Source organism: Moschus berezovskii, chromosome 2 (genome assembly GCF_049115385.1).
Source record: "Moschus berezovskii isolate FMDL1 chromosome 2, NW_MosBer_1.0, whole genome shotgun sequence".
Taxonomy (NCBI): Eukaryota; Metazoa; Chordata; class Mammalia; order Artiodactyla; family Moschidae; genus Moschus; species Moschus berezovskii.
In genome coordinates, this window is record NC_142461.1 from 14,542,809 (window position 1) to 14,614,897 (window position 72,089).

The 72,089-nt window shown below is 41.4% G+C and overlaps 1 protein-coding gene across 4 annotated transcripts; it reads right to left on the reverse strand.

The window, feature by feature from the left end:
* Positions 1 to 16,262: 16,262 nt before the first annotated feature.
* On the reverse strand, positions 16,263 to 45,136 carry PTP4A2 (protein tyrosine phosphatase 4A2). Of its 4 annotated transcripts, none has more exons than XM_055397181.2 (6): positions 44,946 to 45,136; positions 29,999 to 30,698; positions 27,756 to 27,848; positions 23,880 to 24,010; positions 19,939 to 20,013; positions 16,263 to 18,765 (listed from the first exon to the last, which is right to left on the reverse strand). In XM_055397181.2, the coding sequence occupies exons 2-6, from the start codon at positions 30,092 to 30,094 to the stop codon at positions 18,657 to 18,659; spliced, it is 504 nt and encodes a 167-aa protein (XP_055253156.1). In that variant the 5' UTR covers positions 30,095 to 30,698; positions 44,946 to 45,136; the 3' UTR covers positions 16,263 to 18,656. The 4 variants fall into 4 exon arrangements, with proteins under 4 accessions (XP_055253156.1, XP_088700646.1, XP_055253157.1 ...); XM_088844520.1 differs by lacking the exon at positions 44,946 to 45,136 and adding an exon at positions 44,676 to 44,695; XM_055397182.2 differs by lacking the exon at positions 44,946 to 45,136 and adding an exon at positions 43,961 to 44,341.
* Between the last annotated feature and the right edge of the window lie 26,953 nt (positions 45,137 to 72,089).

Sequence of the window (72,089 nt, forward strand, 5' to 3'; positions counted from 1 at the left end):
GTGAAAATCAACAAATTTGATCTATTTAGAGAATTGCTTTTGGAAGAGCTGTCACCAGTTGAAATGCTTATAGTGTTTGAATTTCAACACATGGTCATTAGGGCTTCCCCGGTGTCTCAGCAGTAAAGAAAGAATTCTCCTGCAATACAGGAGCCGAAGGGGGCCGGGTTCGATCCCTGGGTCGGGGAGATACCTTAGAGGAGGAAATGGCAACCCACTCCAGAATTCTTGCCTGGAGAATTCCATGGACAGAGGAGACTGGCGGGCTACAGTCCATGCGGTCACAAATAGATGACTGAAACGACTTAGCAGTAGCAGCAACTGCAGCCATCAGACTACATTTACAGCCATGGCTTTCAGGGTGATTCTATGTGTAGGTGTAAACATGTATTGCAGTCTCTAGGGTAATCACACGTAGGTATTTACAAATGTAAAATATATTATAAATTATTTTTTTCTTATGGGTAGGAAATTGCAATCTTAATATATATATATATTCTACCATGAGGATTACAATATATATATATGAATATATATACTAATATACTAATTTATTTCTCAAGCAATCACATGAGGTATATACTGTCATTGGCCCCATTTATAGATGAAAAACTGTGGCACAAAACAGTACCTCAGTTCACATAGCTAATAAGCAGCAGAGCAGGAATTTAAACCCAGGACATTTACTCCAAAAATCATATTGTCTGAAGCACTGCATCATACAGACTTTAGCACTACATCACATAGACATTTTGCCTAAAAACCTAGAGTCCTTGAGCTACCTAAAATAGCCCACAAATTTTATTTCAGGCTAGGAAGTTTGTTAGGGGCTTCCCAGGTGGCACTAGTGGTAAAGAATCTGCCTGCCAATGCACGAGCCTCAAGAGATGTGGGTTCAATCCCTAGGTCAGGAAGACACCCTGGAGAAGGGAATGGAAACCTACTCCAGTATTCTTGCCTTTAAAAATGATCCCATGGACTGAGAAGACTTGTGGGCTACAAACCCTGGGGTTGCATAGAGTTGGACATGACTGAGTGACTGAGTAAGGCTGTTACTAAATAACGATGATGAAGATCAGATTCAATGGTCTAGATGCCCTGGGTCTCTCCCAGTTCTAGAATCTTACTCTGGCTATGTTCCTAAACAATTCTTCCTGTTCAGTTTAGCCTTATACTTGCAAGTGTGAGGAACTTCCCTGAAGAGAAAGAGTGTAATGTCAAATTAGTGACATTTTTAGCTTTCTAAAAACAATCACAACATCTAGTGAGGACACAATACAGATTCTCTCAAACATTGCTGGTGAGAGGGCAATGAGTGACTACTTCTCAACAGAAATTCAGCGAAATATCATATCCTTTGACTCTGACTTCATTTAGAAAATCTTTCCTAAGGAAATATGTTTTTAATGTGGTTTGTTGTTGCTCAGTTGCTCAGTCATGTCCAACTCTTTGTGACCCCATGGATTGTAGTATGGCAGGCTTCCCTGTCCTTCACCATCTCATGAAGCTTGCTCAAACTCATATCCATTGAGTCAGCGATGCCATCCAACCATCTCATCCTCTATCGTCCCCTTCTCCTTCTGCCTTCAATCTTTCCCAGCGTCAGGGTCTTTTCCAATAAGTGAGTTCTTCACATCAGGTGGCCAAAACACTGGAGTTTCAGCTTCAGCATCAGTCCTTCCAATGAATATTCAGGACTGATTTCCTTTAGGATGGACTGGTTGGATCTCCTTGCAGTCCAAAGGGATTCTCAAGAGTCTTCTCCAACACCCCAGTTCAAAAGCATCAATTCTTTAGAACTCTGTTTTCCTTATAGTCCAACTCACATCCATAGATGGACCTTTGTTGGCAAAGTAATGTCTCTGCTTTTTAATATGCTGTCTAGGTTGGTCATAGCTGTTCTTCCAAGGAGCAAGTGTCTTTTAATTTCATGGCTGCAGTCACCATCTGGAGTGATTTTAGAGCCCCCCAAAATAAAGTCTCTTACTGTTTCCATTGTTTCCCCATCTATTCACCATGAAGTGATGGGACCTAATGCCATGATCTCTGTTTTTTGAATGTTGAGTTTTAAGCCAGCTTTTTCACTCTCCTCTTTCACTTTCTTCAAGAGGCTCTTCAGTTCCTCTTCACTTTCTACAAACTGAAAGTGTGGTGTCATCTGTATATCTGAGGTTATTGATATTTCTCCCAGCAATCTTGATTCCAGCTTGTGCTTCATCCAGCCCAGCATTTCGCATGATGTTACTCTGCATGGAAGTTAAATAAGCAGAATGACAATATACAGCCTTGACATACTCGTTTCCCAATTTGTAACCAGTCTACTATTCCATGTCCAGTTCTAACTGTTGCTTCTTGATCTGCATAAAGGTTTCTCAGGAGGCAGGTCAAGTGGTCGGTATTCCCATCTCTTTAAGAATTTTCCACAGTTTGTTGTGATCTACACAGTCAAAGGCTTTGGCCTAGTCAGTGAAGCAGATGTTTTCTGGAACTCTCTTGCTTTCTCCATGATCCAGCGGATGTTGGCAATTTGATCTCTGGTGCCTCTGCCTTTTCTAAAAACAGCTTGAACATCTGGAAGTTCACGGTTCACATGCTGTTGAAGCCTGGCTTGGGGAATTTGGAGCATTACTTTGCTAGCGTGTGAGATAAATGCAATTGTGTGGTATTTTGAACATTCTTTGACATTGCCCTTCTTGAGACTGGAATGAAAACTGACCTTTTCCAGTCCTGTGGCCACTGCTGAGTTTTCCAAATTTGCTGGCATATTGAGTGCAGCACTTTCACAGCATAATCTTTTAGGATTTGAAATAACTCAACTGAAATTCCATCACCTCCACTAGCTTTGTTTGCAGTGATGCTTCCTAAGGCCCACTTGACTTTGCATTCTAGGATGTCTGGCTCTAGGTGAGTCATCACACCATCATGGTTATCTGTGTCATGAAGATCTTTTTTTATACAGTTCTTTTGTGTCTTCTTGCCACCTCTTCTTAATATCTTCTGCTTCTGTTAGATCCAGACCATTTCTGTTATTGTGCCCATCTTTGCATGAAATGTTCCCTTGGTTTCTCTAATTTTCTTGAAGAGATCTCTAGTCTTTCCCATTCTATTACTTTCCTCTATTTCTTTGCATTAATCACTGAGGAAGGCTTTTTTATCTCTCCTTGATATTCTTTGGAACTTTGCATTCAAATGGGTATACCTTTCCTTTTCTCCTTTGCCTTTAGCTTCTCCTCTTTTCTCAGCAATTTGTAAGGCCTCCTCAGATAACCATTTCACCTCTGCATTTCTTTTTCTTGGCAATGGTCTTGATCACTGCCTTCTGTACAATATCACGAACCTCCGTCCATTGTTCTTCAGGCACTCTGTCTATCAGATCGAATCCCTTGGATCTATTTGTCACTTCCATTGTATAATCGTAAGGGATTTGATTTAGGTCATACCTGAATGGTCTAGTGGTTTTCCCTACTTTCTTCAATTTAAGTCTGAATTTGGCAATAAGGAGTTCATGATCTGAGCCACAGCTTGTTTTTGTTGACTGTACAGAGCTTCTCCATCTTTGGCTGCAAAGAATATAATCAGTCTGACTTCGGTGTTGACCATCTGGTGATGTCCATGTGTAGAGTCTTCTTGTGTTGTTGAAGAGACTGTTTGCTATGACCAGTGTGTTCTCTTGGCAAAACTCTGTTAGCCTTTGCCCTGCTTCATTTTGTACTCCAAGGCCAAATATGCCTGTTATTTCAGGTATCTCTTGACTTCCTACTTTTGCATTCCAGTTCCCTATAATGAAAAGGATATGTTTTTTTGGTGTTAGTTCTAGAAGGTCTTGCAGGTCTTCATAGAACCGTTCAACTTCAGCTTCTTCGGCATTAGTGGTTGGGGCATAGACTTGGATTATTGTGATATTGAATGATTTGCCTTGGAAACAAACAGAGATAATTCTACTATTTTTGAGACTGCACCCAAGTACTTCATTTCAGACTCTTTTGTTGACTATGAGGGTTACTCCATTTCTTCTAAGGGAAGTGGTAGAATACACATAATATAAAATTTACCATTTTAACCATTTTTAAGTGTGTAATTCAGTAGCATTTAGTACATTCACAATATTGTTGTGCAACCATCACTCTTATCTAGTTCTGGAACAGTTTATTACACCAAAAAGAAATCTCATAACCTCATAACCATTCAGCAGTTACTCCCCATTCCCCTCTTCCCCAGCCTCTGACAACCACTAATCTGCTTTCTGTATCTATGAATTTATCTATTTGGATATTTAACATAAATGGAGTGACCTTCTGTATATGACTTCTTTCACAAGAATATTGTCTTTAAGGTTCATCCATTTTGTAGCATGTATCAGTACTGTATTCTTTAACTTTTTAGGTAAAATCCATATAACATGAAATAAAACATTTTAAAGTGTACAATTCAGTGACATGTTGAAGTCACAGTATTGTGCAACTACCACCCTAATTCCAAAACATTTTCATCATCCAAAAATTAAACCCATCCTTAATAGACAGTTAATTCCCATTCTCTCCTCCTCCCCTGACAAAGATCAATCTGCTTTCTTTCTCTATGGATTTATCTATTCTGAATATTTTATATAAATGGACTCATATATATACTATATATAACTTTTCTGTGTTTGGCTTCTCTTATAAACATGACTTTTTTTAAGGTTTGCCTACATTGTAGTATGTATCAGTATTTCATAACTTTCTATGGTTGAGTAATATTTCACTGTATGGATGTACTATATTTTGCTTATCCATTCACCCATTAATGGACATTTGGATCATTGCCACCTTTTGGTATTGTGAATAGTGCTGCTATGGGCATTTGTGTACAAGTTTCTGTTTGAATACCAATTTTCAATTCTTTCAGGTATATACCTAAGATTGGAATTCCTAGGTCATATGGTAATTCTTAAAAACTGATTTTTTGGGGGAGGGGTCATGCCACATGTTAGGCGGGATCTTAGTTCCCTGAGAACGGATCAAACCCATGACCCTTGAAGTGGAAGCACAGAGGCTTAACCTAGACCACCAGGGAAGTCCCAAAGGGTCATATGCTAATTGTAAGATTAACTTTTAGAGGCACCACCAAACAATTTTCTAGTGGTCCCATCACTTCATGGGAAATAGATGGAAAAACAGTGGAAAGAGTGTCAGACTTTATTTTTTTGGGCTCCAAAATCACTGTGGATGGTGATTGCAGCCATGAAATTAAAAGATGCTTACTCCTTGGAAGGAAAGTTATGACCAACCTAGATAGCATATTAAAAAGCAGAGACATTACTTTGCCAACAAAGGTCCGTCTAGTCAAGGCTATGGTTTTTCCCATGGTCATGTATGGATGTGAGAGTTGGACTGTGAAGAAAGCTGATCGCCGAAGAATTGATGCTTTTGAACTGTGGTGCTGGAGAAGACTCTTGAGAGTCCCTTGTACCGCAAGGAGATCCAACCAGTCCATTCTAAGGGAGATCAATCCTGGGTGTTCATTGGAAGGACTGATGTTAAAGCTGAAACTGCAATACTTTGGCCACCTCATGCGACGAGTTGACTCACTGGAAAAGACTCTGATGCTGGGAAAGGTTGAGGGCGGGAGGAGAAGGGGACGACCGAGAATGAGATGGCTGGATGGCATCACCGACTCTATGGACATGAGTTTGAGTGAACTCCGGGAGTTGGTGATGGACAGGGAGGCCTGGCGTGCTGTGATTCACGGGGTCGTGGAGAGTCGGACACGACTGAGCGACTGAACTGAACTGAACCATTGTTACATTCCCCCAGGGATGTTCCAATTTCTCCATCTTCACACCCTCCTAATGCTTATTCTGTTGTTGTTATGGCCATCCTAGTGGCTATGAAGTCATATCTCATTGTGAGAATTTTGATTTGCATTTTCCTAATGACTGTGACGTTGAACGTCTTGTGCTTATCAACAATCTTTATATCTTCTTTGGGAAAATGTCCTTGTCCTTTTTAAAAATTGGGTTGTTTGTCTTTTTGCTGTTGAGTTGTGCCTGAGGAAATAATTTTAAATGGGAAAACTATTTAAACATAAACATCACAGTATTATTTACAGTGGTGAAAAAATTCAAAGTGACACTAATCTATAACAATAGGGGATATAAAAACAGTCCCAGCCCTTAAGGGGCATTCTGTCCTGTCAAAAAAGCACAAAAGAAACAATAAATTCAGTAAGATCCATTTTCAGGGTGTGCACAGGGTACGAAGGAGCTCAGAAGCGGGGTGGGGGAGTGTTGGGGACATCTTCCCCAGACAAATGAAGAAATATGAGGGTGATTATATGCAAAGCAGATGAATGGTGCATGTCCAGAGTTGCAAAAGAGAATGATACAATTGGGGAACTACAAAGAGTTTTTTGGTCTGTGCTTTTGTCAAAGGTTCAGTGTAGAGAAGCAGAAAGGAGCTGGAGTAAGAATGTTCTTTTGTGCTAAATCTTTACCCGAAACCTCAGAGGGCTTCAGAAGGAAGCAACATAATGAACTTTATGTTTTGGAAAAATTACTCTGACAGCCACATGGAGAACTGGTGATGGTGAGGCCAGACTGGGGTCTAGTTAGGAAGAGTTACAAGGCAGAAAGAACTAAGATGTGGCTCTAGGGATTAGAGATGATCCCTATGTCATACTTCCTGCCTGTCATGAATTAGACTGTGTCCCCCCAAAATAGATATGTGAAGTCCTAATCCCCAACACTTCAGAATGTGACCTTCTTTGGAAACGGTCAGTGCAGATGTAATTCATTAAGATGAGGTCATCCGATAACAGGATGGATCCAATATGACTGGTGTCCTTGTTAGAAGACAGTCATGCAAAGACAGAAACACACAGGGAAAACTCCATGCGATGACAAAGGCAGAGATTGGAGTGAGGTAGCCAAGGAGTATGAGAGATTGCCAGAAAACCACCTGAAGTTAGGAAAAGGCAAAGAAAGATTCTCCTACAGATTTCAGAAGGACCGTGGCCCCAGTCAGCAATAGCTAACATTTCTAGAGTGGTTACTCTGTCACAGGTTGGGTTTTAAGTGCTCCAATCAGAGCAATCATTTCAACCTCCCAGTTCCCTGTGAAAAAAGATCCCATTATTATTTCCACTTTATATTTAAGAAATCTGAAACCAGGGCTTCTCTGGTGGCTCAGTGGTAAAGAATCTGTCTGCCAAGGCAGGAGACACAGGTTTGACCCCTGGTCCAGGAAGATCCCACATGAGGTGGAGCAACTAAGCTGGTGTATCACAACTATTGAGCCTGTGCTCTAGAGCCTGGGAGCAGCAACTATTGAGCCCATGTGCCACAAATAACGGAACTCATGTGCTCCAGAGCCCATGCTCTGCAACAAGAGAAGCCACTGCAATGAGAGGCCTGCATACTACAACTGGAGAGTAGCCCCTGGCTCTCTGCAACTGGAGAAAAGCCCAGGAGACAGCGAAGACCCAGTACAGCCAAAAATAAATAAATAAATAAAATCTTTTAAAAAAAGAAAACTGAAACACAGAGTAGTCAAGTAAGTTTCTCAAGGCTACAAAGCTAGGAAAATGGCAGAGCCAGAATTTCGTGCTTAGCAGATGGACTCCAAGCTCTAGCGTTCTTCCTCGATATACTATGCAGCCATTCTAATACATCTTTACTGAAAGTTCAATGAAAGGGTGAATGAATGAATTATTGAGTAAATCTAGATTTGTTACCGGGGGAAAGGTGGAAGTGATGAAGAAGAGAGAGAAATCAAGGATGAAGCCCAGATACCTTGCTTGGAAGACTTAGTAAATAAGGCATTGCCATTTACTGAGGCAGGAAAAAGAAGGGCAAAGTCAGATTCAGGGGCGGCAGCTAAAAGCTGGAGAAACACTTAATGCATTTCTTGAAATGCTGAGTTTGAACTTCAATGGGATGAGCAAGTGGGACGTCCTGTAGTCTGTTGGACAAATGGATCTGGAGATCCAGAGAAAGATGCCGGTTGTAATTATAGATGTGGGAGCCAGCAATGTGCTTCATGTCAGGGGTTTGGGTGAGATCACCGAAGTGAAATGTGCAGGAAGAGAAAAGCAGACTGCCTATGACAGAGCTTTGGGGAAAACTGGAATTCAGGGAGCCAGCGGGGGAAGAGGAGTCTTAACTTACTAGCAAAGGGTCTGTCATGGAAAGGACAAAAGTCGGGTTGTGATGGGTTGAGTGAACAGAAAAGGAACCGAAGGGTAAGCATACATGCTGCAGGTGAGAAAGATGGATGATGACTGGGACAGCGAATAGGTGCAGAGGCAACTATACACAGTGGTGTGTTGAAGTCACTCATGCCAAGTTACTGTTAGAGTTTAGGAATTTTGCAAGCTGGTAATACAGCCATTATTAAAACTTAAGTTATAAATAACACCATCCTACTATATAGCACAGGGAACTATATTCAATATCCTGTGATAAATCATAATGGAAAATAATATGAGAAAGAATATACATGTATAACTAAACCAGTCTGCTGTCAATGAGAAATTAACACATCATTGTAAATCAACTATACCTCAATAAAATAAATTTTAAAAATTAGCTGTAAAAACAAATATTTAAGACAAAACTTATACATTCTTAAGACTCTTCACTTCCTTTTACTATTAACATTATTTACTATTATGGTATCTGTTTGGTGGAAATATTAAAATGGTGTATCACTGCACCTTTTCCAAAATCTATGTTCAGTGATGTCTACTGGTAGCTTGAAATGGGCCATGGCCGGAGTATTTATACCATGGAAACTGGAAAATGCTACAGACCGGGCTTGTTTTTGTGATTGTGTACATTTAAGAAATTAATGGAGAAAATATTAATAATGGATATCAAACTTCAAAATGCATCCTGTCTGTAGCCATTACATTGTAAGCAGCATCAAAAAAAAATAGAGGAAATAGTCCTCCAGTATTCAGAAACTATTTTCCAATTCCATAAAGAAATCACATCACTGATGAATGAGTAAAGTTCTAACATAAGTCTTCATTGTTCTCCTTTCATGTCTTTAACAAAAAGGAAAATAACGACACTCATTGATGCTGGGTTTGTCAGTTGTAACCACAGGTTGGCTAGGATGTAAGAGTTGTGGAAAAGTCAGCAAAAGCATTCTGTGAGAATTAATTGTATGGAATTTGCAGTCAAGATTAATGCATATTTTATTATTTTAAAATTGCATGTTTCTTTTAATTTTCTTCCAGAAACAGCTTAATAAAAATTGGCCCTTTACAAGAAACACCTACTGCATGCCCACCAATAAAAGGCAATCATAACAAAGTAGAAAATTCACCATATGGCTATGATTTAAAGAAAAAAAAAAACTAGCACACACTCAAGCACATCAGCAAAGTCCAATATTAAAGTCACATTGTTTCTTACAGGCTAGGATTCAGAATAGACACTGAAATAAAACTTAATTCAAACACTGAACTATTCAGGTCAAAGGACCTCTACAGAAGTATCGGTCCTCAAAAGCATTCTGGTTTGAGACATGATTTCAGAATCAGTTCAGTTCAGCCACTCAGTTGTGTCCGCCTCTTTGCAACCCCATGGACTGCAGCATGCCAGGCTTCCCTGTCCATCATCAACTCCTGGAGTTTACGCAAACTCATCTCCATTGAGTTGGTGATGCCATCCAACCATCTCACCCTCTGTCGTCCCCTTCTCCTCCCACCTTCAATCTTTCCCAGCGTCAGGGTCTTTTCAAATGAGTCAGCTCTTCGCATCAGGTGGCCAAAGTATTGGGAGTTTCAGCTTCAACATCAGTCCTTCCAATGAACACTCAGGACTGATCTTAAAGATGGACTGGTTGGATCTCCTTGCAGTCCAAGGGACTTCTCCAACACCACAGTTCAAAAGCATCAATTCTTCGGCGCTCAGCTTTCTTTATAGTCCAACTCTCACATGCTTACATGACTACTGGAAAAACCACAGCCTTGACCAGATGGACCTTTGCTGGCAAAGTAATGTCTCTGCTTTTAATATGCCATCTAGGCTTTCAGAATAAGGCATAACAAACGATCACAAGACATTCAGGGTACAAGAGGGATTCTATAATTCCCAACATACTCTGAACCTGATAGAACAAATCTAACTTTTAAAAAAAATTGTACGTTATACCTCCTTTATATCAGTAAAATGTACAGTAAACATATGTGTGCGTATATATATTTATATATACACACACATAAAGTCCACGGAATTCTCCAGGCCAGAATACTGGAGGGGTAGCTGTTCCCTTCTCCAGGGGATCTTCCCAACCCAGGGTTTGAACCCAGGTCTCCCACATTGCAGGTGGATTCTTTACCAGCTGAGCTACCAGGGAAGCCCTTCATGCATTCTTCTCATCAGTAGAATGTACAGTAAACATCTATGTGCATATGTATACACAGATATATATTTGGGTACATATACACGCATACACATATACATACAATTGTTTTCCTCCAGATATTGTTCAACCTCCTCACTACAACAGAAGCAGAGCGGTCTCATTACCAAGGAAATGAGGTATGGATTTAAGGTAGTAAAGGCCTTTGATGTCGCGGGGCTGGAAGAGGCACCAAATCAGCCAAGGATGAGAGAATGATGAGGGGTGGGCTTTCAAGGCCCAAGGAATTCCTTGCAGTGAGTGATGGGGAGGGCGACAGAGAAGAGCAGCAATGAGCGGCAGTGGTTGTAACAGCCTGACTGTCTTAACTGGTATTACCCAAGGGCAAACAACAATCTAGAAGTGGCCATGGAGGGCCGACCTGTCATCTCCAGTGACCTTTGTAGTACACAGGTCATGGGAGAATGGGTAACTTCTGTTTTTTGAGGTTGCAGAGAAAACAGTTGTCCTCAGGGGACAACTTAGTTTCAGTTAATAACAGCTTCACTTATTGAAAGCAAGGGAAGTGTGGCACAGTGATATGACCAGGGTTTCTGAGTTAGACATTTCAAGTAGAATTCTAGCGCTGCCACTGACTAAATGTGCGATACTGGGCAAGGTACTGACCCTTTCTGATCTTCCATGTCCTCCTCTGTAAATGAAAGTAACGTGACCTACCACTCAAAACGTAACATGTTTAAAACACTGAGTGCTGTGCCGGGCACATGGTAAACTTTCAATAAATTGTAAACACTACTTTGGCTATATAACTAAAAATGGAAGACACATAATTACATAAATACACTTAATACATGGAGGTAAGGAGGTAAAATGAAAGAAATACCTCGTAATAATTGTTGCCCCTGGATGGTGGGACAATTAGAGTTGTTTTTTTTAACTTCACATCCTCTGTGTTTCCAAAGTTTCTACAGTAAGCTGATTTTGACTTTGATTCTGAAAAGAAAAAAAAATTTTTTTCTAAAGCAAGGAGTGTGCCTAAGAAAAACTTCATTAAAAAAAGAAAAGGAAAGAAAAAAGATCAATGTTGTCTCAGGGCATGAGAAAATAAGTCTTACACAGGACACACAGGTCTAGCATCTGGGCAAATTATTGCAAAGAGCAGAAAAAAACACTTGAGGGTTTAGCGTTTCCTAGTCATTCTTTCCCACCTCTAAAAAATTTGATAAGCTCAAAGACTATCTCCTCTATTTTCTGTCTCATCCTTTGATTTTTAGATTTCAAGAGGACTTGTAGTGATGAATAAAGGTGTTATAAATTAATCTAAACATGATTCAAATCTCTAATTTATGTATTCATTAAAATTTTACCTGTTATCAATCTTAGGGTTCCAGGTGTTAATGGCAACTCTAAGCGAAAGTCAAATATAATCATTTACATAAAAGCATTAGGAGATGATTAATTGGTATTTTTGTGCAGCTGTGATCTATTCTGCACTTCTACAGGTGAAAAAAAAATGTTTCACTAAAAACATTTACCTGCGCTAATCCTCATGAGACTGCAGAACACCCTCCAGGTTTCCATGCACTTGGTTACATTTATAGCATTTCCATTACTGGAATCACATTTCATATTTCCAGATTTCAAAAGGCATTGCAATTGCACACCCTTGAAAATTAGGCTGATTTCCACATCATTCCTTGTATATTTATGTATTCTGTTCCAACAGGAAGACAGAGATTAAATCTGTGTTAACAAATTTCTCTTTGTGTGTCTTAGCATGACTTGGGTAATATATTCCAATTTCAAGGGGGTTAAACTTGCAGTGTCCTAAAGAAAAAAGTCACAGGGCTTAGGTACAGAAGTATTTTCAGAAAAGTGATTTATCTATGCTGAATAAAAGCTGTAGTATGGCCAGCTCAGATCCAGTTACGATTGCTAAAGCATGTCCAGGCTGGTTATCTAATGCTTCTGCAAGAATTTAGGCCATGCATTAATGCACTAAAGATAAAATCAATTTGAAAATTTCTTAAATCAAATACCAATCCTGAAGTAATACTCTCTGTGCAGGAGAATCAGCCAACAGTAACAGGAAGCCAATTATAAATTATAAACCACTCTGCTCAAATGTCCTGGTTTGTTACTGGTAGGGCCCATTACACACAATTTGCACAAGTTAAATCCACTGACTAGACAGAACTGCCGTTCACAGAGACACTTGCACTCTTCTCTGCCTCACTCCCCACACTTAATATAAAGATGCAGCTCAATTAAAAGGGATTCACTGAGTGAGAAAACCCACAGCAATGCGATCATAAACATCCCATTCTACTACAACAGTACAATTAAGCAGTTAGCAAGGAGCGGAAGCCTAGGAAGGTTAAATGATAATGCCTAGGAAATTCTGAAGCCAGTTATACTCAGCAGAAACTGGCTAGTGTCATCCTCTTGCTCCTGTCTTCCTGATTGCTTCAACCACAAAGCAGCAAAGGAGACAGAGGCCCCCACACTAAAAATACCTCTCCTGGCCTACTATAAGCCATCATCAACCTCGTTGTTGTTCAGTCACTCAGTCGTGTCCGACTCTTTGCGACCCCATAGATTGCATGTCAGGCTTCCCTTGTCCTTCACCATCTCCTGGAGTTTGCGCACACTCATATCCATTGAGTCAGTGATGCCATCCAACAATCTCGTCCTCTGTCATCCCCTTCAGTCTCTCCCTGCCTTCAGTCTTTCCCAGTATCAAGGTTCCTTCCAACAAGTCAGCTGTTTGTGTCAGGTAGCCAAAGTATTGGAGCTTTAGCTTCAACAACAGTCATTCCAATCAACTTTTAAGATTAATTTCCTTTAGGATTGACTGGTTCGATCTCCTTTCAGTCCAAGGGACTCTCAAGAGTCTTCCCCAATATCACAGTTCAAAAGCATCAATTCTTCGGCACTCAGCTTTCTTTATAGTCCAACTCTCACATCCATACACAACTATTGGGAAAACCATAGCTTTGACTAGACGGACTTTGGTCGGCAAAGTAACATCTCTGCTTTTTAATATGCTATCTAGGTTTATCAAAGCTTTTCTTCCAAGGAGTATCTTTTAAAAAATAAAGTCCATCACTGTTTCCATTGTTTCCCCATCTATTTGCCATGAAGTGATGGGGCCAGATGCCATGATCTTAGTTTTCTGAATGTTGAGTTTTAAGCTGGCTTTTCCACTCTCTTTCACTTTCATCAAGAGGCTCTTTAGTTCCCCTTTGCTTTCTGCCATAAGGGTGGTGTCATCTGCATGTCTGAGGTTATTGATATTTCTCCCAGCAATCTTGATTCCAGCTTGTGTTTCATCCAGCCCAGCATTTCTCATGATGTACTCTGCATGTAAGTTAAATAAGTAAGGTGACAACATACAGCCTTGCCATACTCCTTTTCCAATTTTGAACCAGTCCGTTGTTCCATGTCTGGTTCTAACTGTTGCTTCTTGACCTACACACAGGTTTCTCAGCAGGCAGGTAAGGTGGTCTGATATTCCCATCTCTTTTTAAGAATTTTCCAGTTTGTTGTGATCCAGTCAAAGGCTTTAGTGTAGTCAATGAAGCAGAAAGCCTACCACCCATAAATGGTCTCTCAGCTTCCACTCTCCAAAACATTGTCATTCATTCAGCTGTTATTTATTGCATGCATAGTATTGCAGCAACTGAGTTTCATAAGAGGTATGGCCTCTAACTTAAGGACTTTTTTTATGTAATTTTATGGCTGTGCTGGGTCTTTGATGCTGTGTGGGTTCTTCTCTAGTTGCGGTGAGCGGGGTTTACTGTCTAAATCCTGTGCACAGGCTCCTCATTTCGGTGCCTTCTCTTGTTGTGGAGCATGGGATCTAGGGTGCACAGGCTTCAGTTATGGAACATGGGCTCAATAGTTGCACCTCTTTGGCTCCAGAGCATAGACTCAATAGTTTTGGCACACAAGCTGCTCCACAGTACATGGGATCTTCCCAGACTAGGGATCAAACCCTTGTCTCCAGCATTGGCAGGTGGATTCTTTACCACTATGCTACTAGGGAAACCCTAATATAAAGATTTCTTGAATAAGCTTTTTGAGCACAGATCTATGTAATTGCTGTGTTTCAGTTCAGTCGCTCAGTCGTGTCCGACTCTCCGCGACCCCATGAATCACAGCACACCAGGCCTCCCTGTCCATCACCAACTCCTGGAGTTCACTCAAACTCATGTCCACAGAGTCGGTGATGCCATCCAGCCATCTCATTCTCTAACCTTCAAAGGCTCCTCATTACCCAGAGATTCCCAACTCAAGATTGATTCAGAATGACCTTAATGATGCCTGGACATGGACATTTTTAATAAACCACATAGTTGAATCTGATGTTTCCTCCTGATTAAAAAACAGACTCAAATTTCTTGCTATGATATGCAATACCCTCTACATGACCCCAATCTTTCCAGCCTCCTCAAATCCACACAATTTGGTCTCTGCCTGAAATTTCACCATTCATTACTCCTTGCTGGACTTCAGCCATACCACCCATTGCTATTTCCTGAACATACAAGTTGTGTTCCAAGTAGAAACACACTGTTACACGACTTGGAAAGTACTTCCACTGCCTTCACACAGCATTTGCACATAATAGGCTCCCTTACCTTCATCAGAGACCTTCCCTGACCCTCTCATCTAACTCCATACATAACCCCATCAATAACCCCTTTTACTTGCTTCATACCTCCATAGTTACTAACCACTATCTCAAAGTGTATTACTTATCTTTGTATTTATTCTTGATCTTCACTAGAATTTAAACCCTGTAAGGGCGTTTATTTGCCACCATATCTTAAGTGCTTAGAATAGTATGAAGTATGTGGCAGGTGCTCAAATACTTACTAGTAAATTATCACTCTTCCCACAGGTGCTATAGTCACAGCACTTTAACATACTATTTGTATAATCCCTTCAAGTCAAGGCTCTACTATTAAGAAACTACTCAAAAGTACTCCCAATAAGGATGTGACGGTAGGAGCCTGTGAAATTTGTTTCTATTTTCTAAGTTGAAAAAAGAAAAAGTCATAAGTTGAGAATGAGAGTTAGAAAAATGTTAAAAGTTTTCAAGGGGACCAAGAGTAAATGGGACAGAGAAATGCAATAGGATCATCAGGTGATACTAAGGTCTACTTGAGATTGTGACTTCAAAACACACAAACTGTGCCAGCAAGTTCAGCTGCCTTACTGCAGAGGTGCCATACTGACCTTAACCAAAAATGGGAGTTCGGCCAAGAGATGGGGCAAGGCAATTGACTATGTAGCTAAGAGTGATTCTAACACTGGACCACAGAATCTAAGCTGCATAATGAAGGACATGAAGTGAAAGATCGGTGAACTGTCAGTCACATAGCTCTGTAACCACTCACTGTCTCCGTATCTGGCTCCTTTTCTGGAGGGAGGTCCTCCAAAAGTGGGATCAGTGTCTTTTCAGTCTCAGTCCCTCACCCATGAATTTGTTATCCAGATGGATGGACAGATGTTCACCTCCAGTTTAAGGGAAACTTCCCACCCCAAAATCCTATGATACATAAAGTTCCTCGTTTCTCACTGTTCTTGAAGCTTTCCAGTAAAAAGTTTCAGAACTCTATGGAATAAACCAATCCTTTGAGATGAGACGAGATGCTAAATTCCGACAGCACTACCTTCAAGAACTGAACCAGAAAGTGAACTTCATGTATCCCAACTACTATTAAGTCTGCCCTCACTAAACACCCAGGAGGCATGAAATCTTCAAACTTCCCAACCTCTGATTATTTCACCTCCTTACAGGAATTATAGGCAGGACCCAAAAGAAGCCTTGAGAATACCAAGATTTCTAAGGAGACATAAATAAAATTCCACCTGAGGCTAGAGAACAAATGCACAGACAAAGAGCATGTAAAATATGTTTTATTGTTCTTTAAAAGGGCTCAGGGTTTGGTTTCAAATCAGGCTGCACACCTTTCATCAGTCTGACATCTCTCTCACCATGTCAAACTGGCTTCAGCTAGCAATACTTCATTAAATTCAAAAGAAAAAAAAATTTTTTTTTTTAATTTTGAAGAAAATCCAGTTCTGAGAACAATTAACATCATTCTGTAATTTAAAACAATATGAGGGCTAATGTTTCATGTTATTTTACATACCCTTCTCCTCATACAGAACCAGGAATGTAATTTTCCTAACTCAGGCAGGCACTGTTACTGGTGGATACTGCTCACTCACTCACTCACACTCACACACACACACACACACCCTCTCTTCCCCCTTCCTCTCCCCCTCCCTTCTTCTCTCCCTCCAAACAACAAAAATCAGAGCACGTCAAAGGAAAAAGGTTTGTTATGGTATTGATCAAAACCCTTGGAGTCAACAGTTTATCTGAGCTTAGAGGGCATGCTGTTTTGATCTTGAACCTATGTTAAAGGAATCCACTGTCATATTCTGAAATAAAGAATTTTGGATAGTACCATCATTTTTCACTTTAAAATCCTAGAGACAATTTCAAAAAGCATTATTTTGCTTTGTTTTCTGGGACAGGGGAGGAGAGAATCTACAGATTTTCATTTATTTAAAAATCAAAAACAGCTCGGCATAGGAAATAGGCAGTTCACATAGCCAGCCAACATCTGAGGTATCATCAGTGTGAGACAAGGTCCTGGTCCATTCCTACTGGCCTAGCTGATCCTAACAAAATGGGAAGTTTAAGGCTCTGCATAGCAAATTCCAACAGAACAAGATGACCCTAACACTCCATTCAAATCCTTAGAAGCAGAGCACTATTAATTATGCAATATTCAGACGGAGAGTGCAAGAGGCCGTCCAACCTGCTCTGTCAATGCAGCCTGGTCACAACAGCAAAGGAGCAGAAAAACAGCTTTTCTAGATCAGTACATTACACCCAGCAAAGCATCTGCAGAAACGACACTACACCACTGCACTAGCCACGGTCCCTTTGCTACACACTGAGCTGCTCTATGTCTCTCTTCTACCCTGTTATGGCCTGTGGACACATACTCACTAGGCATTGTTGGTTTTGAACCAGCAAAAAAAAAAAATTTTTTTTTTAAGTCTCATAAAGAACCTAGTAAGAAAATAACAAGGCAATCAGTGGTTAAACTGAACTGTACATATAGGGAGCAGTTTGGAAAATACCCATTACAGGCATTTCCCAAGTCTAAAATATTGTGTCTTTGCTGCTACTCCTTTGACTGGTCCTGAAAATTCAGAGTACAAATTAAGTCCTAAAATAAAAAACTTTACACTACCAGCATTCTCTGACATCATTAGACAGAAAATCAGAGTAATGCTACAGCCCACAATTCTACAAGGTGTAGAAAGTGTACTAAGGCTCTGCCTGGATACATCTTTAGTGATGGCCTGGAGTACTCCCCTTCTGAAAGAAACATCTCTGGGACACCCACTTAGCTTCATTGGTTGGAAAAGAGATGAATTCGACTCTCAGCTAAGTTCTTTGAGAAGAAAGACTCCTCTTAAAATGCCATTTCCCTACAAATTTATCAAAACAAAAGGTTCCTGGCTACCGTGCCTAATGCTGAATAGGGTTTCCAAAAAAAGAAACTAACATGAATACCCCATCATCAGTAAAGACTAAGAACCACCTGGATCATACAATATATATGTCACTGCCTTTTTTTTTTTTTTTTTGGTGTTTTGTTTATTTTTTCCTAAACGTGCCCAGGTGGGCTTAAGGCTGCCAGACTGCACACACATCTAGAGTAACATGGGCTTCTCCTATTCCACCTACAACTTTTATCAGGGGAAAAAACAGGGATAGGAGAAAGTGAGAAGAAGGGAAAAATATACCAATCTCCCCCCTCCCCCCTCCCCCAAGAAAGAAAGAAATCCCACAATAGGGATATCTATGTGCCAAGCATAATGGAAGAGTGTGCTCCCCAAACAGATGGTTCTGCAGAGGCTCATGTTCTGCTGGTTTTCCTTAGAGACCTATTTTGAGAAAGTTAAAAAAGACAGGAGTTTTTGAAATAAATTCAATCCTGGCAGAAATTCAAACTCCAACACTAGAAGCAAAATCATCCTTCACTAAATTAATCCCTATTTTCTTTCTCTTTTTCTTTTCTTAAACATTTTATTCACGTTATAGAGGGATTTGTGTTTGCTTTTTTCCAATCATTAGAAGAGTGGTTGAGGAGTACTGAATCCATCACTACTTTGATGACACAGTTAAGATTCCAGATTCACATTTCCAGGTACCAAGAGTTCCCTCTAAATGCTACAATCAAGTCAGCCTTCGTATATATTTCTTTTTTACTGAACACAGCAATGCCCGTTGGTATCTCTGAAGCGTAATCGCATCTTAGGTCGGTATTTCTCCAGGTAAAGCAGCTGTTTGGAATTGAATGCTCCCCTTCTTTTTCTGAAAATACAAGAATGGCAAACTTTATCATGTAAAAAAAGAGCTGCCTGACATGCATATTTATGGCCTATGGCCTTTCTAACTCTACATAGCTGAAAACCAGCATATTTCCCATATATCACTGCCTACGCGAAAGGGCTGAACTGAACAATGAAATTTCTGTGCCTTCCTAAATGAAAAATAGACAAATTTTCTTTGCTCTCATTAGAGTCTCTTAATTGTTAATAAATATCAGTATGATTTATCCAAAGACATCTGACTATATTATTCCCAATTAATATATTCTTCATATTAGAATTGGCAGCAAGTATTTAGGATAAATGAGCAAATATTTATATAAAGCAGCAGGCAGAGATGACATTCCTTGAAATAGGTTACCTTCCAAGAGCTGCTACCATACATTTCATGCCCTTTGTCACAAAGTATCATTTTTTTTTTTGTAAGAAAAGGCTAAAAAGAGAAAGGGCAAGACAATAATTGCCAAAGAAACAACAAAATAGCCTATTATTCCAGACTGATGTCAAGATTCTGTTTGGACACTACCATCCCGATTTTGTGACTGAATAGGTCACTTAAGAGTCCTCCGTGATTACTCCCTCTATGGTTTCTTCCTTTCCTCTTTGTCACAGAGTTACATCTGGAAGGCATTTTAAAGTAAAAGTTGCTCAGTCATGTCTTGACTCTTTGCGACCCCATGGACTATACTATACAGTCCATGGAATTCTCTAGGCCAGAATACTGGAGTGGGTAGCCTTTCCCTTCTCCAGGGGATCTTCCCAACCCAGGGATCGAACCCAGGTCTCCCGCATTGCAGGCGGATTTTTTACCAGCTGAGCGACAAGGGAAGGCATTTTGGACATCTATTAAAAAGAGGCACTAGATCACTGAAACTCCATTACCTAGCTATTCGTTTTTAAGATTTCTAGATATTCAAGTCATATACTGGATATATTCTCCAATGTCCAAATTTGCCATCTAAATGAGAAAATATTTAAATCTGGGAGGCAGAGTGTTACTGTGAGTCTTTTTATCACTTGCTATTTTTGGTATCTTCAAACAACATTCTAAGCCAGACAGCAAATTACTCTGTACTATAATTGGATACTTTTTATAATTGCTCCCTCTTGTATGATTTTGCTTTATGTATTTCTGAAAATAAAATTTCATACTCACTGTCTTATAAACTGAACTGCATCTTCGTACTTCATTCCACATTCAATCAAAGCAAGTGCAACTAGTACAGGTGCCCTGCAGAGAAAAACTCATTTGTAAATGAACCACAGGTCTTTGGAATTAAAGGATTTTTAAAAAACCCAGGGTTACATATTATCAAAATTATTTAAAGCTTGAGTTTTCCTTATTCCTATATACTAAAATATCAGTTATTTTCCTACAGAGTAAAAATAACTAAATTATAGATTCTAGGTTTTCTTCTATTTTTAGTAAAAAGCACAAAAATTTAAACTTTTATTTAGAGATCTTTACTCTTTAAAATATCATCACATTGTACCTTAAAGTTCCCATCATTTTATATCACCAAATATCCATTGATCTTTAACCATTAGCATAGTAAATGACCAGATGTATTATCCTGTCTCAGAATGTTTGTTACAAATCAATTTTATTATCATTTCTTCACCAAATATGAAAACAGTGCTAGATTTCCTCAACAAAATCCTTTCTATGAGCTACGGGGCTGTCAGAGAACTGGTAATTGGGATTTGCTTTCTATATCAGCATATATATATATGTATTTTTTTTAATATAACAAATGAAACGATGTTTTTAAAATGTACACTCAGTTCAGTCGCTGTCATGTTCGACTCTTTGCGACCCCATGAATCACAGTACACCAGGCCTCCCTGTCTATCACCAACTCCCAGAGTTCACTCAAACTCATGGCCATCGAGTCGGTGATGCCATCCAGCCATCTCATTCTCTGTCGTCCCCTTCTACTCCCGCCCCCAATCCCTCCCAGCATCAAAGTCTTTTCAGATGAGTCAGTTCTTCGCATCAGGTGGCCAAAGTATTGGAGTTTCAGCTTCAACATCAGTCCTTCCAAAGAACATTCAGGATTGATTTGCTTTAGGATGGACTAGTTGGATCCCCTTGCAGTCCACAGAACTCTCAAGAGTCTTCTCCAGCACCACAGTTCAAAAGCATCAATTCTTCAGCGATCAGCTTTCTTCACAGTCCAACTCTCACATCCATACATGACCACTGGAAAAACCATAGCCTTGACTAGACGGACCTTGGTTGGCAAAGTAATGTCTCTGCTTTTTAATAATGCTATCTAGGTTGGTCGCAACGTTCCTTCAAAGGAATAAGTGTCTTTTAACTTCATGGCTACAATCAGCATCCGCAGTGATTTTGGAGCCCAAAAAAATAAAGTCTGACACTGTTTCCATTGTTCTCCATCTATTTCCCATGAAGTGATGGGACCAGATGCCATGATCTTAGTTTTCTGAATATTGAGTTTTAAGCCAACTTTTTCACTCTCCTCTTTCACTTTCATCAAGAGGCTCTTTAGTTCTTCACTTTCTGCCATAAGGGTGGTGTCATCTGCATTATCTGAGGTTATTGATATTTCTCCCGGCAATCTTGATTCCAGCCTGTGCTTCTTCCAGCCCAGCGTTCCTCATGATGTACTCTGCATAGAAGTTAAATAAGCCAGGTGACAATATACAGCCTTGATGTACTCCTTTTCCTATTTGGAACCAGCCTGTTGTTCTATGTACAGTTCTAACTGTTGCTTCCTGACCTGCATATAGGTTTCTCAAGAGACAGATCAGGTGGTCTGGTATTCCCATCTCTTTCAGAATGTTCCACAGTTTACGGTGATCCACATAGTCAAAGATTTTGGCATAGTCAATAAAGCAGAAATAGATGTTTTTCTGGAACTTTCTTGCTTTCTCCATGATCCAGCGGATGTTGGCAATTTGATCTCTGGTTCCTCTGCCTTTTCTAAAACCAGCTTGAACATCTGGAAGTTCACAGTTCACATATTGCTGAAGCCTGGCTTGAAGAATTTTGAGCATGACTTTACTAGCGTATGAGATGAGAGCAATTGTGCCGTAGTGTGAGCATTCTTTGGCTTTGCCTTTCTTTGGGATTGGAATGAAGACTGACCTTTTCCAGTCCTGTGGCCACTGCTGAGTTTTCCAGATTTGCTGGCATATTGAGGGCAGCACTTTCACAACATCATCTTTCAGGATTTGAAATAGCGCAACTGGAATTCCATCACCCCACTAGCTTTGTTCGTAGTGATGCTTTCTAAGGCCCACTTGACTTCACATTCCAAGATGTCTGGCTCTAGGTCAGTGATCACACCATTGTGATTATCTAGGTCATGAAGATCTTTTTTGTACAGTTCTTCTATGTATTCTTGCCACCTCTTCTTAATATCTTCTGCTTCTGTTAGGTCCATACCATTTCTGTCTTTTATCGAGCCCATCTTTGCATGAAATGTTCCCTTGGCATCTCTAATCTTCTTGAAGAGATCTCCAGTCTTTCCTATTCTGTTGTTTTCCTCAATTTCTTTGCATTGATCACTGAGGAAGGCTTTCTTATCTCTCCTTGCTATTCTTTGGAACTCTGCATTCAGATGCTTATATCTTTTCTTTTCTCCTTTGCTTTTTGCTTCTCTTCTTTTCACAGCTATTTGTAAGGCCTCCCCAGATAGCCATTTTGCTTTTTTGCATTTCTTTTCCATGGGGATGGTCTTGATCCCTGTCTCTTCATGAACCTCCATCCATAGTTCATCAGGCACTCTATCAGATCTAGTCCTTTAAATCTATTTCTCACTTCCACTGTATAATCATGAGGGATTTGATTGAGGTCATATCTGAATGGTCTAGTGGTTTTCCCTACTTTCTTCAATTTAAGTCTGAATTTGGCAATAAGGAGTTCATGATCTGAGCCATAGTCAGCTCCTGGTCTTGTTTTTGCTAACTGTATAGAGCTTCTCCATCTTTGGCTGCAAAGAATATAATCAATCTGATTCCCGTGTTGACCATCTGGTGATGTCCATGTGTAGAGTCTTCTCTTGTGTTATTGAAAGAGGGTGTTTGCTTTGACCAGTGCATTCTTTTGGCAAAACTCTATTAGCCTTTGCCCTGATTCATTCCATGCTCCAAGGCCAAATTTGCCTGTTACTCCAGGTGTTTCTTGACTTCCTACTTTTGCATTCCAGTCCCCTATAATGAAAAGGACATCTTTTTTGGGTGTTAGTTCTAAAAGGTCTTGTAGGTCTTCATAGAACCCTTCAACTTTGGCCGCTTCAGGGTTACTGGTTGGGGTGTAGGCTTGGATTACTGTAATATTGAATATGTGATATTGAAAATGTCCACTACAGAGCACTAACTTTGGACTGGCTACCTAATTAAGACTGTTATTAGTTTAAAAAATTGCCCCAAGTCAGGAAAAGGACTGAAACTTCTTGACACTGAAGAAGAAACTGTACTAAACTGCAAAAAGGAAAACAGCAAACAAGAGGGTTGAGCAGCGTAACAGCCTGAGTTGCCACCACCATGAGACAGCAGCAGCCTTCATGACTGTTCTGAGTCAAAGTGCAGATCATGAACTGACGTTTAATCTACTGCTGATGAGCGCTGCAACACCATTTCACGAAACGCTCAAGGGAAAAGTTTTTAAAGTCAAAGTCAATTTTCATTCTCCATACATACCCTTAGAAGAGTTTAAGATTCAACCATCTGCTCCTCATCTATTAATTTCCCATTTATCTCAAACCAAAATGAACCATATACGAATTCTTAAAATCTAAAGATACTTTATCTTTGTTGTCAATTTAAAAGACCTAAACCTTTGATTACTGGAAATAGGGAGAAAAAAACTAACATTGAATTAAAGCTGTATTTCTGGCTCAAAGATAAGAGAATTACATTAAGACAGTTTCAAAACAAGTTTAGAACCATCACCCCCTAAATCTAGTATGGTATGAGACAAACAATGAAATGTAAGTTACGTCGAGAAATCATGACACCAGCTTTTACTCTCATTTCCTTTCAGGCAATTTAACATTTAGGGTAACAAATACCAATTTCTACCAAAGTGAAAGTTTTGATAATGAATTCACAGACAAGAGAAGAGCTTACCTTCCCAATCCTGCAACACAATGCACTGCAACACAGCAACCTGGTTCTTCACGAAATTTGGTTTTTAGTAGGTTTAGCCAATCATCTACTATCTGATTAGGGGGTGGTGCTCCATCGTCAAAAGGCCAATCCTAGGAAGAAAAGATCTTTGAAATTAAATTGATACTTTCTCCAGGATGAACATCCTAATGCACAACAGCTACACAGTACACAAGAATGGCCTAACTGCATTAACTTTACTAACATGTACCTATTCTTAATCACACAATTCTGATCACTTCTGAAAAATGATCAAGATCAAAATTCAAGCATGCCAAACAACTCAGCCTTCTCAATGAAGCATAGCCAGCATCAAAAGCATCAAACTTCATCTTTGGAAATAACTTTTATCATAGTGACAAGTGGCTAGCATTCTTCAAACATCTTATCTGAATAGAGCAGTATTAGACATAATAGAGAAAATTAAAATTAAAACTGAGATAAAGTAAGAGAGGACACAACACCTGTCAATAAGATTTAGAAGTCCACTCTGGCAAAGAAGTGTACCAACTGGTATCTCATTGGTCTCTACAAATATAAATAATTTTGAAGATTATCCTCTAAGTAGCTCTAAGTTACAAGTACCTTTTCTTTAGAGCAAAACTCTCTGATAAGTAATTTCCAACAGCAGACCATAACAGAAATGGACTACCACCTTTGTGCTTACAAAAGTCAAGCAGCAAATATTTTTAAAGCTCTGCCTAAATTATACATATCCCATTTTATAAGCACAGTGCCACATGATACAATCCTGAGAAGAAAAGAACATCTTCTCAAGTATTCCTTTCTCCTTTAATATTCATTGATTTCAGTTGTTTTTCAATTAAGACCAACCCCATGTGCATTCACAATACAGGCAGGAGTTTATCTTCCTTGTTACCAAAACACAAGGTTCTGAGAAATCAAGATAAGTCACCTTTGAAAAAAGGAGAGAGGGAGATTCACGTGTTACATACCCTCTCTCCCATCTAGCTTCAAGAACAGAAATGCAAAGACACTGGAAATTTTTTTTTAATACTACTCTAATGAGATTGGATAAGGACACTTTAAGATACTAGAGAAGGAAAAAGAGAAAAGTGACAGAACACTAAATTGATTCTGCACTTACTATTGGCACCACTAAAACACTTCATGTAGCCCATTAGCCACAACAGCTCATAATGTTTGATTTGTCAACTATACCCCACAATTAAAGAGCTGTCAGTGTTGTTATCATAAACATCACTAGAGTTTAACTGTAAATACCAGTAAAACTAGTATCTAGTCAAGAGCTTGGAGAAGGCAATGGCAAGCCACTCCAGTACTCTTGCCTAGAAAATCCCATGGATGGAGGAGCCTGGTAGGCTGCAGTCCATGTGGTCACTAAGAGTCAGGCACGACTGAGTGACTTCACTTTTCACTTTCACACATTGGAGAAGGAAATGGCAACCCACTCCAGTGTTCTTGCCTGGAGAATCCCATGGATGGGTGAGCCTAGTGGGCTGCCATCTATGGAGTCGCACAGAGTCAGACATGACTGAAGCGACTTAGCAGCAGCAGCAGTCAAGAGCTTACTTCCTCTAAAACTCTGAAATGTATCTGGTTAAGAAACAATAATATGAAACATGCCTTTACTGACTCATACAAGCAGTTTCTATCAAAAAATCACTAAAGTAGTAATTTAGAAGCATCTGAACTTCAAACTGACATGGCTGAAACCACCATTACATCAGTCTTTTCTAATAAGCCCTCTGATTTACAAGAACACTGGTCAAAGTGTTGAAAGGTCTCATGTTGGATATCCTCGTGTAAAGTGTTCCAAACCCTCTTCACCTAGCGAAAGTAAATTAGTGATTACATTTAAAATTTCTGCCTAGGAAAAAAAAAAGAAATTCCAAGCTTAATTCTAAATGTCTCCCTTTTTTTTTTTTTTTCAAGTTTTAGTTAGACGTTTAATTTTACCTGATCACAGCTCTTCAAAACAAAAGCCTAGATTTAAAGGCTTGGAATAAAACTCAGATCTAAAATTATCTTCTATAAACTACTTCAAGTTCTTTAGTTCTTTCTATTTCATAAAGGTATTTACCAACATTACTAATTCAAACAGACTACAGTCACTCTGCAGTTCATTTTCTCACCCTGCCAACTGTCAAAACAAACTAATTTCTCATCTACCGACTAAAGAACATACTTATAATACAGGATAAGAACTTGTATTTTGGTTTAATTTCAGAAGTTAAAATTCTGTTTTTGTTTTTTTAAACATAGGGCTACAATTACCCATGTTTATACTTATCCCCAGTGATCCAGCCAGAAGACCTTAAAGTCATTTGGAAATAGGAATGCAAGCAAAGTATAATTACCATGTCATACTATTAAAATACATTTTCTAAAAAAACCATAATGTTTGGTTTTTTAGTTTTAGTGTTTTCACCAAAGTGGAGGTGAGGAAACTTTATGGATCAGGTATGAGAAAACTGCCATACCAATAGGACATTCATTTTCTTTGCATCAACTGCCTTCTCAACTAGCAACCAATGCAATAAAAAATAAGAACATAACCTGGTACCATTACCGTGCTTAGTACTTTCTTCCTACCCAATCATTTCAAAAATCTCTCCGTCATCTGTGCACTACAATGCCTTCCCACAACCATGCCAAACAGCTCTAAGACACCAAGACTACAGGGCCAATCAGATACGTGCTACTCTAACATAGACAACTGTTTAGAGAATCCAGTATAAAATCTTACCTAATCTGAGGTGCCTATTTCCACTAATGAAATAGAATATTTAGGGGGCAAGGGGAAACTTAATTTAAAATAATTCCAATCACTATATTCAAACTGAACTATGAAAGAAATCAAACCAAACAAAAGCTTGTTAGAAACCTACCAAAAAATATCATAGAGTATGTTAATTACTCTAAAGCAAGATGGCTTCTCCCTTTCCCTTCTTTTCCTTTCTCCCACCTTTTTGTCTCTTACAAGTTATCCTATATCCAATATAAACTGTACTCCTACAATATAAAATATTAAGTAACCAATCTGTACTTGCAAAGTGAGAGAGACTATTTCCATGTGATTTAAGAATGTCTAGTGGTCATGTATAGATGTGAGAGTTTGACTGTGAAGAAAGCTGATCGCCAAAGAATTGATGCTTTTGAACTGTGGTGTTGGAGAAGACTCTTGAGAGTCCCTTGGATTGCAAGGAGATCCAACCAGTCCATTCTGAAGGAGATCGATCCTGGGTGTTCATTGGAAGGACTGACGCTAAAGCTGAAACTCCAATACTTTGGCCACCTCATGTGACGAGTTGACTCACTGGAAAAGACTCTGAAGCTGGGAAGGATTGGGGGCGGGAGGAGAAGGGGACGACAGAGAATGAGGTGGCTGGATGGCATCACCGACTCGATGGACATGAGTTTAAGTGAACTCCAGGAGTTGGTGATGGACAGGGAGGCCTGGTGTGCTGTGATTCATGGGGTTGCAAACAGTCGGTCACGACTGAGCAACTGAACTGAACTGAACTGAAATGGAAAAGTCAGATTCAAACCAGTAGCCTAGAAACAAAAGCTAAACATCACATTAATTGCCTAGAGAAAAATGAAATTTCTGATTTTCTTTAAGTAAGTGTATGCTAAATTTTGTCTTTCATTTGTTGAAAATACTCTGCATCTGTAGATTTTAACGGCACAAATGAGCAAAACTGCCAACCCAAAGGAATTTTACTAGATTTCTATGATTGTTTTATCTTCTGTAAGTTTAAAAAACAAACTATGAGCGCCAAGTTTTAAAAATATCTATGTTTGAAAGGTACAACTTGTTTGTAGTGAAAAATTAAAACACTACACACTCACTAGAACGTGGATTCCTTCTTTTTCAACTGGTGCTTTATCATATGTAGCATCACAAACTCGAACCAAAGTTGTCACTCCATACTTCTTAAGCTCCTTTAAAGAAAAACAAATATAAGGAAATGTGTTTTTAGAATCTGCAATGAAAGCTTTAAAAACATATGCCTATAAAATGAAATGAGACTTCATTCTTAAAGATCAAAATCATTCTTCTTATAACAACATATACAATGGACACTCTTGTATTCACAGTGGAAGCATCGTAAGACTCTCTTTTGTACAGGGCAGTTCGGTAGCATAACACAAAAACTTTAAAAACACACTTTCGCCTAGAAATTCTACTTCTGGAAATTTATACTAATGAAATAATTAAAAATATACACAAAGACTTAGGTATGAGCATGTTCAGCACAGGTTGTTTGAGACAGCAAAAAGCTAGAAATATTAATAGTCCAAAAACAGGCGAATGGTTAAAGAAACTGTAGCACATTCATACAGAATACTATGACAGCTATACTAAGGAGGTTGGGGGAAATTCTGTTTTAAATAGTGAGCCTATCTATATGTATATTTATAAATAAACACATAAATACAGAGAAAAATGTCTAGATAGCAGGCACTAACAGTTAAGTATTTTTAAATTGTCTTTTGCTCATTTGTATCTTCTGATTTTTTATGTAGTAAGTGCTTTTTGTAATTTAAAGAAACAGTAATTTTGAAATTAAGCTTAGAAAGTGGTTTATATTACAAAGTTAAGTAACATAGAAATAATTATAGCCAGAATTCTTGCTTCTTTAAAAGTTTTCCTATAGGGCCTTCCCTGGTGGTCCAGTGATTAAGACCCCTCCTTCCAATGCAGGGGACACAGGTTTGATCACTGGTCAGAGAACTAAGATCCCACATGTTGCACAGTGTGGCCAAAAAACAATGTAAAAGTTTCCCTATAGTAATGCCACCAATATCTTTTTATAGTTGCTGGAGTCTATGACCAAGGAATCCACAGGCTGAAAATAGTATCATGTAATTCAGCCAGGCTTAAAGGTGACTGAACCTGAGGGCATACAGGCTTGGAATCAACTTGGACACTGTGTACACAAGGTTAAGAAGCTCAGAGAATTAAAATATAAATAAGCAGGAACAGTGATATCCTACAAGTGTCAATCATCTAATTATCTAAAGAGAAAAGTTATTTTAATTGCTAAAAGACTTTATTTTTCACAGAAAGGCCTCTTTATAAAACAGACTCAGAGAAGTTATGTTATATATTGAGTCAGGAATTTTTAAAAATTTCAAAACTCAAATAAAATCCCATTAAAATGAACTTTACTGTAGCTGTTCATTCAAAGGTTCCAGTACAAATTTTTTATGGTAAATATTTGTGACCTTCAGCAAGTCAAAAGACTTTTCTGAACTCAGTTTTGCCATCTGTAAAGTGACAGAGGTAGATTTAGGATCCTTAGGCATTCATCTAGCTCTCCAAGTTGACTTTATAAATATATCAACAGAAATCACACTGGGATTGAACAATCTGAGAATGATTTAAAAGCTTACATTCAAATGTATGTTGAATAAAGCACAAAAAGTTTCTCTACTACTACCAACAGAAAAAAATGCAGGATCTAACATAAAAATGCTGCCTATAATAACTTTCCTTCCCCCAAATTTCTGGACACATGTATATGATGGTTACTATTCCTAAGTTCTTTGAGAGTAGCTTTTCATCAAAAGTGGTCAGAACATTTGAGGCAGAAATGGGTTTCAGTGTCAGAGATAATTCCACCACACACTTGGGTGCATTCAGGCAAATCGCTAAATTACTAAATCACTCTGAACCTCAGTTTCCTCATCGTTGAGAGAGACAGATGGTATCTATACCTCATAGGGTTACTGTGAGGAGTAAATGATATGATGCATAGAACTGCTTATTGTAGTGCTGGGTACACACAAAGTATTCAATAAATGTTAATTATCTTTGTTATTGAATGTGTAACAAAAGAACTGTTAACAATGTTGAAAGGATACAGTTAAAAACATTGTACTAGATATCTCTCAGATATCCCCAAATTCCATAAATGTTCTTTTAAAAATCTGTTTTAACTAATTCAGCTCAATTCAAACAAAGACCACCCATACTTCAACCAGAAATAAATGGCTTTGTGGTAAAAGATTTCTTTACAATGGTGTTAATTTTTAATGCAACTTTACCTATAAATCAATCCAAAAGGTAGACCACACTACAATCTTACCTCTGTGAACTTGTTGAGGGTAGCATTGGTAGGGTTGTGGGTTATCAGAAAACGCATGTTCTCATAGGAGATCTCCACAGGGGCTGGACGGTTCATTATGGCAAATAAAAAGTGTGAGCGTGCGTGTGTGAGTGTGATGGGGAAAATGAAAAAAAAATAAAAAATCAATAAATCTTGAAATGTTTCACAGCAGAAAACATTTAAAAGACCACTAAAATGCCTATATCAGTGTTTTCTCTTTTCAACTTGTTTATTCTTTCAGAAACTTCTCTTTTCAAGATAAGCAGAAGTATTCAGAATCCACTTGAATCCAAATTCAACTTGGGCCTCAATGTCTGCTGATGGATACCTTCGGACTACAAAAAAATCCAACTACATACAAAACTTAAGCAGCCTTTACTACATTTAGGCACTAGTGAGACAAGTTAAAAGTATAGGTCGCTTTCCACTTTTGTTTACTTGATGCTTAATTTTACTGGAGTCATTAAAAGAAATATGCTTGCAATTAAAAAAAAAAAAAAAAGAAGCCAACTATTTCTGAGGCCAATCTCGGTGTCCAGAGTCTTCAAGGCAATGTTAATTATGGCACATAGAACCTCCAAGCTCACTTGTCAGCGGAAACGCTGTGCTGAGCCTGGCAGAAGTCTGCCCTCACGCTCAGAATCGCCATAAATGTGCAACGTATATTCCAACGAAAAACCTGGAGGAGAAAAGCATAAGTAAAATGAACTGCCAGTTGACAGCATAGTAAACACAATGCCCAAAGTCAAGAATATATTTTCTATGAGCCCAAGACATCTGAAATGGTGCCGCTTCTAAACTATTGCCATCTATCAATAAACGGATAAAAGTGTATATACCAAGACTTTTTTAAAAATCAGAGATTCAAAGGTCAAGTATGCCCAAGGACTTCCCTGGTGATCCAATGGTTAAAGACTCCACACTTTCATTCCCCTTTCACTGCAAGGGACACAGGTTCAATTCCTGGTCAGGGAACTAGGATCATGCTTGCCACGTGATACACACATACACAAAAACATATGCTTTTCTGTTTACAAAATGAGGTTCAACAAAGTTCTGTGCTAATAAGATTTCTAACTCAAGTCATCTTAAAATGATTGAGTTTTTAAAATATCATTTCTAAATAATTAAAAGATGCTTCAAACCTCTTTCATTAAACCTCTTTCATTAAAAAGTTCACAATGATCTTGTTTTTTCTGCTGTGATGTTAACTATTTCTGATTAAAACTATATCTGTAAACGGATGAAGGATATTTACCAAAATTCCGTATGAAGATTTAATTCTTTCTATACAAAATATATGCACTGGCCCCAATATGATATCAGTTCAGAAAGTACTTTCAAGAAATTATCTTCTTTTCCTCCCAACTCTGAGTAGTTTTTAACTACCTATGAAGAATGACGTAAGAGGTTCAGAAAAGTGAATTGACTTGCCTAAGGTGAATGAATTAGTTGAGCCCAAATTTAAACTCAAGTCTTCTGTTAAGTCCTATACTTTTTCAAAGGTACCACAATGCCAGGTGACTCAACCAATGTACAGCTCCTGTTTTCTCATTTCTAGTTCCATTTATCTTTTTACTATTTCACATATCACTACCTCAAGAGTACAAAGGCATCTAAAGGTTAATTCACACAGCATTCTTCTGTCCAAATATTAATTCCTACTAAAAACAAGGCAAGAAGAGAAGTGGCAGAATTTTCAAAACAATAGTAATCTGTATAGCTGGCTCAGTCAGTGTATCAACATAATCATAAATTCCTCTGGAATTAGGAACAAGGCCTAAGTTCTTTTACCTGCCTCTTCCCTAAGCCACCAATAAATGCTTCTTAGAACTCTAAAAAAGATCACTGTGACCAGATGAAAGATGATTACAGAGGCACTTGAAGGGAAAAATTTAAATAGATAAGAATGAACCTAAGCCTCAAACTTTCAAGCCTAACCTTCTATCTTCAAGTGTCTTTTTTATAATAGTCTATAACATTTTATTTTGTAAATTACATATTTCTGATCATATTACCAAAGACACAAGCACAAAACTAAAACATTCCTAAAATATGAAAAGAGATATAAGATACTCGAAAAGGAATCTTAAAAACTTCAACACCTCAGCAAACTGAGTTATCCACTACAGTGAAAACAAAACTTCTACCTTCAAGCTAAGAAAAACATAATACACACCATCACTCTCATTCATAATTCTATCTGTAACCCTAAAACACAGCCACTTTAGATTATACATTTCACAGAGGATTCCTTGCAGTCAAGGAATTTTAAAGCTAGCAAAACTTAAGAGATCAAATAGACTGACCTTTAAACAAAAAAAAGAAAAAAGATGCTGTTTGGGATTCAGAGAGATTTAAAAGATTTAAGTAAGACCATACTGTTAATTAGTAGCAGATCAAGGACAAGAAACCAAGTCTTATTTTTCCTTCAATTTCGACTAATGAGGTACCCACTTATTTTTTTAAGTCATAGTCTTATTCATGATAATGTAACTGTTCTTCAAATATTTACTTGGATGTTCATTTGCAATTCTTTGACCTTTTAATAGGAGAGAAGAGAGTATTAAGTAACTACTCAAAGAACAATGGTTTGTGTGCAGCTCAGAGCAAAACACAGGGAAATTCTAACCTGTTTGAATCCCTTCCTTTAATGTTATCATAGCTAATGTGTGTGTCAGCTGAGAAAGGCACTCAAAGACCAGCATTGTAGTGATGGCCAGGCTGAAAAGGTTACAGCTCTAGCATTAAGTTTTCTACCAAGTCACTGTTTGTCCACTCAGCAAACAGAATAACCTTTATCCCATCTTATTCCTCCAAGCTCATTTTTAAAGGACCACTTCCGGGGATAAGGATAATTTATTATTAGAGTTTAAATTCTTTTTTTTTCTTTTTTGGCCACACAAGTTTAGTCTCAGTAACCTAACGAGGAATCAAACCCAGACTTTAGCAGTGAAAGCACTGAGTCCTAACCACTGGACCACCAGGGAATTCCCAGATTTTCAATTCTTAATACCATACTGAGATCCCCATGAAAGGAATTTCTGCCAAATGAAACAGTATGGTCTATCAAAGTTAACAGATACATGATAAAAGCCAAGTTTCTGTTGCTTCCCCTCCCCTACAAGTTCAACTACACATTAACTGTTAAAAGTTCTTGCACCTGTCAATTCAGATAAACTAATGTTAGTTTCTGTGACACCCATAAGAATGCAAAGCAAATAGTCTGTTTTTAAAAAAAATAACCCACCACAGCTGGAAAGTACTCAGAAGTTACAAAGCTGTAAATTTTAGCATAAACTCAGCACCTGCAGACTTTACTGGAAAACTTGCTCAAGTTTTCTAACATCAATTCTGCTCTAACTACTTAAATAAAAATTGATTTTTTGTTTTAATTTACCAAATGATGGAAAAGGTTTGTTTTGACAGTGATCGAATTCAAATACACATCCAAAAAGTCCCTCCACTCTTTATCTTTTATCAACTCTAACTTTTAAAATGTTGAATTTGGGATATTTCCATTTCCCAGCTGGTATTTCCATTTTGAACAAAAGAATGTAACTTCACTGAAGAACTAGAAAGGATGGTCTGTGACAGAGAAACCCATTTAAATTATAGAGGGAGAGAAGGGGAAAACAGAAAGAAGAATGCAGAAAGAGGGGGCTAGAAGAGCAAGTAAGCAGAGGCCTACCAAGCCAGAATAGTGCACTGCCAGTAAGACTAAATCAGTAACACAACAGAAACCACTTAAAATTCTGAAGAGCGTATGTCACAAGCTTAAATATCCAGTGTCAATACTCTACTGCTAACATCTACCCAGATGATACCCAAAAGCCAAAATGCATGAAATAATACAAGTTATCATCTAATCATGGCACAATGTTAAAATAAAAAAACACAGAGGTTAAAAAAAACAAAACATCAACGTAAAACGATATGGAAAGATGGCTAAGAGACACTAACAAGCAAAAAGAGTAAGGTGCTTACAATATGAACAGTGTATAAAGAAACAGTTTTGAGTACTGAATGTGGTTTCATTCCTACAGACTACCTGGAAAGGAACAAAGAGAGGAGGCTAACAGTATTTGCCTCAGGGTGGAGGCGATGGAAGCTGTTCTGAACAGTTTCTGGGCTTTTACCTTGATTTTTTAATTTTAATATTTTATCTTTTTTCTTTTGTTAGCTGCACCATGCGGGGGCATGTGAATCAAGGATCAAACCTGCACCCCTTGCATTCGAAGCTCAGAATCTTAACCACTGGACCACCAGGGAAGTCCCTTTAATTTTTAATTCTAGGGTGATAAAGAACTCTACAATGATTTACAATTCCACTACATCCTTAACTGCTATGATCACTGGATTACAAAGAGCCTCAAAAGGGGGCTAGTTCCTCTATCCCCAACAAGTCTGTACCCACACATTTCCAAAAAGACAGCTTTCTTCTTTGTCAAAGATACTACTGAGTAAAATTCAGATCCTGCTTTGGCAACTGTTAATTCTAAGTTCAAATATAGAGAATTCAAGTGCATGAGAACTTTACAAAATCAGCCCAATTTAATGTAACCCAAACTTACTGAGGGGCTTCCTTGGTGGCTCAGTGGTAAAGAACCCACCTGCCAATGCAAGATTCGCAGGTTCAATCCCTGGGTCAGGAAGATCCCCTAGAAAAGGAAATGGCAACCCACAAGAGTATTCTTGCCTGGAAAATCCCATGGACACAGAAGCCTGGAAGTACGGTCCTTCAGGTCACAGAAGAGTCAGACATGACACAGTGAAAAAACAACAAACTTACTGGGCATTTACCTTTTAAAAATCCTGTCAAAGCACTCACACAAAGCTTTCCACTGAGAAATCACCTCTATTTTTAAATTAAAGTAAATGATACAATAACCATTTGATAGGTTATACCAGTGTTCACCAAATTAAAACTGCACATTATAAGTAAATATACAATAAAGAACTCTAGATCTTAGAAAATAAAATCTAAAAACAAAGGTCTAAAGAACAAGTATACATTTACTGCTTACTTTTCTTACTAGAAATTCTACAGGAAGTCATGCTAATTTGAGTCAGCTTGTTTCTACAGCAGACAACATGAAAACATAATACAGTATATAAGACTCCAGGTAAGTTTTATGGTATATAATTCTCCAGACAAGAATACTGGAGTAGGCAGCATTCCCTTCTCCAGGGGATCTTTCCAACCTAGGGATCAAACCCAAATGCAGATCATATCTGCATTGCGGGCAGATTCTGTACTGTCTGAGCAACCAGGGAAGCCCCATATAAGACTAAAACCTTGCAACAATGTTTTCCTAAAACAATTTCACTTCATTGAAGACATCTGCATTGGCCTTAAAATAAGTATGAATAATCTGTCAACAGTAATTCATTCTCATTAAAGATCAGACATTTCCCCTGCAATTTAGCTAGTTAAGAATTCATAAATTCAAGTATTTACTGGACACAATGTGTACCATATATTCTTATAGGTACAGCAAGAGCAGTAAGCAAAACAAAAATTCCTGTCAGGATGGAACTTATATTTTAGTAGGCAGAAAAAGACAAAACATGCCTGTGCTATGGAGAAAAATGCAAAGCAAGTGAGCCTGCAATGTCAGAAGGGAGAGGGGATTCCACTTTTAAATAAGGCTAGCAGAAAATGCCTCAATGAAAAAAGTGACATTTTATCCTAGACCTGTGAGCCAGAAAGACATTTGAGGGAGCACTCTAGGCAGAGGGATTAGCTCTTGCAAAGGTTATGAGGTGGAGCCACACTTGGGAGTGTTCGAGGAACAGCAAGGGGACTAGTGCTACAAGAGCGTCAGAGAAATAAAAAGAGGGCCTTACAGGCCAACAAAAGTATCTGACTTCTACTCAGAGAAAAATAAGAGGTTTCAAGCAAGAGTGACAACTTATATTTAAAAAGATCATTCTAGATGCTACCTGGAGGCAGAAAATAAGAGCATTAAGGGTGAAAAGCAGTGAGATCCAGTAGGAACTTGATGCTACAATCCAGGAGCTAGATAATGGTAGCCTGGGCCAAAACAGCAGAAGTAGAGAGTATGAATCAGTTTCAAGATATACCTTAAGGTAGAACTCCAAAAGACTTATCCACAGATTAGACATGGGATCTTGGGGAAAAAAGTCAAGGCCCTGAGTAACTTAAGAACTCTCAGATAGCTGACTATTCAGACAACAGACCATAAAATCTTCACAACCATCAAGGAAGAAAAGCAGAGAAATGCCTCTGTAAAGAACTACTGAATCTACTGCATTTTGACCATTTGAGAAAAAAGTATCTTAAGACTTGTAAACTAAAAAAGACTCAACTCTTCTAATTAACCTGGGAGAAGTAGGTGAAGGGGATTTATAGGCACAAACTTCCAGTTATAAATTAAGTCAGTCATGGGGATATAATATACAGATAAGGAATATAGTCGCTAATACTATAATAACTTTTTATGGTGACAGATGGTTACTAGACTTACAGAGATGATCATTTCATAACGTATTTAAATGTCTAATCACTACATTATACACCTGAAACTAACATACTGTACCAACTAAACGTCAAGTAGAAAAAAAACAACTCATCTTCTGGGTAACTGGTCTCAAGTTGGAAATTTTTACTCATCCTTCATAACCTACCCAACTCATCAGAGCCTGTAGAAACAAAGCTCTACTCTCTGTACCACTTGTATTTGTTCACCCCTCTATCGTTGCATTTATCAAACTAAAAGCAGATGCCATTTGGCGACCTAAACCTAAGGCGATTCAAATTAATGTTAGTTCTCTTCCCCTACTGACTACAGTCCTGGGGAATTGATAAAGAGGTATCATTAAATTCTACACAAATTAGGATCCAAAATATCTGTAAACAAGCTAAAAATAGCAACGTGCTTCTCACTGATAAAAAAAAAAGTTTTGTAGTTACTCCCTTGGTTATTCCCACTTTCCTACTTCCTCATTTAAGGAGGGAACTTGAGAATCAAGTTCCAGTACACAAATCAATAATCAGTTCTATAAAAAGAAATTATGACCTTGTTGGTGGGAAAATATCTTAACATTTCAGAACCAGCAGGACATACATGGCCTGCCACACAGAAAGGAAAGGAAAGCAATTAACCAACAATCACACCCGCTTCTGAGAATAGTGACAGTTACTTTCTTGAGTCCTGTGGGCTCTGTTTCCACTCAAATGAAAAGGGAGTGGTTTTTAAATTTGTATGTTCTCTGGTGATTAGAAGCAGTTGTCCTTTTCTGGTAATTCCTACCTCTACAAATAACTGTAATACAAAAATTGCATTAAATTATTTTCACGCCACACTTGAAAATATTTACTTTTCAACTTTGTACTTCATTGTTCCTCGAAAGATTAGCAATTCTCTAGCTGAATCTCTTTGTTCAAATATGTTAAATATTTTTCCTTTCAGAAATAAAATTTAAATGGAGATAACAACACTATGGCCAATTTTCACTTTTTCTAAAAAATTATTTGAATACCAGAAAAAACATTAACATCCTAAAACATCACTCTAGTATTGGACATTAGCTTATTGTTTTCAGTGACTCTTTTAAAGATTAAGTTAAAGAGCCCTATTAAAATGCTTCTATTCATTCTCTTCCATTTCCAGGCAAAGGTATGATGACTATACTCTCCATAGGCTCTATGTTTAAAGACTTCAGTTTATGTACAAGACTCCCAAGCCTCTTTATTACAAAATTTAAGCACCTTCTTTTTCTAAAAACTATAGTACCCTCCTATATGGAATAGAGAACTATTTCAAATTCAGCTGCATTCCCATAAAATTAAATATTAGTATTTGTTTTCTTCTTTCCTTCCATCTTTATTTCTTTAATCTCAAAAGGCTAAATAATTTTCCTGGAGAACAACTGAAGTCTTAATCATTTTACTTTAGTTTATCACTGTACATACATTAACCCAAGAACCACTGAATTATTTCATTAATAAAGAAATTAATTTGAGAGTCTGAACTTCAATTGTAATAAAGCAAACTCAGAAGTAAAAATCCAAAAGGGCACCTGAATTCACCCTGTCAACACCACTTTGAAATGTTTTCTGAGCTATATTAGGACAGTTAGAACGACTATAACAGCTGCAAGTTCCCTGAGGTTGCAAAATAGATACTTGGGAAAAGGTTATTTGAATCACCTTTCAAAATAACCTACAGCACAGGAGCAGCATGCAAAGCAAAAACTTCCAGGCTATTGTTAGCATTATTTAAAATATATGTTTCAGAGCTTAGCAGTTTATGGGTCAGCTTAACTCTTTCATTTCCCCATTCTGTCTAACCTATTGATCATACTTAAAAGGTCCTCTTCAAGTATCTACCACCATAACGGGGGAAGGAAGCTCTCTATGTACAGGATATGGAATAAAAACATTCCAAATTACATCTTGTCAGCATAAGTTTCGTTTGAGCCCCAGAAATGTTTCTGCTGTTAGGGCATTTTGGTCCAAGTTTCCCCTAAGTAAGTTACACTTCACTTCCTCTCCTAAACTTGCTTCTTATAAGTCACATTATACTTCTCAACCATCTCTCTGTGCACTGAGTGTAAGATAAACAGACAAGAATCCAAATCATTCAATTTGGATCTGCTGGTGGCCTTTTAAAACATACTGTCTATCCACTAATTGCCCAATAATGACTTGATGTTTATTTTCATAAAATGAAACATTCAAAAATCTTCAGAAACCATACAGTGAAGGCAGCTGTTTCACATAACATGTAAATGTGAAGTAAAAAGGGTGAAATATCTCTTTAATGCCAAGGGGTTATTATTCTTTGCTCACCAGCTTAGTTCAACATGGATTCACCTTCCCTCTCTTCTCACTTAAAGAATGAAAAATTTCATCTTTCATGCTCTCTTCCTCCAAATGCTTACTGAAGTGAGAGACAATACACCAGTTCTGAATGATACTAAATCGCAGTCATCTAATCTTACAACAAAAGCATCTGTGGGGCTCTGTGTGCATACCATATTACTCAGGATCCTAGAAGAATAAATGTGGGTGAAAAATATTTGATGGTGGGTATTACAATTTCATTATTAATGCTACATACTTTGAAGACGCAAAATGAGCATGAGTAGAAATGGAGTGGGATTAATTAAGACTTATGAGGAAAGATAAAACTTTTATGACAAGACTGACAGAAATAGTGACAGGCCATGGTAGCATGACTTGAGAAAGGAACTAAGTCTTGGGTTAAATAACTCTCAGGAGGCTTTGACCATGCTGAGAATTTCACACCAATTCAAATGCAATAAAAGCTCTTAGGGATTTTAAAAGTAGAGTAGTAGTAACACTTTGCTTACTGAGAGAAAACAAATATTGCCATATTGGTAGGCATCTCCTGATCTACTAAGCAGCTCCATAATTACCAGCAAGCTTCACAAAAATAGCCTCTCAGCTTACTAAAATCTACCTGACAGTTGAATTCTTTTCCTAGTAAACAGATACAAATTTATCTAAATTCTACTTGTTGATGATCTCTAAATGAATATCTCATCTCACTAGGAAAACAGTTCAGCACTAAAGGTATGGCTTAAATTGGATGTGCTCTTCATCCAGAAAGATCTAAATTATTTGAATGATTTAAACCAATTACCAAGAGGAAACCTGTTTGTAACCACATGTGTGGAATGAAGAATGTCACTAGACTCTATTGTTTTTCCATCATATCCTTCTCAATTTGCTGACAAATCCTGCTGATGACTCATATCCTTCTGCACTAACCAACCAGTCACTCTGTTCCCTCATGATAGGCTTTCACTGATAATGGAAAGAAGGAAACTCACCAATTTGTTTTACTATTAAAAACAGTATATATCAATATGTGTATATAAATCCAATCTACAAAAACTATGATGGTACAACATGGTGAATGTTTTCAGTGAAAGACTGCAAAAAAGTTATGCTCAAATCTCAAAACTAAAAGACAACTAGAAGAAAGCAGACTTGATTGTGAATTTGAATTCTTGTCAAACAATACATTAGTTAAGAGCCAACATTTTTGACCACTGCAGAAATAAAAATATAAAGTAATTTATCTGATCTGCTAAAGCAAATATATCATGTGTGCATTTTATGCCAAAAGAATTAACATCTTCTGAGAAGAATGAAATTTCAACGCAAAAATACTATGAAGAAAATTAAATACACCAATTTTCTAAAAGGTAAAGACTGTTCTAATGGTCAAAATATTTTTTCAAAACAGTCTCAACTAGCAAGGAAAGGGTCACAGAAATGCTTAATTTTAAAATTCTCTACAGTTTAAAAAGGAATGTTGTGTAATGTAAATTTATATTTAAATGATGAAATTTAGTTTCTACACCACTTAAAATGGAGTGGATACTGTCTTACAGAATCTACGGGTAAAAAATCAGCACAGGCAAGCAAAACACATTTGTATTCAAGTCACATAAAGCTGTTGCTATAATCTGTCAACCCCTCAGCCATTTTTTTGGCAAAGAGTTTATGCACTGTAAATCTACACTGACTAAACAAATAGGGCAGGAAAAACCACCTCAACATGTGCAGGAGATAGGTTATATTCTCATACAGGTTCTAGAAACTCCACAGGATAACTACTCAAAGTGGACAGAGCCTGCAGTGCTGTGCAGTTTCTCCCATGAAGGTGTCAAAATAGAGACAGTTTCTGGTTTAGCCTAAATCTCTACAACTCCAAGGAGGGAGAGATTTCTGATACAATATCCACTTGAGCTCTGTATCAAGCAATCCTGTAAGGCTTCAAGTCTAAGTCAAAGGAGCCAGAGAATGTGCTTCAGTCAACAAAATGAAGGCTAACCAGAAAAAGCAACCAGACACCTCTATATATACACTAGTTCTGAAACTGAAAATGGATAATATTCCAAAGTAACAGATTCAAATCACCATTCCCAAGTAATTTTAGTTGGTGGCATCTGTTTATTTAACAAACCCAAGATGCAAAATTACCTGAACTGTACCATCAAGGACTCTTGCTTTATAAACTTAGAGAATAATCATTAGTTTCTACATAACCCAACTAGTATCTTGAGAAAAATCTCAAAGCAACAACATGCCCTGAAGAGAAAAAAAAAGCAACTGAAGTATCCTTTCAGTTCAGTCGCTCAGTCGTATGGGACTCTTTGCGACCCCATGAATCACTGCACGCTTTTTAAGGAAGTATCCTTTAAAAAACAAAAGGACTAAACACTAAATTTCAAGTGAAGAAAAAGGTAATTTCCTTAACGTCTATTAATTCCTACACAACTCATGTAAATGACTAAAGTTAACTGAGGAGGGTGGGGGGAAAGTTAGAAAGAGACTTAAGTACTTTAAGCCCCAGGGGGAAAAAATTTTTTTTAATCCACTGCCATCTATTTACTGATACTCTTTAACTAGGATTCAACAATTGATCTCTAAACCAATTTTCTCATCTACAAAATTGGAAGGATGCCATTACTTACTCCCAGGGTTATTATGAATTTAAAATATGATTTGTGATTCAGCACAAAGAAGATTCTTGAGACAATTTTGCTGAAACCTAAAGCATGCTGGACTTCACAAGTATTCCAAGACCTCAAAATCTCAAACCACCACCCTAAGTCAATAAACATAACTAAGTCTGGTATGTTAGAACTACGGTCCCGATTTCCAGTTGCTTGAAATTTTTAAAGATCACTAACTTCTATAACAAGCAGAGCTGATGGGACAGCACTTGAAGAAATCAACCTAACCTGGGCTTCCCTCTAACTTAAGTTTCACTCAAGAGCAACAGCTAAAAATGTATGTATTGATCCTCTGCATCTTATTTGTAAATGCTTTCTCCAGAGGCTTCACTGGTTACCAATCCCATATTCAGACAACAACAAAAGTACAGTCAAACCCTCTAAAACAAATCTCCATTAAATTTCAACTTTGTGTCTCAAAAATATAAAGTGTTTTGTAACTACTTCATATAGAAATACTGTCTTTAAAGACAAAGTGAATTAAAAAAATGTTTTTCCTTGTTCATACAAGGGTCTTTTCAAGTAAAACACAAACATGGAGCTTTCAGATTTTTTTTAAAGTATGTGCAAAAGCATTCAAACATTTACTCTTCCCTAGTGCCACCAAAGTTCAATGATGTTGTAAATGGTTTCTGTCTATAAATTTGGTTCGCTCAAATTAAATATTACTTGCCTGACTCATAGAGGGAGTGGTTTGACTTTTGCTGTTCTGAGTCAGAGTATACCCGGTTCAGCAGTTCTAAACAATTTTTCATTTGTAAGGTGGTCTAAAATGCTAGCAGCCTTTTCCAGCTAATAAATATAACAAACTGTTACCTCAGTAGTAAATTCTTAGTGATAATAACACTTTGAATCTGTAGTCCAATTTATAAATAACGAAGTACTTTCATATATATTTTCTTCACAATCTCACAGTCTCCTGAAGTAAATATATCACAAAGCTGGAGAGAAAGAGTTTTACAAAAGACAACTTCTATGACTCTTAGACCCAGTTAATACATTCTTCTTTCCCCCAAAATAAAAAACATAAAAGTCTACTGGGTTTCTTTAATCAGACTTTTCTCTCCCAGACATATCCCAGGTGCCTCATAAAAACTCTGTTTCAAAGCACACACCCTAAGGCCCCAAGTGAGTTCCAAGGCAGAATCTCCACCCACATAAAAGCCTATCCTAACTTAGGCCCCAAAGAGCCTCAAGTTAGCATCTCCTTAAGGATCTACTCCCCTCCAGCCATTCAGTCTTCTGCATTAACCTCAACACCTCTTACCTGTACAAGCTGCTAGGTCACTGTGTGGATGAGAAACTTCAAAGAGAGACAACCTAGCGTGAGGGAAGTTAATAGTACAGTGGAAAAATCAAAGACTCTGGAGTCAGACTGACCTGTGTTTTTAATCTAGCTCCCATTCTTATTACGTTCTGACCTGGGACAAGTTAATTAACCTCTTTGAGTCTCCATACAGCCTCATTTCATCACTGTAAGTCAATGAAGGCTCATCACTGTATCCCTAAAGTCTGGCAAATAGAAACCATATGTGTCAAATTAATGCAAATGAGAACACCTACCACCTTTTAATAGTAGCTGTGAGAACCGAACAAGAGTATAAAAACCACCTGGTACACAGTAGGCACTTAACGCTAATTAATCGAGTCACCCACTGAATGATACCAGTACTACTCACTGTTTCTCAAAGTAGAAAGCATGCTAATGATCACAAAAAGGATACCGTAAGAAATTTATAATTTCTGAGTTCTAATTACACACGAATGCTTTTGATTGTAGTTCTATCACATTTAATACCAAAAGGACCACACTACTCTTTGCATATACTGAAAAGACTTCCAACTTCTAAGAGACTTCTCATCATTTCAGTATAAAATCCGTATCAAGGCACTCTTCATCAAGAACCCCTATTTCTACAAGAATCTGGGAAAGTTCATGGCAATGATTAGTCCATTCACTATATAACATGAAACTACTTTTAAAATGAATACCAGCAAGCAACTTTTCACCATCTTCACCAACACAATGATTACGCTGGCAAGTGATGATGAAGCCTTAATTTCCTTTTGCACGTGGAATAAGGCATAACTTCACTGACTTCCTGTCTGAAACGACTCTGTTAACACAGAGCAAGGCAGCCAGTAACTGCCAGATTTAATCCAGCAGTAGCTACAACTTGGTGACTCCACACAGAAAAGCATTTGCTGAATGCATACAATGATGCTAGAACCGCTATTTTATACATTTTTTGAAAATTTCTAGAAAATAATAAACTACCCTATGATTGATCTTCATCATCAACATGCTACACCATTATTATCATTATTATTTCTTAAAAGCTTCTCTCCAGAAAGGTAGCAAAGAGCTAAAACCTAAAACACATTCCTTACGTATTTACCTAACAATAAAACACCTCTCACCTGAAAAACTAGCAGTACTTTATAGAGTCTATCTGAACACTCAAAAGGTAAGAGTCTAGGATCCCAGGCAATACATAAACTTGTTTTAGTTAGCTTTCAGAACCCAGACTAGGGTGGGATGCCAACCAATCATGTGCTCGACAAATTTGGAAATTGATGTCCATGCCCTGAAATATTGGGAGGAGGCACAGGGCCAGAAAATGATATTGGCACTGGAATAGACTTCTGTACCCTTTGCTCATACTTGAACCCAAGGACCCAGGAACAAGATGCTCCTGGAAAGAACTCCCTAACCCAGGACACCCAGGTTCACTATGGCCCTAGAAAACATCAAGGATGGCCCCCAAGGGTGCCTGCTCGCTGGCAGACACTTCCACGCTCCCTCATCAGCCTGCCCTTCACCTTCTCCCCGAGGTCTCTCCCGCCCATCACTCTAACCCTAGCACGCACACTCTCCCTCCCCCACTTACTCTCCCACGCACAAGAATTCTCCCCCGACTCACTCGTTCCCACATGCTCCCCGCTCCCTCTCCCCTACACTCACCTCCCACTCTCCTGACACTGTACCCCCTACCGCCCCCCACGCACACTTCCCCTCACTTTCCTCTGCGAGTGCGCGCACACACACACACACTGCCCCCCAACTCCCCCATCCGCACTCTCTCCCCCGCCACGTTCTCCCCACATGCACACTCAGCCCTGTTCCCCAACTCACACTCTCGCCTTCACGCACGCACATCCCCCCACTCCACATTCTTGCACACAGCACTCGCTCCTCTCGCCTCCCACACGCGCTATCCCCCCCCACCCACCCTCGCTCTCCACGCTTCCCGGCCGCGCTCCCCCCGCCCCCGGCCCCGGCCGGGCCCTCCTTCCGGGGACGTGTCTCGGGCCTGCACTAATGGCTGCGGCGCCTCCCGCCCTCCCCTGCCCCGAGGCCCCCGGGAGGCGGCGCGGGGGGCCGCCCGGGAGCCGCGCAACTCACGCTGGCGAGCTGGGGACTGGGCATTGAAGTCTGGCGGCGGCGGGAGCGAGGAGGCGCCTCTCTCCTCAGTCACCTCGGCGGCGGCGGCGGCGGCGGTAGCGGTGGCGGCGACGACTCCCCCCCAGCCTCGGCGCGCGACACCCGGCCCGGCCCGGCGGCGGCGGCGGCGGCGCGTGTCCACGAGTCCGTCTTGCTGCTGCTGCTGCTGCTACGGCCGCCGCTGCGTCTCCGGCTGCTGCCGCTGTCCCCGCTGCCGCCGCTGCCCTGTGGCGTCGCCTCGCGCCGTGACCGGCCGCCGCTGCCGCTCCAGCCGCTACCGGACGGACGACGGTTACAGCCCCGGCCGATCGCGCCGCCGCCACCACCACCGCTGCGCGCGCAGCCGGAACCAGCTCCCGCCGCCGCCCCTCAGGGGGCGCTGCGGGGCGCGGCGCGCGCGCGCGCGCCCGCCGACCCGCCCTCCACGCCCGCTGACTGGCTGGCGGGCCGGCTCCAGGCGGTGGGGCCCGCCCACCTGCCCCGCGGGGCGCTGACCCACTGCCCTGGGCGCCTCCCCCGCTCCTCCTCGTGGTTCGTTCCGATCAGCACTTCTGGCTGCGGAAGGCGCGTCCATGTGACAGGGAAGAGGGGGTGGCAGAACCAGACCGAGGAGTCATTCGCCCAAGCCGCGGCCCGCCCATCCGCACCTGGGCTGAGCAAGGGCCGGAGGCCGCGGGGTGACCCTCAAGGTCGAAGGGTGTTTTCCCGCGACCCGGCCATGAGGCCTGAGGCCAGACCCTGATGGGACGAGGCGGAGACCGAGCCCTTTGCTCGGGGATTTCCAACCCAGAAGTGAGAACCGGGGCAGCTCAGTTCTTGGTTGCCCTTTCTCGAGGCCCCAAATAAATGGCGTGTGCGTCTGCAATTGCTCAGGATATTTCTGCGTGCCCCTACCCTCACTCCCCGCCCGCGACACATAAAACGCGCGCGCGCGCAGACATAGGAACCCGAGTAGGAGATCAAAATTCAAACTTCCGGGAGATAGCATCTTGGGCAAGTTATTTCCTATCTTCGTATTTTCAACTATTAAATGAAAATTATTATCAGCTACCTCAAGGGGCTCTTTTCATTATGTATGAAAGATGCGTGATAAAGAGGAGATGCTGAATTTAAAGACAGGGATTATTCTAGAGCTCTCAGTATTCTGTCTTGCATTTAGAAGGTGGACAGAATTTCTTTGTCGGACCATGAATTAGGAGTTTTGGTTTGGAAGATGCGGTCACCAGTGACTTTGGAGATTGGTCTGGGCCACTGCCAGATGGCAGCAGGAAAAAAGCACTGGAGGCTTACCCTTGAGAGCTGGGGAAAAGGGGCAAGGGGCTCTGTCCTCCTCCTTCACCCTGGGAAGCCTCATCTTCTCAGAATTGTCATTCAGACGCTAAGTAGTGGGCTACTCTTTGCAACCCCATGAACTGCAATATGCCAGGCTTCCCCGTCCTTCACCATCTCCCTGAGTTTGCTCAAACTCAAGTCCATTGAGTCAGTGATGCCCTCCAACTATCTCATCCTCTGTGGTCCCCTTTTGTTTTCAGTCTTTCCTAGCATCAGGGTCTTTTCCAATGAGTCCCCGCTTCACATCAGGTGGCCAAAGTATTGGAGCTTCAGCTTCACCACCTGTCCTTCCAATGAATATTCAGGTTTGATTTCCTTTAGGATTGGCTGGTTTGATCACCTTGCAGTCAAAGGGACTCTGAAGACTCTTCTCCAGCACCATAGTTTGAAAGCATTCTTTGGTGCTCAACCTTCTTTATGGTCCAATTCTCACATCTATACTGGAAAAATGATAGCATTGACTATATGGACCTTTGTTGGCAAAGTGATGTCTCTGCTTTTTAAAATGCTATGCCGGTTTGTCATGGCTTCTAAAGAGCAAGCATCTTTTAATTCTGTGGTGCAGTCACTGTCCTCAGTGATTTTGGAGCCCAAGAAAATATCACTGTTTTTCACTTTTTTCCCCATCTATTTGTCATGAAGTGATGGGACTGGATGCCATGATCTTAGTTTTTGGAATATTGAGTTTTAAGCCAGCTTTTTCACTGTCCTCTTTCACCCTCATCAAGAGGCTCTTTAGTTCCTCTTTGCTTTCTGCCATTAGAGTGGTATCATCTGCATATCTGAGGTTGTTGATAAATTTCTCCGGTAACAAGCAAGTGTTAGTCACTCAGTCGTGTCCAACTCTTTGTGACCCCATTGTCTGTAGCCCACCAGGCTCCTCTGTCCATAGGATTTCCCAGGCAAGAATACTGGAATGGGTTGCTATTTCCTTCTCCAGGGGAACTTCCCGACCCAGGGATTGAACCCGTGTCTCCCACATTGCAGGCAGACTCTTTACCACTGAGCAACCAGGGAAGCCCATATTTCTCCTGGCAATCTTGATTCCAGCTTGTGAGTCAGTCAAGCACCTATCTAGAAGGTACTCCTGCCCCTTGGGCTGCCTCTCCCCAACATCCTCACCACAACACATATATTCACTTGGCCCTGTGGGGAGAAGCAGTGGTCAGTACACCTTCCCCACAAGGTCAACCTGGGGCTTTGCTCTTGACAAGAAGGCATCCATTACAGTTTAGAGTAAAAGGAAAGGTTTTATGACTCAGCCACCTCACACCACAGCACAGATCCCAGGATGTTCACCACCAGTAGGTGGCCCAGGAAAAGTGAAAGTGAAGTGACTCAGTTGCGACCCGACCCCACAGACTGTAGCCTACCAGGCTCCTCTGTCCATGGGATTTTCCAGGCAAGAATACTGGAGTGGGTTGCCATTTCCTTCTCCAGGGGTTCTTCCTGACCTAGGTATCGAACCCGGGTCTCCTGCATTGTAGGTAGACACTTTATCGTCTGAGCCACCAGGGAAGGAAGAGGTAGGTATTCCAGGGCAAAGCTGACTGGTGGGCTGTGTGGGAGTTGAGAGGCCTTGAAGCAAGAGGGGCTGCAGATCAGAATCCAGGCCCTTTGGGTGAAGAACACAGGCTCAGCTCTCACATTCTACCTGGCTCCAGCAGACAGCATTTTCTACTTCCTCACAGCACAGGTTTGAAACAGAGAACTACGTGCTCTGCAAAACTTTTGTTGAGTCTCCTGGTTATTGATTCTTCTGCTGAAGTCCCCAAACACCTTATGCAATCCCCTATCCTAGCCTGTATCACGTGTATTATAAATGCCTATTTTCATGTTCTCCCATAGTTAGACTGTGTTACCTGAGGCAGTGTGGCAGACTGTGGAGTAAACGAATGAGCCTTCCCCGATCCAGCTCTCAGTCCAACCCTAAAATGTCATTTACTAATGTAATAGCAACATAAAGATAGTAATAGCCATCATAACAGGTACTATTTATTAAGCATCTACTCTGTTCTAAGCCTGCGCAAGGTGTTTTAAAATATATTATCAAGTTTACTCTTCAAAATAACCCTGAGAGGAAGTGGTTGTCATCCTCATTTTCAAAGGAATTGGATGGAATTCCCTGGCAGTCCAGGGGTTAAGACTCCACGCTTTCACTACCAAGGGTTTTAATCCCTGCTCAGGGAACAAAGATCCTGAAAGGTACGTGACGCAGCCAAATAATAAAAAGAGATTGGAGGCTCAGAGAGACAAAGTGACAGAAGCAGGATTCAGCCCGTGTCTGCTTCTGAAGCCTACATAAGCATGAGGTTAGCCTCCGACTCCAGTCAATAACTGGTGTGTGTCAAATTAAGCTGGAATCCCTTCTGAGATGTTGGCAACACCCTCCTCTGGGAGCAAAAGGCCTAAGACCAGGGCACGGCACCAACTCCCCACACTCCCAGGACAGCAGGGAAATGCTCGAACATGAATGACCTTATGCAAATAGTTTCCCAAGAAAAGTTGCACATCTCAAACAGATCAGAAACTGGGCTTCAGGTCCCTTATTACAGTGTGAACCACCCTTGACAATGAGTTTTACACATAATAAGTGGTCTGAGTTTATCCAGCGCCTTTGCTGAAGCATTCCAAGTGCCATTAGCTTATTAATCCTTCCAGCGCCCCTGTGAGGCAAATTTGGCAGTCTTCTCAAATGATTTTATGAAGCATTAGCTCCTTGAGAGCAGGAGCTGTGTGGGCCTGCCACACACGGGGGTTAGAGAAAGAAATAACGGTAGTGTGGCGAAGAAACCGAGACCCTTAGGGAAGTGGTTTTACATAGAAGCGGGGGCACAACACAGGTGCCTGGTTCCCACCGTGAGACCCTAGACTGTTTTATCAGGCATCCTTGCATTGCCATTTTATTGCTTTGTAACTTTGGGAAGTTACTTCATTTAGTCTCAATTTCTCCATCTGTAAAATGGAAAAGGAGACAGTACTCACCTCATGATGTAGTTTTGAGCATTACAGGACTAGCGTATATAATTCAAGTAGCACCATACTGGACACACAGTAAGTGTTCAATAAACGTTAGATATTATCACAATTGTTAGAGCGGTATGTGGATACGTGGAACTGTGGGATGAGTAAAGGGCATGCATGAGCTTTGCTACTACTGACTCTATAGAGTTTATTTCAAAACTGCAGGCTCTGCAGTTTTGTGATCTTGGACAGATGACTTAAATTCAGGAATGACCGTCTGTCCTCATCTGTGAAATGGGATAGCTCTGAAATGAAGATCTTGAAAGTGCTCTTTAAACTGCCAAGCACTACACAGACACTAACTGTGGCTTTATACTATTACTCTACAGGAATCCCTGGAGAAGGCAATGGCACCCCACTCCAGTATTCTTGCCTGGAAAATCCCATGGATGGAGGAGCCTGGAAGACTGCAGTCCATGGGGTTGCTGAGGGTCGGACACGACTGAGCAACTTCACTTTCACTTTTCACTTTCATGCATTGGAGAAGGAAATGGCAACCCACTCCAGTGTTCTTTCCTGGAGAATCCCAGGAACAGGGGAGCCTGGTGGGCTGCCGTCTATGGGGTCACACAGAGTCGGACATGACTGAAGTGACTTAGCAGCAGCAGCAGCTACAGGAATCCCAGCTCAGCCCTACAAATTCCCAACTTCTAAAGTTGTTTCCCTTGTGGTCCCCCCACCTTCCAATGCAGGGGGTGCAGGTTTGTTTCCTTGTCAGGGAGCTAAGATTTCACATGCCTCCTGGCCAAAACCCCAAAACATGAAACAGAATCGATAATGTAACAAATTCAATAGCGACTTTAAAAATGATCCATATCAAAAAAAAAACAAAACAACTTAAAAGTTGCCTGTTGTATAACAGGGCAGCGATGATCATATCTATCTCAGGGAGTTGCTGTGAAAAAATAAATCCTTAAAGTCTTCCCTGGTAGTTCAGCTGTAAAGAATCCATCTCCAATGTGGGAGACCTGGGTTTGATCCCTGGGTTGGGAAGATCCCCTGGAGAAGGAACAGTTACCCATTCCAGTATTCTGGCCTGGAGAATTCCATGGACTGTATAGTTCATGGGGTCGCAAAGAGTCCAACAGACTGAATGGTTTTCAGTCTTTAAAGACATATTTAAAGTACCCAGCATGGTAGGAGGTAGTCCATACATGTTACTTCCCTATCCCCTAACAGATGTTGCCTTTCAAAATCTTCAAGTTAAGGAAGCTGCAGGGTTTGGTAGGAAATCTAGGGAACCAACAGAGCTGGGATTATTCCTGATTCTGCCACTGTGTGACTTTGGGCAAGTTACCTAACGTCTCTGCCTAGCTATCAGGAAATAAAGTATGCCTACACTGAGAAGTTTTAGGGAGAAAAGACAGAGCCGGGGCTTGCCTAATAATACATGCGAGCTACTGACAAATGCACAGACAGGCCGGTGAACTACTCTATGGAAAGGACCCAATGGGAAGCAACGACCAATTCCCCAACCCGAAACCAAACGGGGTCATGAGCTGCAAAATGAGCGGTCCAGGCTCCAGAAAATTCAGCTGAGCTTGGGAGGTCCCTGCCCAGCACTGCTTAGCGCGTCTGGACCCTGCCAGTGGACCGGTCAGGAGAAGGCCAAGAGAGGACTCAACCCCTTCCCAAAGTGATAACGGGGGAGGGGGAGGCAGGAGGAGGAAAGAATGTACTGATTTCACCGCCCCACCCATCCCCTGCCTCTAATCTCTCTTCCGGAATTTTACAGCCCTCTTTACAGGGGCGGAGGCCGAGGGGGCAGGGCGCGGGTTTACCGCGGGCTGCGGGCACCTACTCCCCCGCCCCTGCCCTTGTCAATCAGCTTCTGCTGGAAGACTCCGCGAGTAGCGCAGACCCCGGCGGTCCGCCCTCGGACTGCAGTCGGCCTTCGGCTGCCCCTAACCGAAGAGCCTCGGCCCGTGCTGCTAGGGGGAGCCGGGTGTGGAGGGAGAGGAGCTGTGAATTCCGGGAGACGTCCAGGCTGGCTCCCGGGATGGGTCCGCGGGTCAGAAATTCCCTCCCCTGGTGCGGGTAGGAGCGGGAAAGCTGCCGCTGAATGAAGGCTGGGCCTGCGTGCTCTGCAAGGCCCCAGCCTCCTTCTGGATCCTTCCCCGCGGCCCGTCAGCTATCAGGAGCCCCCTCTCCACCGCCGTCAGGTGTTCCTGGATTCCAGTCAGAAATCCAGAAAGAAAAGGACTTCAGGAACTGGCAGCGAGGGAGAGGGAAAAATGGCTCAACCTCCTTATATTATCTTAGTAAAGATGGGGCAACTGGGGCCCCCGGAAGGCGGTGCTGAGAGTCAGGGTAGGACTCCGAGCAAGCACTTTAAGTTTGGCGCTGCCCTGACTGCTCGGTTCAGTTCACAGCGTTCCCTGATAACCTCGAGACTTAGTTTCCCTGTTGGGCAGTTGGAAAATACCAAAGAATTTATTAAGTGAAACAAGTGCTGTTGGAAGTAGTGTAGCAAATTTCCCTACACAGCGAACGCAGTGATTGGGAGGTAATGATGCTCACAGCTAACACTTACTGAGACTTACTACGTGCGAGGCACCATTGTTGTAAGCCCTTTATAGGTATGGGCTTCCCTGGTGGCTCAGATGGTAAAGCATCTGCCTGCAACTCGGAAGACCTGAGTTCGATCCCTGGGTCGGGAAGATCCCCTGGAGAAGGAAATGGCAACCCACTCCAGTACCCTTACCTGGAAAATCCTATGGACGGAGGAGCCTGGTAGGCTACAGTCCACTGGGTTGCACAGAGTCAGACACAACTGAGCGACTTCACTTTATAGGTATTGCGTCCTCAATCGCTAAGTCTTGTCCGACTCTTCGAGCCCACCAGGCACCTCCATGGGATTTCTCAGGCAAGAATACTGGAGTGGGTTTGCCTACTCTAGGGGATCTTCCCCATCCAGGGATCCAACCAGGGTCTCCTGCGGCATCTGCTTTGGCAGGCGGATTCTTTACCACTTAGCCACCTGGGAAGGCTTAGAGGTATTAAGGAGTTTAATTTCACAACAGTCCTAGAAGATGGAAATTATTATCCGAGGTGAATAACAGAGAGGTCACTTGACCAAAGTCACCCAAGCGAGTATGTGATAGAAGCAGGATTTGAACCGGAAGAGTATCTGTCCTGAACCCCATACCCTCAACCTCCACACCATCTGCTTCTCAAATGAGATCAAATGTGGTTATGATCTACTTCCATGAGGGATGTTGGTTTAACGGTGTAAACTCTTTTCATTATGGCAACTTCTTTCAGAGTGACTTAGATTGTCTGTGAAAGTGAAAGTCGCTCAGTCGTGTCCTACTCTTTGTGACCCCATGGGCTATACAGTCCATGGAATTCTCCAGGCCAGAATAGTGGAGTGGGTAGCCTTTCCCTTCTCCAGGGTATCTTCCCAACCCAGGGATTGAATCCAGGTCTCCCACATTGCAGGTGGATTCTTTACCAGCTGAGCCACAAGGGAAGCCCAAGAATACTGAAGTGGGTAGCCTATCCGTTCTCCAGGGAATATTCCCAACCCAGGAATTGAACCGGGCTCTCCTGCACTGCAGGCAGATTCTTTACCAACAGAGCTATCAGGGAAGCCTGTGTGTAAATGTTTAATATATGCTCTCTGACCATGATAATGTTTCTACACACTGAGGCTTCAAAGTACCAGGTTAAATGGGGCAATCAAGGTCACATTTGGAGAAGGAAATGGCAACCCACTCCAGTATTCTTGCCCGGAGAATCCCACAGTCCATGGGGTCGCAAGAGTTGGACATGACTTAGTGACTAAACCACCACCACCACCAAAGTCACACTGTGAAACTGAGACGATTCCTTCCTTGATGGTGCAGTTGTCTTAGTTCTGTCAGGTGCCATGGCCAGAATCTTGACTTTTTGCCCTCACAGTGGCTTTCTGCCCTGCCTCCATCAACATATCACCTACTCTGTCCTCAACTTGTGTACATATAAACTACACAATTGAAGGTTTCTTCTTGACTGAAAGCCAAAATTACAGCTTATCTTTTATTAAAATGCAAATATCACAAGAGGGGAAAAGTGGGTCTTACCAGCCATTTGCATGTATTAAATAATGAGAATGGGATTATCAGCCCCTCCCTAAAAATCAATTTTGGTAGGAGAGAGAGAGAGAGCAGAAGGGCTACAAACTAACCAGAGTTAATGTTGGAAAGAACTTCAGAAGTCATCTAGTGTAGCCTCTCATAGGCCCAGATAAAGAAAACGAGTTTCCCAGGCCACTTAAAGAGACTGAGGGCCTGAGGAGGGTTGTTGTTGTTTAGTCGGTAGGTCGTGTCCGACTCTTTGTTACCCCATGGTCTGGAGTCCATTGGGCTCCTCTATCCATGAAATTTCCCAGGCAAGAATACTGGAGTGGGTTGCCAGGGAATCTTCCCGACCTAGGGATTGGGATTGAACCCAAGTCTCCTGCTTTGTAGGCAGATTCTTTCCCACTGAGCCTCCAGAGGGCCTGAGGAGGGTGGGAGGACCCATTGTGGGGAAGAGAACAGGACGAACAAAAGAAATAAAGATTAGATTAGCCTCAGTGTCAGAAACCTTTCCTTCTAGCTTTGTTCTAACTCCCAGCCCCAGCCTTAAAAATTATATGCACCTTTTATAATATGTAAATTCTACTTTAAGGCTGCCAAGGAAATTGCCTGGCAGTCCAGTGGTTAGAAGGTGGTGCTTTCATGGCCAGGGTCCGGGTTCAATCTCTGATCAGGGAACCAAGATCCTAAAAGCTTATTGGTGTGGTCAATAATAATAATAAGGCTGTTAAAAAATAATACATGCTTCTTATAAAAAAATTTTCATTATAGAAATGAATGCTTAATGAAGTAAAAGTCCCCCATAATCATACCTAAAGAAAGAAAACCATTAACAATTTGTATTATATTGTTCCTCCCTATCTTTCTCTGTACATTCATATTTTTTGGTGTATTCCTATATGCACGCACATGTGTGCATGTGTAATAGAAATGGGATTGTTTCTCTTAGCAATATGCCTTGGACAGTTTCCCATGTCAGTTGCATTTAGATCTACATTATTCTTTTAAAGGCTGCCTATGTAGTATGGCTAAACTATAATTTAACAGGTTCCTTAATGATAGGTACTTGGATTGTTTCCATTTTTTTGCTAACACAAGCAGTACTGGAATGGATATTTCTGCACATACATCTTGGATTCCTTTTAGAGGAATTCTGTAGGATAAATTCCCAGAGAAACTGTTTCTTTTAAAGCACCATGCTGCATAGATTATCATTTTCATCTTACTCCAAATGCCCTAACATAAAAGCCTGACCCTCATCTAAATCACACAAAGTGCTTAGGCTATAGTACACTTTTAAAAAATATTTATTTAAAATATTTATTTCCTAGAATAGGAAATGGCAACCCACTCCAGTGTTCTTGCCTGGAAAATTCCATGGACAGAGAAGCCTGGCAGGCTACAATCCATGTGGTCACAGAATCGGACACAGATGAGCATGCAAACACTTACCCACCATTTATTTATTTGGCTGCACTGGATCTTTAGTTGCATCATGCAAACTCTTAGTTGTGGCATGGCATGTGGGATCTAGTTCCTTGACCAGGGATCGAACTGGCCCCCCTGCATTGGGAGCAGAGTCTTAACCCTTGGACCATCAGGGAAGTCCCAATTAATGTGTTATTTTCATGATTATTATTACAGCTATTTCATGATATCATTAGTCTGGTGGGTAGAAGTTCATTTCTTCAGTCAACAATTAGTAATCAGCTTCTACCAGTGATAAGCCAGAGGATCCAATAGCAAACTGATGTAGACCCTGCCCCCGAGAAACTGACAGTCTAGTTGTCCATGAATGTATCACCCAGGGAGTACAGCAGTGCAGGATCAATGCTACAAAAGTGGCAAGAGAGGGGAGAAGAAAAAAAAGAAACAGGTTCAGTTCGCCAAAAAGGGAAGGTAAGGAGCACTCCTGCCACTGGAAGTGACTAAGCAGAGCCCAAGACACCATCTCCAAGAACTCCTGGTAGAAAGAGTCAACCAAACCAGTGGTTTCTCAAATGTCCATGCTAAGACTGCTGCTTGCGGATGGAGACAGCAGAAAATTAAGGATAAAAAGGTAAATTTCAAAAACAAAAAAAGGTAAATTTCATATGCTAAATTTATTCAGTTTAAGGAGCAGGCTTTCATTCTACAGTATACTCTTCCTACCTTTTTTTGGTATTAAACTATCCTTCCTTTCATGAAGCAGTGGTTGTAGTAAATGATAGTTGTTTTTCTTTAATGTTTTTGTTTGGCCAGACTAAAAGCTAGCAACCATATCTGGATCCCCTTCCCCACTTTTTAAACTTCTGGGTCCTCTGAGCCAGGTGACTTCTAAGACTCTTTCCATCCTTGTGTTTATAAGACCTCTGCTCAACAGTGATCATGACCTGAAGCTGTTAAGTTTGCACTCTGTGAGTCAAAGCCCTTTCAACAGACCCAAGGTTGAAAAAAAAAAAAAGTATGTCAGTAAGTAAAAGGGGGGAAAAAACAATTTGGTAACCTCGTAAACAATTCTTTTTTGGTTCCCAAACCACATCAGAGTACCTCCAGTTTCCATGCAGACTTGCTCTCTCGCTCCCAGGAAGTGCAGCACTGAAGAGAAACCGCAGGAATAACAGACAGAAGTGATACGGGAAGAATCAATTTGGTGCAGTTTCCACAAACCTTTAAAACAGAGCGATTTAAGTGATGATGGGGTTTCATGACCAGCAGTGGCAGAGCCTCTAATGGGACTGCTGGTGTTTTTTGGCATTTCTCTGAGCAGGTGGGGAGGGGATTTTTTTTTTCCTCTCCCTTTCCACTTAGAAGCAAATGGAAGCAATGAAAAGCAAAAGTCTCCTGTAAGGTCCCATTAAGAGAAACAAATGAAATGCAGCTCCCCTATAACCAGAAATCATAAACTCCTCAGAGGAGCACCGGGCATGACTTCCCTGCAGGAACTGAGTATTCACCAGCACACCTGGCTCTGCTGTTACCATGGTAACTCCTCACCTTTACATTCCTTGACTTGGGGGGTTGAGACTGGTTCAGGGCACATTGGAGTTTTTCATGTTTCTCCTTGACTTCTGGAAAAAGGAAAGGGGAGGAGAGGGAAAGGATTCTAAATCAGCTGACCTCCTGCCTTGGCTATTTGCTTTACGGCTTGTGTAACTAGGCCTCACTGCTGAGGGGGGCCTGCCGCGGGGTGAGAGCGTGGGAATGGCTCTGCCAGAGCCCAAAAGACCTAGGTTCAAATCTCAGCTCCTCAATTGAATCCATTTATTCATTCCAACAAACCCTCCTCTGGGCCAGGCACTAGCAGTTCAGAGAGATGAGTGAATAGCCAGAATTGGCCCTCAGAGAGCTGGCAGTCCAGAGGGAAAGTTGGGTCAGCAGATGACCACAAGCCAGCGTGACAAGTGACTTCACCAAGGCAGGTGTCGATTCTATCACTGCCCAGAGAGGTGACCTTGTAGGGAGGGGAGAAACAAGCTCACACTGCATTGACAAGGACTCTTAGAAACACTCTAGCAAGAGTTCCGTCTTCTTGGGCCCAAAGAATTCAGCATGAGGGCCTGAAATTAAGGGTGACGAGTTGAGGTTTGCACTGTGGATCTCAGACATGTCAACTCACTTATCTGAGCCTCAGTTTCACCATCTATAAACCAAAGCTAATAATAACTGCCCTACTCCTGTTGACAAAAATTACATTAATTACTATAGAATGATGAATCAAAGAACAGACAGAACCGGATCCAAAGCCTGTTGCTCCAATGCCCAACTGTGACATAATTCTGGACTTTAAACCCTCTGAGTCTCACTTTCCTCATGTGTAAAAGAATCATCCTATGAATCTAGACTCTGAAATACAGAGTGAAGTAAGTCAAAAAGAGAAAAATATTGTATATTAACACATATATATGAAATCTAGAAAAATGGTGCCCATGAACTTACTTGCAGGGCAGGAATAGAGACGCAGACAGAACGTAGAGAACAGACCCATGAACACAGCTGGGGGAGGAGAACATGGACAAATTGAGAGAGTGGCACAGACACAATATACACTGCTGCTGCTGCGAAGTCACTTCAGTCATGTCCAATTCTGTGCGACCCCATAGACGACCCCACCAGGCTCCCCTGTCCCTAGGATTCTCCAGGCAAGAACACTGGAGTGGGCTGCCATTGCCTTCTCCAATGGATGAAAGTGAAAAGTGAAAGTGAAGTCGCTCAGTCGTGTCAGACTCTTAGCGACCCCATGGAGCCCACCAGGCTCCTCCATCCATGGGATTTTCCAGGCAAGAGTACTGGAGTGGGGTGCCATTGCCTTCTCTGACACTACCATGTGTAAAACAGCTAATTAGTGGGAAGTTGCTGTATAACACAGAGAGCTCAGCTTGGTGCTTTGTGATGACCTAGAGGGATGGAATGGGGGTGGGTTTCAGGGAGGTTCAAGAGGGAGGGGACATATGTATACTTCTGGCTGATTCACGTTGTTGTATAGCAGAAACCAACACAACATTGTAAAGCAATTATCCTCCGATTAAAAAAAAAGAATCATTATAATCATACAACACATAGTGATGTGAGAATTAGATGGGATGAGACAGGTGCATCATATAGCACCCCCAGACAAAACGTGCTAGTTACTTCTTATTACGGAATCCCCTTATCTAGTGCCTGATGTGTCCCTAAGTCAGATACTACTGTTGTTATTATTATGTGACACTCAGTAGAAACTCCATAAACATTACTTTCCCAGCCTCTTTGGACCCTCTCCTCTGACCACTCCACCCTTGCATCACCTCTATCTTTCACATGTGTTGGCTGTTTCTCTCCCAAGCTAAGGAGAGTGCAGTTTAAGCTGCATCCCTCCCTAGCAACCCCTTCTTCACCTCGGCCTGAGCCTCTCTCCTGGGCTGAATGAAGGTGGAAAGGGCCTGGGCCGGGCCCCAAGGGCTCCTCTGGAGACCGAGGTGGGGGGAAAAGGCAGGGAGTGCGTCAGTCCTGATGCAATCGCAGGCTCATGGCTTGGCCCACTTCCTCCTCTTGGGGTGTTTACCGGAGCCTGGATTCCACAGGAACCCTTGGAACAGAGCACTGACAGCGGGGCAGGCAGCACACAAAACTATGCCTGCTTGGGGGACAGTTTAGACAGAAAGCAATACCGCGTGTGGGCCTCAGGCGCCCTGGGCTCAGGGACACAAGAAAGAGATACCAGGTGTCCAGAAGGAGGGGCAAGGCTGGAGGAGGGGGACTAACCGCAGGCTGCTGCCTGGCCACTTCCAGACCAGCTATGGGAGGCCCAGTGAATAGGCCCTTTATCCCTGAGCTTAGGCGCTCGGGGGAGGGAGCTCTGGAAGGGTGTCTCAGGTGACAAGGAGCCTCAGAACAAACTGAGAGGATCCTGTCCCTTCCTTCCCTGTAGAAACCCGAGCCGGAGAGAAGCTTGTTTTCCAGGCATTTGCTGAGAGCTTCACTGCGGAGGGCCCTGGCCAATCCCACCGCTTTGTGGGTCACCTAGTCACAACCTCAGAAGTGCAGAGTCGCACGGGGCAGAGAACACAGGTTTTTGGCAGTCAGGTCTCAGAACTTCCAGTTACTGGCTGGGTGCCCCAGGCAAGTGACTTCACCTCCCTAACTCTCAACTTCCTCGTGTCAAACAGAATCATCAGAGTAATAGACTTCAGAGATAAAGCCCCTAGGCCCTTAGAACAGTGTCTGGTGAGGGTGAAAGCGCTCGCTACCTGTTGCATATTGTTATTTTTATTAGGACACAGCAGGAGGCAGAGAGGCAATGGAGCCCAAAATCAGCTGTTTGCTTCCAGGATCAGGCACTGAAATTCTTTCCTGCTTAGAGAGCCTTCCTTTTTTTTTTTTTTTTCTTTTCCTTCCCCCTCTCTCTGTTTCCCTCCCTCTCTCTCTGTGCCCCTGAAGCTGAGGCCTAATTGTCCTCCTTTCAGTATCTAATGACTGTTTCCCAGTTATCAGGAAAGCATCCGACCGCCCCTCCCCCAGAGCTGTGAAACCGAGTAAGCAAAGCTTGCTTAAACTCCTGAGTCATTCAGCAAAACCGGCCCGAGATAATCGGTGGATCAAGGAAACTAGATGTAGAGTGGGGGAAACCCAGCAAAACCCAGCCTCAAAACCGGGGCCTCCTCTTGGGGCAACTTCCCTCCGCTGGCCCCTAGGAGGGGCTTTCATTCAGGCTCCATAAACAAGGCAGCACGGGGCTTCTGAGTCCTTTCCAGGCCCTTCTGCACTCAGAATAAGACATGAGCGACACCTGGGACTCTAGCCTGCCACCATGCCTTCCCCTGGAATCTTGTTTGACACAAAATCTTCGCTGTGGGACAAACTCTCCTTGCTGCTACGCCCCAGTCCCAGGGAGAGTTGACACCCTGCCTCCCATCCTCCCTGCCCGATCATTTCTCAGCCCCTGCACCTTGTCTTCGGCCCAACCACTCCACTGCCTTCACAGTCATCAGTGGCTTCTTACTTGCCAAATCCCAAACACTGTCTCCAGGCCATTCCTTCTTGCCCTCTGAAAACATTCTGACCACTTGGTACTTTGACAACCCGCTTCTTTAAGCTCTCCCTCCTGGGGCTTCTGTCAGACCACAGCCCCTGGTTCTCCTCCTCCCCCTGAGACCAGCACTCGGTATTGGCTGCTCTCCCTGTTCAGCTTTACTCCTCATGGCTCTGCTCTTTGCTGTCTTCCCTGCAAGGTGATCCAACCAGTCCATTCTAAAGGAGATCAATCCTGGGTGTTCATTGGAAGGACTGATGCTAAAGCTGAAACTCCAATACTTTGGCCACCTCATGCGACGAGTTGACTCACTGGAAAAGACTCTGATGCTGGGAGGGATTGGGGGCGGGAGGAGAAGGGGACGACCGAGAATGAGATGGCTGGATGGCATCACCGACTCGATGGACATGAATTTTAGTGAACTCCAGGAATTGGTGATGGACAGGGAGGCCTGGCGTGCTGTGATTCGTGGGGTCGCAAAGAGTCGGACACGACTGAGCGACTGAACTGAACTTCCTATCTTCAAGCCCCTTCGCAGGTTTAATCTGTTTCCAGGTCTTTAACTTCCACCTCTTCGTTGGTCACTTCCCTGGTGGCTCAGACAGTAAAGAATCTGCCTGCAATGCGGAAGACCAGGGTTCGATCCCTGGGTCAGGAAGATACCCTGGAGAAGGAAACGGCAACCCACTCCAGTATTCTTGCCTGGAAAAGTCCATGGACAGAGGAGCCTGGCAGGCTACAGTCCATGGGGTCCCGAAGAGTTGGACACGACTGTGCGACTAACACTTTCCCAGATCATATCTCCAGCCTAGATCTTCTACCAAATGCCACCGAGCAGCTCTATTTGCATGACCCCAGGCACAGCAGACTCAACACACCCTAAACCCAATTCTTTACTTCCTCCCTAACCTGCTTCTCCTCCTGGGTTCCCCTGTAGGTCAAATATGATGCACAAGATATTCTTAGTCGGTGGCATTAAAAAATGAATTAGTGCCCAATATTTGAAAATTGGGAAATTTCACATGAAAGTATGGAAAATCACAATATCTGACAAGTCTGACAGAATGACACCACCTTTTACCCTGTTACCCAAGCCAGAGGCTCAAACGTTGTCTTTGACATCTCCCTGCCCTGACCACAAATCACCACAGCCTTAGCATTTCATTGATCCCCTCCTTTCTCCTCCATTCCCATTGTTTCTGCTCCACTTCAGGTCTTCATCATGACCTGCAGCCTAGATTATTACATGTCTCACAAGTAGGCTCTCAGTCTTAATTTCTTCCCCCGTTGTACTAGATTTGTCTGGGAATGTCTGTCCAGCTGCAGTTCTTTTCTTGAGGACCACTGTTGCCCACAGACCTCACGGAGAGGTGCCCTTAGACTCATGATCTCACCAAAGCCTGAGCTGCAGTCCTCACAGTGCTTGAACCAGAGGTGTACATTTGACCCAAGCCGAGCTGTATTCTCTCTTCTGGGACTCTGAAACTGGGGCATAGTGACCGTAGTCCAAACACCACCCCAGGGTCACATCGGTAACGACAATGAGTGGAATAGCCCAAGGAGAGACAACAGGGAATGGGCAATGGTGGCACATGGAGACTGTCTATGACAGCAGCTGTTACTCTGCTCTAGCAGATGGTTGCCATGGGAATATAGGTCCAGACTTGTCAGATATTGTGATTTTCCATACTTTCATGTGAAATTTCCCGATTTTCAAATATTGGGCACTAATTCATTTTTTAAAGCCACCGACTAAGAATATCTTGTGCATCATATTTGACCTACAAGGCTGCCAGTTTGTAATCAGCACCAGGGAGTCAGACACCGGCCCCAAAGCTGGGGACGGCCACTTTCTGCCATGTATGGAGACTCAGAGCAGCCCTCAGTGTAGCCCTAAGAACAAAGCCTGCTCCTGCTGGCTCCTTGCCCTCTGCCCCCACCCTCACCCCAGGAACACTACAGACCCATTTCCTGGCCCTAAACCTCCTGCCCTTCTTTCTAGGCCCAGAACTATGTGATAGTTAAAGTGATGGGCTCTGAAGTCAGAGAGACCTGGGTTCAAGTGCTGACTCTGTGACCTCTGGCTGCATGCTCTTCGGAAATTGACTTCACCTCTCTGAGCCCCAATTCCTTCCTTTGTAAGACGGGTACTTTCTTCATAGGGTTGTTACTGGGGTTAAAGGAGATAGTGCTCAGAAAGCTCTTCACACAGTGCCTGGCTTCCAGTGCACACTGAATGAGTGTTCCCCATTACTGTTATTATTATTCTTGCCATTGTAGTAGTATCCCTCCTCAGCACAGCCCTGGCTCAGAGCCCTTTCTTGTTTGTGTAACTCTCTGGTCACTTACCATTTGTTCTTATTCCTTTTTAAAAATATATATATATTTATTTTAATTGGTGGCTAATTAAAATATTGTAGTGGTTTTTGCCATACATTGACATGAATCAGCCATGGATGTACATGTGTTCCCCATCCTGAGCCCCCCTTATTACTTATCACTATTTCATCTGCCTTGGTATATTGTAAACTCCTCTTAGAGGGAAAGGCCACATTTTCTCTATATATATATGGAAGGGAGGGGAAAGAAAGTAGTTGAAACTATTTTGTACATAGTGAGTGCTCAAGATACATTTATCTGTTGGTACACTGCTGGAATTTAAGCTCCATGACAGCAAAGACCTTGTCCATCTCATTAACTATTGGATCCCCTGAGCCTAGTTTTTTACACATACCTTGACCACACATGGAGCCCTCAATACACATATATTGAATAAAAGAATGTAAGGCATCTCTTCCGGCTCTACCAGGATTCTTTAACATACTTAGGAGGTTATTGGTGCAAATCCAATCTCCTGTTTTAAAATAGTAGGTTCTGGAATCTCTGTTAAGAGCTCCCCATTTTTCCTTTGGGAAACTGTCCTTCCCCCACTCTAGGTGGCTTCCCCATCTGAACTCTAGGAATGGTCATGTGGCCCAGGACTAGCCAATCAGAGGCAAGTATCCCCTGGCCACAGTGTTGGTTCAAGATGGGCTTGTAAGTCAATCAAAGCCAATCAGAGCTGAAAGGATTGGGAAGAAAAAATTTGCTTTCCTCAGGGGAAGCTAAGTCATGAGAATACAAGCCTAGAGCTGCTAGTGGCCACATTACCACCAAGAGGAGAAAGCGTGCCTAGAAAGGAAGCAAACACAGAAAAAGGCCTGAGAAACAGAAAGAGATAGGCTCCTAATGGTATCTTTTGAGCAAGTGTATCTGTTTGTGCCTAAATCTAAGCCCTTGACTGTTCTCTTAGAGACAATAAATTCTTTTTTTTGTTTAAGTCACCTTTAGTTGAGTGCTGGTCACACATCCAAAGGAGGGCAGATTAATATTTGGATTCTATAGATAGGGAGTCATAGTAGACATAAACATATATCTTTATAGGAATCTGCCCAGCCACAATGATCTTTCCGTAAGAACTGGCACCTACCCACAAACTAGACTAACAGCCATGTTCGTACTGAACCCTGCCCTCCAACTATACAACTGGTTGGACCAGAAGTAGATGCATATTGCAGCATAATCAGATCAGATTCTCTCTCCTGGGGATTTGGGTTTAGGACTGAAGAGATCCTAGTTCTGTCTGAACTACATGTTTAAACTGAGGGGATATAAAATTGGGAGCTGGGAGAAAGTCACATTTATGGGGGACCAGAGAAACTGATCTACTCAAGAAGAATGAGGTTGACTCACATGGAAAGAGAGGCCGTGACCTCTCCGAGAAATAGAGAGAGAACATAAGAGAGAGACAGAAGAGCTGCTTCCTCTTCTCTCACGAGACTAATTACTTCTCCTTTTAGGTTCCAAGAGATTTTTCTGTGTTCATATAATTCTCTCTTCCACCATTACACCCTCCCTGCTTTTTCTAAAACTTAAAATAGCCTTAGTGGTTTTTGTGTGTGTGGGGGGGGGTTGTTGTTTAGACAACCATCTTAGGAACAAGTCTGCAGTCAAGGTGTCTTGTTTACTAGGCTGATAAAGTCCCTTTGCTAGGCTTCCTAATCAAGACACCTACACATTCAATTATTAGCTGTGTAACCTTGGCCAGAACACATGGATTCACTGAACTGGCTTCCTCCTCTATAAAACAGGAATAATAATGTCCACCCTACCAGGTAGTTAAGACTGAATGAGACAAGGTGGAAAGAAGATTTTACTTAGCACAGTGCTGGGCACCAAGAAGCCATGTAATCATTTCATGCCAAATGCAAAAGAGGGGCTGGGTCCAAGCCTAGAACCAGGCCATTAAAAGGTGCCAGCTGGAGAAGACTCTTGAGAGTTCCTTGGACTGTGAGGAGATCAAACCAGTCTATCCTAAAGGAAATCAATGCTGAAAACTTGTTGGAAGGACTGATGCTGAAGCTCCAATACTTCGGTCACCTGATGCAAAGAGCCAATTCATTGGAAAAGACCCTGATGCTAGGAAAGGTTGAAGGCAAAAGGAGAAGGGGGCAGCAGAGGACGAGATGGTTAGATGGCATGAACAATTCAGTGCACATGAGATAGTGAAAGACAGGGGGCATGCTGCAGTCCATGGGGTCACAAAAGGTCAGAAACGACTTAGCAACGGAAGACCAGCAACAAGGACTGCAGGAGGAAGTTTAAGGGAACAAGGCTTCTTCCCGTCAGCACCCTTTTCATCATGTGTACCCAATTTTCAAAAGCATTGAGGAGGCAAAGAGTATCTTTATTTTTAAAAATGCCAGTTCTGGGGTCTTCCTTGCTGGTCCAGTGGTTAAGAATCTGCCTTGCAATGCAGGGGACTTGAGCTTAATCCCTGATCAGGGAACTAAGATCCCACATGCTGGGGAGCAACTAAGCCCACATGTCACAAGTACCAAGCACGCCACAACTAGAGAGTCCAAATGCTGCAACGGAAGGTCCTGTGTGCTGCAACTAAGGCCTGACAGTGAAATTAATTAGCTTTTTTTAAAAGGGCATATAAATGCCTATTCTGTAACTCATTCCAATGATATAATTCAGACAAAAAAACATTTGCATAAGAATGCTCATTGCAGTAGTGTTTATACTGGAAAAAAATTGGAAATGACTGACATGTTCAACACTGTTTTGTTTAATAGATGATAGTACATATATACAACAGAATATTATAAAGACTAGAAGAACAAAAGACACAATCTTTTTAAATTAAAATAAACATGGAGTAGTTTGCCAAATATTATAATGTAAAATGCAAAATGTGAACATTTAAGGTAAAAGCACAATATTTCAAAGAAGTTTCCCCTGCTCACCCAGCATCACACACACTGTCAGACACACCACTCACCCAGCAATGCATTCATCTTCTCTGCCTTTGGGGTAACTTGGGTGGGAAAACTGAAGAAGCATTTATGTAAGTTCAAGTCCTGAGGCCTCTAACATTTGAGGTATCAACAAAGATGGATGTTCACATCATTTTCTGAGCTTAAAAAAAAAGCAGATTCCAAAAATATTGCCAACAATGTGAACCTTGGTTATCCCAGGCCATGGGATTTCAGGTGTTTTCTTCTTCTTTGTACTGTCATGTATTGTTTGAAATGTACATAATGTGTGTACATTATGTTGATATTTATGAGAAAAAATGAAGCTATTTTCATAAGGGAAGGGAGTTACCTTGATTTTATTTTCTCCTCCATTGTCCTCAACACATATTCTACCAGATTACCTCTATTATGCCTTCCTTCTTCATGCACAGGGTACCTGGCTGCCCGGTTCTGTGAAGCTGCTCCAGACAGAAGCTCCTCGTTCAGGGAGGGGAACCTTCCATGAGCCTGGCAGAAATGCTAGGCAGCTCACTACTGCCCTCTCCTGGTCAGAACAGGGCAGTTCTGATCTAGCTAAACAACACACAAGTCACATCGTGATTGGCCAAGGTCATCCCAGAATAGCGACTTTTGGCTACCCTGCAGTGGTCAGTGTGCTGCACACCACTACTTGCTCTAACAGGTGGAATAGAACATCTCCTTGGAACCTCTGGCTTGGCATGGACAGCACTGTCCTGATGGGTTTGCAGCCATTACACTCAGCCTCCCTTAGCCCAGGTCATGGCCTGTTTGAGGGTGGGGTACTGAGTAAGTGATGAAAAACTTTCCTGCCCGCTAAAGAGCACTGATGGTCTGGAGTTCAGGTTCCAGAAAGTAGAAGGCATGGTTGAAAGAAGATAAATGCAATCATCCCAGTTATAAAAGCTCTTGGGACTTCCCTGGGGGTCCGAGGGTTAAGACTCCGAGCTTCCACTGCAGGGGGTGAAGGTTCCATCGCTGGCTGGGGAACTAAGATTTCACATGCCATGTGGTGTGGCCAAAATAAAAAAATAAATAAAGCTCGTGTTCTTGTATGCTTCTAATTACTTTTCAGTTCAGTTCAGTTCAGTTCAGTCGCTCAGTCGTGTCCGACTCTCCGCGACCCCATGAATCACAGCACGCCAGGCCTCCCTGTCCATCACCAACTCCCGGAGTACACTCAAACTCATGTCCACAGAGTCGTTGATGCCATCCAGCCATCTCATTCTCCGTCGTCCCCTTCTCCTCCCACCCCCAACCTTTCCCAGCATCAGAGTATTTTCCAGTGAGTCAACTCGTCGCATGAGGTGGCCAAAGTATTGCAGTTTCAGCTTTAGCATCAGTCCCTCCAATGAACATCCAGGATTGATCTCCTTTAGAATGGACTGGTTGGATCTCCTTGCAGTATAAGGGACTCTCAAGAGTCTTCTCCAACACCACAGTTCAAAAGCATCGATTCTTCGGCGATCAGCCTTCTTCACAGTCCAACTCTCACAACCATACATGACCACGGGAAAAACCATTGCCTTGACTAGACGGACCTTGGTTGGCAAAGTAATGTCTCTGCTTTTTAATATACTATCAAGGTTGGTCATAACTTTCCTTCCAAGGAGCAAGCGTCTTTTAATTTCATGGCTGCAATCAGCATCTGCAGTGATTTTGGAGCCCAAAAAAACAAAGTCTGACACTGTTTCCACTGTTTTTCCATCTATTTCCCATGAAGTGACCAGATGCCATGATCTTTGTTTTCTGAATGTTGAGCTTCAAACCAACCTTTTCACTCTCCTCTTTCACTTTCATCAAGAGGCTTTTGAGTTCCTCTTCACTTTCTGCCATAAGGGTAGTGTCATCTGCATATCTGAGGTTATTGATATTTCTCCCAGCAATCTTGACTCCAGCTTGTGCTTCTTCCAGCCCAGCGTTCCTCATGATGTACTCTGCATATAAGTTAAATAAGCAAGGTGACAATATACAACCTTGACGTACACCTTTTGCTATTTGGAACCAGTCTGTTGTTCCATGTCCAGTTCTAACTGTTGCTTCCTGACCTGCATACAGGTTTCTCAAGAGGCAGGTCAGGTGGTCTGGGATTCCCATCTCTTTCAGAATGTTCCACAGTTTATTGTGATCCACACAGTCAAAGGCTTTGGCATAGTCAATGAAGCAGAAATAGATGTTTTTCTGAAACTCTCTTGCTTTCTCCATGATCCAGCGGATGTTGGCAATTTGATCTCTGGTGCCTCTGCCTTTTCTAAAACCTGCTTGAACATCTGGGAGTTCACGGTTTACATATTGCTGAAGCCTGGCTTGGAGAATTTTGAGCATGACTTTGCTAGCGTGTGAGATGAGGGCAATTGTCCGGTAGTTTGAGCATTCTTTGGCATTGCCTTTCTTTGGGATTGGAATGAAGACTGACCTCTTCCAGTCCTGTGGCCACTGCTGAGTTTTCCAAATCTGCTGGCATATTGAGTGCAGCACTTTCACAGCATCATCTTTCAAGACTTGTAATAGCTCAACTGGAATTCCATCACCTCCACTAGCTTTGTTAGTAGTGATGCTTTCTAAGGCCCACTTGACTTCACATTCCAAGATGTCTGGCTCTAGGTCAGTGATCACGTTATCGTGACTATCTTGGTCGGGAAGATCTTTTTTGTACAGTTCTTCTGTGTATTCTTGCCACCTCTTCTTAATATTTTCTGCTTCTGTTAGGTCCATACCATTTCTGTCCTTTATCGAGCCCATCTTTGCATGAAATGTTCCCTTGGAATCTCTAATTTTCTTGAAGAGGTCTCTTGTTTTTCCTATTCTGTTGTTTTCCTCTATTTCTTTGCATTGATCACTGAGGAAGTCTTTCTTATCTCTCCTTGCTATTCTTTGGAACTCTGCATTCAGATGCTTATATCTTTCCTTTTCTCCTTTGCTTTTCGCTTCTCTTCTTTTCACAGCTATTTGTAAGGCCTCCTCAGACAGCCATTTCGCTCTTTTGCATTTCTTTTCCATGGGGATGGTCTTGTTCCCTGTCTCCTGTACAATGTCACGAACCTCCATCCAGAGTTCATCAGGCACTCTATCTATCAGATCTAGTCCCTTAAATCTATTTCTCACTTCCACTGTATAATCATAAGGGATTTGTCAAAGCAGCTTGATATGTACAAATAAATTCGCACAAGGATATTTGTTGCAGAATTGTTGGCAAAGCACAAAACTGCCAACAATCTAATAGCCCTCAGTATGGGGGCATTTGGACAAAATGGAATAGTATGCAGTTAAAAAGAATGAGGTAGATCTATATGTGTCACTCTGAAATGATCTCCAAGATTCATTGTTAAGAAACAAGCACAATATGTAACTGTCAATAAGCATAAATGTGTCTTAAATAAGGATCTGTATAACAGTACACATTTCTATTTAGATATCTATAAAATACATTGGAAGGAAACACTAGAAATTAATAATAATAATGACTATCTCTGGAGATGGCAAAAAGAAAAGAGAACAAATCTCAGTTCAGTTCAGTCGCTCAGTCGTGTCCGACTCTTTGCAACCCCATGGACTGCAGCACACTAGGCCTCCCTGTCCATCACCAACTCCTGGAGCTTACTCAAACCCATGTCCATTGAGTCAGTGACGCCATCCAACCATCTCATCCTCGGTCATCCCCTTCTCCTCCTGCTTTCAATCTTTCCCAGCATCAGGGTCTTTTCAAATGAGTCAGCTCTTCATATCAGGTGGCCAGAGTACTGAAGTTTCAGCTTCACCATCAGTCCTTCCAATGAATATTCAGAACTGATCTCCTTTAGGATGGACTGGTTGTATCTCCTTGCAGTCCAAGGAACTCTCAAGAGTCTTCTCCAACACCACAGTTCAAAATTCTTGAATTGAATTCATCAATTCTTCGGCACTCAGTTTTCTTTCTAGTCCAACTCTCACATTCATACATGACTACTGGAAAAACCATAGCCTTGACTAGACAGACCTTGGTTGGCAAAGTAATGTCTCTGCTTTTTAATATGCTGTCTAGGTTGGTCATAACTTTTCACCCAAGGAGTAAGCATTTTTTAATTTCATGGCTGCAGTCACCATCTGCAGTGATTTTGGAGCCCAAAAGAATAAAGTCTGCCACTGTTTCCACTGTTTCCCCGTCTTTTTGCCATGAAGTGATGGGACTGGATGCCAGGGTTTTAGTTTTCTGAATGTTGAGTTTTAAACCAACATTTTCACTCTCCTCTTTCACCTTCATCAAGAGACTCTTTAGTTCTTCTTCGCTTTCTGCCGTAAGGATGGTGCCATCTGTGTATCTGAGGTTATTGATATTTCTCCCAGCAACCTTGATTCCAGCTTGTTCTTCATCCAGCCCGGCATGATGTACTCTGCATATAAGGAATCCACACACACAAAAAAAACTATTGAAACTAGTAAATGAGTTTGGCTAGGTTACAGAATATACAGAAAAATCAGTTGAATTTCTATACACTATGTCTTAGTCCATTTGGCTGCTATCATAGAATACCATAGATTGGGTGCCTTAAAAACAACAAAAACTTATTTTTCACAGTTCTGGAAGCTGGAAGTCTGAGGCCAGGGTGTCAGCACGGTCAGGTTCTAGTGAGGATCCTCTTCTGGGTTGCAGACAGCTGTCTTCTCTAGGGCCCCTTTTATAAGGGCTCTAATTCCATTCATTGGGTTCACGCTCATGATCATATCATCTCCCAAAGGTCATCATCACATTGGGGATTAGAACTTCAATGAATGAACTTTGTGGGGACACAAATATTCAGCCGATAATAACTAGCAATGAACTATCTGAAAATGAAATTGAGAAAATAAATTTATTTATAATGGCATCAAGAAGAATAATTTAGTTAGGAATAAATTTAACAAGGAGTACAAGCTTCATACACTGAAAACTACAAAAGATTGTCGGAAAAAGAAGAAATTAAAAGAAGACCCAAAAGATACCTAGGACTTAAATGGAAAGAAATTTGTTCATGGATTGGAATGAACAGATGGGATTCTGGGGAGTAAGATGATAACGGTCCCCAAACTAATCTACAGTTTTAATGCAAGGCCTATCAAAATCTCAGCTGGCTTTTTTGCAAAAATTGACAAGCTGATGCTAAAATTTATATGGAAATTCAAATGACACAGAATAGTCAAAACAATCTTAGGGGGAAATTTCAAGCTTCTTAACATAGCTAAAACAATCAATGTGTGATACTGGCACAAGATTGAAAAATAAGATGAGACTTCCCTGGTGGTCCAGTGGCTAAGACTCTGCACTCTTAATGCAGGGGGTCCAGGTCTGATCCCTGTTCAGGGAACTAGATCCTACATACCACAGTTAAAGACACCACAACAAAGATTAAAGATCTCTAGCACTGCAACTAAGACCCAGTGCAGCCAAATAAATAAATATGAAAAAAAAGAAAAGATTCAGTTCAGTTCAGTCACTGAGTCGTGTCTGACTTTTTGCAACCCCATGGACTGCAGCCCAACAGGCTTCCCTGTCCATCACCAATTCCCGGAGCTTGCTCAAACTCATGTCCATTGAGTCAGTGATGCCATCCAACCATCTTATCCTCTGTCATCACCTTCTGCTCCTGCCTTTCTTTCCCAGAATCAGGGAATGAAATAGAAATGAGAGTCTTGAAATAAACCTCTACATTTAAGCTCAATTAATTTTAGACAAGAGTGCAAAGGAAACAATTGGATATCCATAGGCAAAAGGACAGAACTGGATCCCTATCATACCATATAAACAATTTAATTCAAAATATATTATAGATCTAAATGTTAAAGCTAAAACCACAAAACTCTTAGAAGAAGATATAGCAGCAAATCTTCGTGACATTGTATTAGGCAATAGTTTCCTAGATATGACACCAAAAGGACAAGCAGCAAAATAAAGAAATAGATAAACAGGGCTTTGTAAATATTGAAAATCTTCTGCTTCAAAGGATAATGGAGCAATGAACATCTGGCATTCAAGTGTGGTGATGATAGCACAATTGTGTGAATATACTAAAAATCACTGAGCTTTATACTTAAAAGTGAACTGTGTTGTATGTGAATTATGAGATTGGTGCAAACATAATTGTGGCTTCGGACTGTGAATTTTAAATCATTATAACTAGGCTGAAACACATCTTTATTAATCAAAATAGGAACCATTGCAATCAGCACATTTTTGCCAACAAGAAATAAGTGTGTTTATTCCTGTAGTGTAAAAATCTGTGCTTCGGTATTTGACAAACTCTTGTAAAGCATTTTCTGCCTCCTGCTGGTTGTGGAAGCATTTTCTCTGCAAAAAGTTGCTTGAAGAAGTGGTAGTCTGTTAGTGAGAGGTCAGGCGAATATGGCAGATGGGGCAAAACTTCGTAGCCCAATTCTTTCAACTTTTGAAGCATTGGTTATGCAACGTGCGGTCAGGCGGAGTCATGGAGAAGAATTGGGCCCATTCTGTTGACCAGTGCCAGCTGCAGGCATTGCAGTTTTCAGCACATCCCATCAATATGTTGAGCATACTTCTCAGATGTAATGGTTTCACTGAAATTCAGAAGGCTGTAGTGGGTCAGACCAGCAGCAGACCACCAAACAGTGACCATGACCTTTTTTTGGTGCAACTTTGGCTTTGGAAAGTGCTTTGGAGCTTCTTCTCTGTCCAGCCACTGAGCTGGTCGTCGCTGGTTATCTTGTAAAATCCACTTTTCGTCAAACATCACAATCCAATCAAAAAACGATTAGTTGTTGTTGCAAAGGATAAGAGAAGATGACAGTTCAAAACGACGATTTATTTGATTTGCAGTCAGCTCATGAAGCACCTATTTATCAAGTGTTTTAACTTTTCCAATTTGCTTCAAATGCCGAATGACCAGAG

What these genes read in the sequence shown, in the direction of transcription:
- PTP4A2 (XM_055397181.2), bottom strand. Translation starts at nt 30,094, where the DNA reads ATGAACCGTCCAGCCCCTGTGGAGATCTCCTATGAGAACATGCGTTTT. An exon ending in CCCTCAACAAGTTCACAGAG is followed by an intron (nt 27,849 to 29,998) that starts GTAAGATTGTAG and finishes TTTTCTTTAAAG; the next exon opens with GAGCTTAAGAAGTATGGAGT. An exon ending in TGTGTTGCAGGATTGGGAAG is followed by an intron (nt 20,014 to 23,879) that starts GTAAGCTCTTCT and finishes TTTTCTCTGCAG; the next exon opens with GGCACCTGTACTAGTTGCAC.